Genomic DNA, 72,089 nt, shown 5'->3' with positions numbered 1-72,089 from the left:
CCTTTATATTCAAAGCATGTTGATTGTCTATTGGCTATATCTTGACATTATGTTAATTTGATCATACTTGCCATACATTTATTTTAATTTATGCGATTCCTTCAAAGGTTTTGTAATAGACCCCTAGTACTTTTAATTTATAAAGTAATAATAATACATGTGAATGATTGAGCTCATTAGTGGCCTGACTGGCCCTCCTAATTTGTTCCTTAATGACCCCATGATGTGATAATGTATATCTTAAAACCTTTAACAACTATATTTAGATGTTCACAAATATCTACATTTATGTATAAAATACATGTGTAGCAGTTAGACAAACATAATCAATAGATCATCTCATTAATACCTATTTTATATATTAAAAAAAAGTTGACTAAACCACCGTTTGTTGACAAAATGATTTGGGTTGAAAGTTATACTGTTGTGTCTCAAACGGATAGACTAGGTTATTAATTTATTTGCCTAATAGTTGCTTAAAATGCTACAATAACATTTTCAATTCGTTTTTAATCTGCCATGTACGATCTCAATAATAATAAGTGTCGTCAATTCGCTTTTAATCTGCCATGTACGGTAATGTCTCTCAGCCACCGTAGTGTCGTGTCAGGTGGGCGTGTCGTGTAGTGGGCGTGTCGTGTAGTGTCGTGTACTGTCCGTGGCCGCAGCTAGACCATATTGCAAATTTGTCCAATGGTTGTTATTTTACCTGTAATTTAGGATGTAGACCACCTAGGATCTTGATTCTGGTGGCTAATCCTACATTTTCAAGGATGAGGAATGCAGTGGTACTATTTACAACATGCTAAAATGTAGCTAACTACATGTATCTGGTATTCAGGGAACAAAATAACAGTAGAACTATCAAATATTAACGGAACTATACATATTTTCCAGAATAACACGAGTTATATGAATATGAGTTGTGTCCAGACCTCATATGTTTATGTGTATAATATTTTAGAGACCGACCAATAGGCTACATTGATGAAGCAAGACTTCAGTGGCTTGGACTGTGCATTTCATATGATCGGGTGCTGGACATCTCCACAGAACTTGGAAACAAGATATGTCATCACTACGAGGTGGAAAAAGCTGTCTGTCCTCCTCAACTCAAGGGTGGCCTGTTTACAACTGCCGCAGTCGACAATATTGACCACAATCCAAGTTCTACTAGTGCACACGACTCGTTTCATGGAACTGGAATCTCCCTCTTCCAACATCCAAGTGACGCTTTCACTGGGGTCCCGCGGAATGTTGCTACCAATCTAGACAACACTCAGGGAGGTCCCAAGAGAAAGGCAGCTCAATTGCCATACTCATACACCAATGTGCCACCTGTTGCTCTGCTCAGACAGGATCCTCCTGTACCAAAGGTTGAAGGACCCAACAAAGCAGACTTTCAGCTGATGTCTCAAGCCATGTAGAAAGAGTACAGGTATGTTACATTTTACCAGCGTATATATAGCAATGCCAGTTAAACACAATGACTACTATCACACTAATGAAACTACTACCATGCTAATAAATGAATACAGCATCACTCTCTGCACTTGTTTATTTCATAGGTGGCTCGAGCAGATGAAGACCGTGCTTGCCACTGACACCCTCCATGGGAATGAAACCATCTCGTGGGCTGCATACCACGCTAGCCTGCAACCACCAAATGCAATACCAGAGAGCAGTGTCACACTCTCTTCTCTACTTCCCCTCTTCTACGACCAGGCCAAATCTGTGGCCATGATTCGTCATTCCATGGATGTGGTAAGGCAGGCATTGGAGATTCTGAATACTGGTCAGATGCCAATCATCACTCTGGATCAACCTCTATACGCTGTGGCAAAACAAATCCAGTGGAGCTGGCCAGCAATTCACGGTGAAGATCATTTTATTGTGATGTTTGGTGGGTTTCACATTGAGATGGCAGCACTCAAGGTACTTGGCAACCTCCTGGGGGGTAGCGGGTGGACAGGAGCACTTGTACAAGCTGGAGTTGCTACTCCTGGGACAGCGGATTCCTTTCTGAAAGCCTCCCATGTGACACGTACCCGCCATGCTCATCAGGTCACAGCCAGCAGCCTATATCTTCTCCTGCAGAAGGCCTACACCGAGTACAGCAATGACCATGGAGGGAAATAATCTCAAGTCCCTGGAAGACTGGTGCAGTGAAAGAGCAGTGTCATGTCCCCAATTCCGCTTCTGGTCTATCATCCTGCAGCTGGAAATAAGAGTTGATGATCTATGTGCGATCAATAAGAGATTGCATCACAGATACGTGATGGAAATCTGGATGAGTTTTTTGAGCATGAAAACCAGGCATGTCCACCATCATTGTCACAAATGGGCAAGCTGAGAACTGGTACCAAGTCAGACTTGGTGGGCTGTTTGGAGGACCTGATCTCTTTACAAGATAATGCATCCCACCCCACAGTACAGGTCATCATCCTTGATGGGGCTGCTCATGTGAACATGATACGACCTGGTGCTGCTAAGACGTTTTTTGATTATGCGCAGAAAGTGTTCTCACCATACATCCTGTCTGATGTCGTGTGGGATGAATATTTCCCCGAAAGTCTGAAGGCTGAAACACGCAGCAAGAGAGGGAAGGGAGTTCGTAGACGCGTTGAGCCATCCAGTGTCATTCCTGGAAACTGGCCAGAGTTCCTGCGCATTGAAGACAACAAGGCTGAACTGTTCTCGTTCCTGGCCACGTGTGACAGCCCTCAACACTGGCAAACAAATAATCAGTACCCATCATGCCGAAGTCCTTTGCACTCAACCTCGAGATGTATCAGGTATTGCACCATGCACACATGAGGAGGCTGATACCCGCATCCTACTGCACCTAGGAGATGCTGTGAAGGAAGGGTATAGCAAGGTGTCAATACGCACAGTTGACACGGATGTGGTAGTACTGGCAGTCACAGCAGCCCAATCCCTCAACATCACTGAGCTGTGGGTTGCCTTTGGAGCTGGGAAGAGTTTTCGGTATTTAGCAGCTCATGAGATGGCGAGGTCCCTAGGTCCAAATCGATGCATAGCCTTACCAATGTTCCATGCATTTACTGGATGTGACACAGTGTCATCTTTTGGTGGCAGGGGCAAGAAGACAGCGTGGGATACATGGATGACGTTTGATGATGTCACTAGAGCCTGCTGTGCCTTGGCTGCCACCCCAGACTCTGTACAAGAATGGATGGAGCCTCTGGAGCGATTCGTGGTATTGCTGTATGAGCGCACTAGCAGCCAGGAGTCAGTCAATCAGGCACGCAAGCAACTCTTCACCCAGAAAGGTAGAACAATTGACGGACTCCCCCCAACACAAGCAGCATTGATTCAGCACACAAAGAGAGCTGCCTTCCAAGCTGGTCACTGCTGGGGACAGATGATGTTTGCAGCCCCTGAACTCCCATCCCCAAGTGACTGGGGGTGGAAGAGGAAGGCCACAGGTGGATGGGAAGTTTACTGGAGCACATTACCAGAAGTGACCCAGGCCTGTCGCGAACTCCTCCGCTGTGGATGCAAAAAGGGGTGCAGTGGACAGTGCAAATGTGTCAAGGCAGCAATTCAGTGCACTGCCCTTTGCCACTGTGGTGGACTGTGTTTTCAGAAAGAACTCTGTATTTAGTTGAAAACCTATAACATATATTACTTCACCATAATAAATATGTTAACGTTTTTTCTGTGTATTTTGTTCCCTGAATACCAGATACATGTAGTTAGCTACATTTTAGCATGTTGTAAATAGTACCACTGCATTCCTCATCCTTGAAAATGTAGGATTAGCCACCAGAATCAAGATCCTAGGTGGTCTACATCCTAAACTACAGGTAAAATAACAACCAATGGCGGCCATTTTGAAAATGGCCGCCATTGGACAAATTTGCGATGGCCCTATAGCCAAAAATCTTCCTTAGGGCATGTTCTAACAGTGTGCCAAATTTCATGTTTTTATCATCAAAAGCACAATTCTTTCACATATCTGCTGGACTATTATTAGTTTGTCTGTTTTGCACATCCTCCTATCAGGCACTAAACTGTTTTATTGTAGAGATCACTTACAGTATCTTCTTGATATTTTCTATTCTATATTATTTATATCATTGACCTTCCACTTTCCCACTATATTAAGAGTATGTACTCTTAATATTTAAATGTTTTCATCAAATATAACACATTCAAAAGTGCTTTACAAAAATGAAAGACATTAAGAAAAAGGCATTTTAAAACAGTCATTAAAAAGCAACACAATCTACCTGCATTGCAATTACTCTAAACGTGTAATAACGTGCTTTAACCAGTAGGAGGTGCGGGTTAAAAAGCTGTCAAGTTTACAGTGTTAACAAAATAAAATATACTGCTGTTTCTGGTTTAGTTTACGACGGATATATTCTGTTATTGTTTTGATATTTGTAACACAAAAGCGATGTAAAAAAACCCACAGCAACACAGAAAAGATGGTCTTAACATGACCCAGCGTTCTAGTAGTTAATAAAAAACAATAATATCAAAACAAATTACTAACTTTATTGTGAAATTAAAACAGAACGGTAAAAGAATAGTTTCCGGTCTATTCTGAGGCCCGATCTCTGTAGATAAATAAAGAACTACGACAGATGTGTAATGTTTAATGCAGCCAAACCATTCATTACAATGCATTCATGTGATGACTTTCAAAGAGTAAAGCAAGCACTGCTGAATAAAGTATGATTTGATCTTTTACTAAACGTTTTTTTTCATATGGAATGCAGTTGGAGGTCAACCAATCACAGAGCTTGAGGCAAAGCGGAACAATAGCTGAGGATTCTGGGTAGTGTAGTGTCTTCGGCCATCCTAAACTCTGAACAAATATTTGTTTCTCCGAATCGAAGGGGAAAATTACAAAAGCATTACACACAATTTAAACCAATCAATGTTGTGTAATTAACAAGGATAATCTGGTGTTTTTGAGTTGATGAGTAGGCTAGTGCAGATATCACTGTAAATAAAATCAATCGACAGTAAGGAGAATACTTACTTCCGGGTGTAAAATCCTCCGTTATCCAATGGGAATGGACGCTCAGCTCTTTGGGTCCGTAATACAATAAAGGGGACTTGATCAAATAGGAATATAATTATCTTTTAAATAACGTTAACTAAAGGGAACAATCTATTTGACACAGCTGAAGCTCTGGCCTTCCTTAAAAACGAACTAATTTAATAAAAATCACAGTTGTATTACACACAAGGCACTGTTTTTTGAGAACAAACATTGGTAAATAATGCACCATAATACATTCTGACGAAAAATAAAAATTATTATGAATACAAATAAAATAAAAGAAGCCTCCTGTGAGTTACTACAAGCTATAAAGTAGATTTTAAAAACGTTTTATAGAATAAAAGCTCACTGCTGGACGTTGTAGAAATGCGTGAAATGTAGCAAAGTTCGTGACTCCACCACGCAATGCGGTGTTAAGGAGTCGTGGTGGAGTCACGCATTCTGGTGAGACCAGGTTGGTTTTATTCTCCCCTTCATTTCAAGCTTTATGAATGAACCAAATGAGACTAGAAGAGGTGCACTCAGTTTTCCAAGTTTGGGATTTGTTCCAGAGTACATTGACATTAAACTTGAGGTTACACGCACTTGTTGTTTGGGTTTTATGGCTTTAATGTATGACCCAGTAACTGCCACCGGTGCCAAACTGGAGTAGGGTATGTGAGTGTTAGCCCCTGACTGGTTTCTATATTTAGTCTCCCAGTGAGCTTTTTTTGTTTCTGGGCTCCGGTATGGCTCTAGCTTCTCCGGTGACAGTCCGGCCCGGCCTGGAGATCTGCAGACTGCAGATCCGTCAAACTGCGCTTCAGATTACATCTCCGCCAACTACTACTGAGCAACATCTATTCTTCCATATCGGAAATCATTATTGGACTGACCTGCATCCCTGCATCTTTCATCCACCCCTAAAGGAACTATTTTTGCTGCATGTAAGTACAGACAACTTTTTGAATGTTTTATTAAAAGTGTACACTGACGAATAGCAGCTGTTAAGAATGCATTGGCTCTGCTGAGTTATTTTCTGGCGAGGTTCACATAATCCAGCTGTAATTGATGCCAGGTATCATGTCATTGCGCCACTCCCCAGCGTTTACTGCGCTGTGTGTGTTTTTCAAAGAATACTTTCTCATTACAGTCCTGTTAAACCTCCAGGGCAACCCCTTGTTATGTGATTTGATATAAAGTCCTCTGGTCTTCCTCAAGGACTCATTACATGGCTCAGCTGAACTGATCTGAAAACAGCCGTACTTCCCTGCTGCTATTTTTGCGGCCCGACAGCTTCATAACAGCTTCATAACAGCGACACAATCTCACATTCCTGCAAGCCAATGCTGCGCACTTTGTAACACTTATAACCTACAAATGTAACATTTTAAATGAGTCAAATGTAGTAAAAAAATAAATAAAAAAATAGCTCATTCTAAGTCTGTTGATATCAGACATGTTAATGCATATGTTCATACAGTATATATTTTGCATGGTGTAATAATAGATTGTGATTGTCATTCCATTAATGTGAAATCACGTTTTGTTAATATGTCTAAAACAAATATCCATTTAAAAAAAAAAAAAAACGTTTCATATCTTAATACAAGTGCATTATATTGCACCACGTAACAATTACTCTTAGGATGACTGTTTGACACGAAGATACTGAAGGGCAAACTATCAGAAGTTTTAATATTTCAGAAACTGAAATATTTCAATATTAACTGTTGTTTTTTTTAAGTGTGTTGTTGTTTGGCTTATATGCTTATTTGCTTATAGAATTACCGGCTTTGAGTGATTTGAAATTACATAACTGTTGATGCTTATGGTTTGTTACACCACTTCAGTATTCCACACTGTGGCTCCTCCATCTCGGATCATTTCAGTCACTTTAGTGTTGTCACATTGTAAGATAGAGGAGAATATTCAAATGGATGAACTGCCTCATTGTAGCTTTACACTATGCACGCTATTGTTTTTTTACGACTATCAAGAGTTACAGTGTTTATAAAACGTCTCACTCTCAGATTTTTGTTTCGGCTAATTGTTATGTGCTCAGGGGTCCTCCATCTCCATGAACAGAGAGAGAAATCCAGCGAGTTCTGATAAACAGTATAATTCCACACTTCCTAGCTGCTAAAGAAGATGAATAACATTGACACAACCCACCTACGTGCAGTGACCTGAGAATCATTCTGCTAAACACACTGGATTATAAATGCACATGATGGTATGCATGGTGGTGTGACCTGGTTGGATTGGCTGTATGCTGAGGATGTGATGGACAGTGACAGCACAAAGGTTAAAGCTGAATGCTGATCAAACGATTTGAACCTCCACCTTAATAAAGGAAAAGCTGCATAGGGACTGTCACTAACACCTGTCTTTTTGCAAGTGACTTGTTACAAAGGGGTGGCAGTGACCCTATTCACAATGTTAACTGATTGTTTTTGCATCATCAGCATTTTGTGAATTGTTGAGCATACCATGGGAAATTACCCAAAAATGCAATTACAATGTAATAATCTTTGCAGTTCCTCAGCGGCCCAATAGATGGCTCTATCAAGGCAACTGTGTCAGAATCCATCCAACATCGCTTCCTACTGTGAAAATCCTTAGTCTCATTTCTTTTAAACCTTTTTTATCAGTAGAAATAAGAAACGCTAGATGAAGTAGTCTCTCATGTCTGTGCTTCTTGGTTGCTATCATCTTTTATTAATCTGCCTGCAGGATATTTTTCCAAAATGTACCTTCGTGTTGTGTTTTTACTGGTGAAGTGAAAGCAGAGGATGCCTCTCCCTGTTGCTATTATCATATCCTACAGGGTGTGAACACTTTATGTGACAGGTTCAGCAACACAAGCTTTTGATTTATTGTTCCGCCTTGAAAAAGATTCCAAAGACCTGTTGGAAATAATTTAGAGAGAACATATGAGAGTGTGTTGTTGTAGATTGAGTCACGACATTGACACTGAAATGGAAGCATCCCAAGAGAAAGGTGGTGTTGTCAAACCTGAAGCTGCATGGGAATGTGGTGGGTGCGGTTTTCACAGGTGTTTGTTTACATCCACATGTACTGTACAAACTGTGTCAGAGCTATTATTCTAGTACATCAAATCAGATCTGACTTGTGTTGGTGGTCACATGTTATTACTTCAATTCGCTCAGTTGAATTGTGTTCTATCCACTTCAGTCATTTCAATCCATGCACTTACAATTCATACTTTACTGTTCTAAGATGAAAAATACATTAACATATATACACAATAACAGTTTCCCCCTATTAAATATGTACATCTAAATGTTGTTATTCCTGTACATGACTTAGTGCTATACAACTGCTATGCTTTCTTAAGTAATTTGTTTCTCCAGTCATATTGGTTGTTGGGTTGTTGAGGGATGGGTGGTACCCATGTGGGAGAAACTGAGAAATGTATTTCGGCCCTTCTTTAAGGGCTATGAATTGCGATGATTATTATATGCTCCAAAATGGAAACTGGTTCTTCCTTGGACTATTCCCCCAAGTTTCATGAACATTTGGCCTTTAGTTCCCCTTAATACTGCTGACAAAGAGCCAAACAAACCTTAGCCAAAACATACTTGACAGACTTATTAAATAAATATGCATGCTTTTGGGTGATCTGGACTGTTGAATCAGCTGACTTGTGGAGATTAAGGTGTGAACATCTCCTCCATCAACCTCCCCACAGGCTAGTACTGTAAAGAATGTTGATACACACATGCAGTAATATGTTTTTAAAGCATTGATTGCTGGTGTTTTGGCCTCATGACGTCCCCCCACCCTGTGCTTTTTCCACAGAGTGCTATGTGTTTCAATGCCCTTTGCCTTGTTGCTACAATTAGAGCTGACCGGAGAGACTTGTGACTTTGACTCAGGGAAACTCTGTCACAAGCTTGCTCTCCGTTTCTGTCCCTTCCCTTCTGTAAACTCGCCTTTCATTTTCTTCTGTGTGATTCTAATTATGTTCTTGTTCATTTAATTTAATTTCAAACCTTTATTTAACCAGATGGTCCCATTGAGATCATAGATCTCTTTTCAAGGGAGACCTGCAGCATATAGGTTCCACATGAAACATAAAACAATAAAGGACATCATACATTATATTTACAGGATACATTTACATAGTTATAGACATTTACAAGTACCCATAGTATCAACGAGCATTTCATTTAGCCTAGCTTTAAAAACATGCAGAGGAATGAGATTGCTCAGTTTCAATTCTTGCTGAAGATTGTTCCAAGCAAGTGGAGCTGTGCACATAAAAGCTGTCTTACCTAAGACAGTCCTTGCTCTTGGCACATCTAACAATACTACATCATGCGATCTCAGACAATAGCTGCTTGCAACTCTCTGTGTGATCAGTGAACAGATGTAATACGGGAGTTTACCCAACAAAGCTTTATAAATAAACGTGTACCAATGACTGAGCCTCCGTACAGTAAGTGATGGCAAACCTGCCTTGGCATACAGGGTACAGTGATGTGTAAGTGCTTTACAATTTGTGACAAATCTCAGTGCGCTGTGATAGGCGGCATCTAACTTGTTCAGGCAATGGGCAGGTGCATTCATATACAACAAATCACCATAGTCCAGCACAGGTAAAAAGGTCACAGTGACTAGCCTCTTCCTGGCCTCAAGTGAGAAACAGGACTTGTTTCTGAAAAAGAAACCTAGTCTAACCCTCAGCTTTTTAAGCAGGTTATTGACATGAAGTTTAAAAGTAAGACAATCATCAAGCCAGATACCTATTTATAACAGGCAACCACTTCTAGTACTTGTCCTTGCATAGTAACAATATCTAAAACAGGCTCTGGTGTCTTTTTAGCTTTTGAAAAAAGCATTACAGTACCTTGGTTTTATCAACATTTAAAAGAAGCTTTAGTTCAGAGAGCTGAGTCTGAATAATGTTAAAAACAGCCTGTAATTTAACACCAGCCTCCTTAATCGAGGGACCTGCACAGTACATCACGGTATCATCAGCATAAAAATGTAAAGTAGCTTCATCCACATTTTCACCTAAACTGTTGATATATATGGAGAATAAAAGTGGACATCTCTGTCTATTTCTGATTATCTCTTATCTTTTCTGCTTTATTTTCATCTCTCTCTGCCACGCTGGTGAACTACATTCCACTGCATTTCCTATTCCTTCTCTCTTGATCCATTTGTCAATCTTCATCTGAATGTTTCTCCTCACGTATTCATTCACTTCTCTCAGATTCTCTTTTGGTTCGTTTTGAAAATGATTTCTTTGCTTTTTGCCGTTAGAAATCAAGACATGAAAGTAAAACAGAAAAGTGATTTTTATGCATACAACGCTAACACCAATCAGATATCAAATACAATCGCACGCTCTAAGATGACCAATCATATCACATTATTTCTTTAACAGATCTAAATAGAGTGGTGCAGTGACGCGTCCTAAAAAGTAAGTTAGCATTTTACCACTTCCGGTTCCCTCGACAAAAAAGCAATGCAATTTCTCCATAGGATGTTGGAAAATAGCTCGAAATAAGGTCTGTGGTTGACACACATTTAAGAGACAGATCACGTTTTGTTCTACGACATTAAATACATCAGCAGTGACCCCACTGGTGATTTCTGAAGAGTTTACGTGTCAGAAAAACGATGGTTGTTAACAAGTGGCTGAATAGGACTACAGAAGTTGTCGAGGACGTTGTACGTCATTACGCCGAACACGTAAACACTCCCGCTAAGTTTGTTTGGCCCTGTTCTGCTTGAAAGCAAGTACCTGCCTCCTGCAAACTGTTAAAACAAACGCTTCGACTTGTACAATTTTGAATCTGTATGTTTGAATATCGATCTTAAGTTGGCGTGACGTTGAAGCAGCGACCCTGTTGTAGTTCGTTTATAGCATAACGTTAGCATTTTGCTTCTGGCGACTAGATTTATGATTAGAAAATTATAAAAGTAGGGTAGACATGTGGATATTATCTGACTGAACAAAACGTGATCCGTCTCTTAAATGTGTGTCAACCACAGACCTTATTTCGAGCAATTTCCCAAATCCTATGGAGAAATTGCATTGCTTTTTTGTCGAGGGAACCCATACGCAGCTTACTTCCGGGTTTTAGGACGCGCCACTGCCCCACTCTATTGCAAGATATACAATATCTAAGTCCATACTGTAGGTAGTCCGAGATGCTGCTTATACATTTGACAACAATTTGTAACTTTTCTTGCCTTTCCCTACGAATATTGACATATATCAGTGTACCGTGTAACAACCATATAAGGTTTAATTCTATTACATATATTATTTTATTATAAGTCCTTTTACTTTGGGTGATATCTGTGTTCGAGTCCCATGATGACAGATTCCCATTAGATAATCTCTTGGAGTCTTACTTGGACTTCCATCTTCTAACCTCCCTCCCTCTCTTCTCTCACCCCTATCCACTGACTCTCATCTCACCTCCCCCCTCGGTCCCTCCATCTGCAGCTGACATGAAGCCTTCGGATAGCTCAAATACCGTGCTATAGTGGTTTAACCCACACGTACGCGCTCTCAGTGTAGCTTTATGTCCTTGTGTGTTCATGTTCACGCTTTAATGTTAGAGGGCAGTGGTCTATTTCTTCCACTTGTTAATTGTTGCAGCTCTCTTATATAGATGTTTAGGAGCAGACTTGGACTAACAGTGTTTGGAAATACTTCTTGGCTTTGTTTTAGTGCATTGTGACCAGTGGGCTAATCAGATCATTCCATTATTTTGTGGGTAATTGGATCTCTTATAATTCAGACAGAGAGCTCTTTCAGAAATCTAATAATGCTTTAAAGGGGAGTTAAGTGGTGACGAGGTGACAGTGTTACATATTTGTATCCCACTACACATAGAATAATGTATAGGATGCTTGTTTGGCCTTGTTTATGTAATGACTTCTCTTATATCCCGAAAGAACTGCACTGTATGTTCATTAGAAATCTCCAACTTATGTTTATAAACTCTTGGGACAATAACTTGAAGAAACTTCAGTGCCCAAGAGTAGGAATGACTTGGCATTAGTTATTTTGCCGCGAGGTATATACATTGGTATCAAGAAATATAAAGTGATAATGATTTCACCCATATAGCTGAGCCATTATTGGGTCACAGAAGATTTTTCAAAATGTTTTCACTGCTGAATGCATTAACATATCTCATCACTTCCCATCATGTACTTTAATGCAGTTCAGAATCTGGATACTGATCATAATGCTACTGTACTTAGATTTATAGCTAATGTAGACACATCTTGTCCTGCTCCACTTGTTTTGATTGATTTAGAAACCTTTTTCTTTTAAGCTTGTTGAAAACCATATAGCTTTGACCTTTAATGTCCTCATACTTGTCAGCCTCTAGCTAGGAGTTATGTACTTGGATGTACATATTTTGACTTGTTTAGTGCCACAGGGAGTAAAGCTTCAGGAAGTTGATGAAACATACTGTTACATTTGTCCATTTAAATGAGGTCCAACCCCTCTGGCAGTACAGGCAGGTTCAAACAAAACCACGCTTCTATCTGACCTGATCTGACATTTGCTGTGCAAAGTGAGGCGTTGTGCCACATCACGCTGTTTTATTTTAGCCGCGCTCACCTGTCTGTTCTGCTAACTGTCAGTCATGTTTTTGATCAGCAGGAAAATGTTCTGGTCAAAGCAAAGGCACCTGTTATGTTTCCAAAGTGTGATTTCTTAAGGCAGGCGTATTTGGAAGGATGTCTAAATGTCACATATTTCTCAGTACTTTTATTCATATCCCAAGGCAGGACAGAACAAGACAAAACACAGCGCAACACACAGCACCCTTAAATCCACACTCAATGCAAACTGACAGTGTGCCATTGCTCCATAAATTGTATTTATGCTAAACAAAAAAGTACATACAGTGGTCTTTGGCCTGTTTTCATCCAAGTAAATATGTCTAGGGATAGTGGTGGTCTAATGGATAGTGAGGTGGGCTCAAATCCCGCCAGGAACACCACCTCTAGTGTGCCCTTGAGTAAGGCACTTAGTCCTTAGTTACTCCAGGGAGAATGTCCCTGTAATTGGTAATTGTAAGTCGCTTTGGAGCTAAATTAAATGTAATGTAATGTAATGTAATGTCTAATACTACAGAGGTCATTATTATACATCAGAATCTGATTATCTGCATACTATTCATCTGAATACATCTGAAAGTGTTGTTTGAATTCAGCTCTTAAGATATGCATCCATAGTCCAGGTTTTTTAAATTCCAGATGTGTGAACATATTTTCAAAGCCTTCGATTGTAATTATGGCAACAATTCCATAATGATACAATCAGTCATTATTTATTTCGAGCCCAAGCCTTCAAACATAAAGTGAGAGATACGATGATGCTTCACTTTTTAAGCTACACTGGACTGCACTAACTCTGACTTATTCCACTTTTTCCTTCAGAGTGGTGCCATGCTGCCGGGAGGCTGTGGATGATAAAGTATGTCGTCAGACTTCTACTCCAGAGATGAGCTGGTGGAGAGGGGGTTCATCCCCCTGGACATCGACAACGTCCAGATTCTGCTGCAGGGTCAGTGTCTCTCCACTTCTAATCAAAATGACATTATAGTGATTTTATGTAATTAGGTGGATTTAATGTACTTACTACTAAGATTGTACTTGCGTGCTCACGTAGTACAGTACTAACGTTTTGTCTCCGTTTTATGATATAACAGCAGCTGTGGGGCTTTTATAGATTGGTGATTTAGTTCAACAAGCATTCATTGTTTCTGTTCTCTGCAAGAGAAGTCTGAGATCATGCAACTGTAAGAAGAAAAGCCATGTGTCTTGATTTCATTGTTTTATCTTGGTAACTGTGGCAACATAATAACTTTTTAGCTTCAGTTATGCGTCTCTCTCCCGGGGGAGCAGTTTGATGATCAGTCTCAGTCCGCTAATGGCTTTGTTCTGTTTCTCTTTTGTCACTTCTTTTGAGGTCATGCTTTGTTTAATCCGCTGAAACTGAACCCCTGCCCCTAGAGACACATGAGTCATTTCCCCCAGCAAAGAGCAGGAAGAAAGAGGAGATACTAATCACAGTGACACTCATTAAGTCACTGTCTCACAGGGCAGTTTTGAATATTTGAAGCAGGGCTGTGATGCTTGAGTGGGGGTCTTCATTTTATTCTCACTGCCTGTACAACATACTGTATGTTTTTTAAACGGTGTGTGTGTCTGTACGTTTTGACCTCTGGTTTTATGAAGCTATTTATTTATATCAATCATTTTTTCACTTGAACGAGAGTTTGGATTAATAAGTTATATGGTAAAGATTTAAAAACTCAACACCCAAAGAAACAGACTCCTCGAGATCTATGGCCTTTCTCCAGTCCTTTACACAAGTTGCTGATTGGCTGTTTGCCTCGGTCTTGGCCATTTTGTGTCCCATTGAAAGAACCAGGCCTTTGTATGAATACCAGACTTTTCAGCGCACACCCAGAACAGACTGCTAGTGTACCGTTACGAGACTTAACATGACAACAAATATTTGCAGGAAGATTGATCTCCTGTGTTAGTACCTTTGGTTTCGTGGTCGGTTGAGTGGTGGATTATTGAGTCTCGGTTAAATGTTAAAGTTGTCCTCTAGTGACGGTGGCAAGGTCGCAGTTAAACTCTGAGTGTGGACAGGTATCTGTCTTGTAACCTGACACGGTTTCATCTTTTCTTTGAACTTGTCTTAGTTGCACCAGGAATAGATGGCTGCACAGGTTCTGACATGGACATCTCCTTCTATCTTCTCTCAACCTTTCTGTATTTCACTTCTTTGTATTGTCTCTTGTCACCATCCACCTCTCCCCTTATCCCCTCTTGATATAACTACTCTCTGCCCACATGTCCCACGTTTTCTTGTCAGGTTTTAACACATGACTCCCCACATTTCCTCTTCACATTAAGAACACATATTTTATTTTTATTTTTATTAAAGCCTTATAAAACGGTTTTTCCAGTTAAAACTTTTCCAGCTGGTAAAATGTGAAGAATGAATGATCTAAGCTCCCCCATGACAAGCAAGCTTATTTCAAAACGACAAAGAAAGTCTTGTTTTTGTTGGTGTATATTTGAAGTGCTAATGATGGGAAAATGACAGTAAAGAAAAGCTGATACTGTGTTTGATTGTTTGGTGGATTAAAGTGTCTGCGTCATCAGATTTAGCAGGGATTCTTCCTTGTACTGGGTAACTGCAATCTGGCTGTTTTATTTGACGTTTTTTAAATTAATAACTGTGTCAAATTAGATAGAAAGATGTTTTGTTAGCTTAAGTAGTGGCAATTGTTGGGATGATACATGTGATGTCTCAGGGAGACTTTGTGACTCCACTTCAATAATAATAATAGCCATAAGTAAAGGTCAACATCCATGATAAACACACAAAAAAATGACTTGTCTTGTATTTGTTACTGATTTGATTTACTATTTAGATATATAGTGATTTTAACTAACACTAATGTAGAAGGGTTGGGTAAGGTACGTTTTCACAGCATATGACATTTAAATTTGACCCACATTTTCCAGTCAATGTAGCATCAATTACCCAGAAGGCTGCAGGAGATCTAGCTTGATGCAGGTCATGTTTCAGCAGGCCTGACTCCTCTGTGCATCAGATTTAAAAGAGGAGGAGCCCAGCTGATCCCACCTGCTTACCTGCAGGCTAGAAATGTAGACTGTTGGCTGTTAGACAGGATTTACTCTCAAACTTATTTCATATATTTCTTTACATCACCTGAAGTCATGGATCTGCAGCCTTTAGACTCAGTGTGGTAAACCATGTGTTGATTAGATAAAGAAGTTTGCTTTAAATGCACATGCACCACAGTTTGCTGACTGTGAAGCTCTCCCTGCTGCATCAGCAAGAGTGATCCCATCATGGGTGAGTTGTTTATACTTGTCTCTATGCGTCTGACTTTTTGATACGGAACTAACTGTGTAGATCTTTAAAAATACTACAATGCACACTATTATATCACCTTGTGAGAATGTTTACCCCCCAGGTGGTGCATTATAACAGTAGAGATATACAGCTACAAATAAAAGTATTTGATTCTAAGATATATATCAAGAACTAAATGATTTCAGATCATCATAAGCTGAAAATAAGTTCTGCTCTGAACCATGATGTGTCACTTTAACGTATCAGTGTTTTTTATCAGCAAATCAATCAGAAGTCAAATACAGACTTCTTTTTCCTTTTGAAATAAAGTTTGTTCTTAGGGCCAGGGCAGGTTTGTGCCTGATAAGAAGAAAATATGTGTCCTACCAACTCATGCATGTATTCACTTCTTAAGCCACCAATATCAGTGTAGGGACTTCACAGGCATGTCGATTTGTGGGAATATTTTAAAACACAAGCCAGTGTTGAAACACAAGTAACAGTCAAAGTCAGTGGAAACAAAAAGCTCGAGCTTGGCTCCTGTCCAGAGTCTTTACTTTTGACATTAAGGAAAGTTCATGTTTGTTCATGTCTGCTTTACAGGGACAGCCAATTCATCAAAAGTGAAACATTATTTGCATATTCACCCAATAGGTGGATGCGTTCAAAAATGTAATGGGTTCTTCCTTGGACCATGCTTCACACTTCCACAAAGTTACATGAAAATCATTGTGTCAACAAAACTGCCACAGTTAACTGAACAGCCTGACACTATTCTAGCTAAAAAGCATGTCCTCTCTTGACTACCAACAAAACATACGGTTAGCGAACATGCTATTAGTTTCTGTTGACTGCTACACAGAAATGAACGATGAGATGGCCAAGTTATCATCTTTACCGGCTCAGTTGCCCCAATAGTGTCTCGGACCAGAAAGCGCTATAGAGCTCTTAACCTGAAGGCATTAGCCCACCACACTGTAAGGAGGGGGGGGGGGGGGGGGGGGGGGGGGGGGGGGGGGTTGGGGGTTAAGTAGTACAGATAATCCTGGCCTAAGGCTAATTTGGGGCCCATGCAAAGGTCTCTGATGCTGATGCTACATTGTCAAAAAACAAATGCTTGTAGAAATCTGCAGAAGTAGAGCTACTGTATGTAACGTTAACTGTTAGCACAGTCCTGCTTGATTCTGCTACCTCTTTAATCGATATTATTTGCGTTTTCTATTAACATTTGGTATAAAACTAGCGATTCCTTTCATGAGCTTATACTGTACAGCTCCATATATTGTACTACTCTGGAACTGACTTAAAGGGCACTCCGGTTACAGTGACCAAATGGGTTTGTTTTTAAAATACATCTTCTTGGCAAACTCTCAAGTGTGTCACACCTCTCCAGTTTCTTCATCATCTTTACTGGCCAGACTGAAAATGATTAGGTTGCTCATCTTTTTGGTGGGTTTTGAAGATCAGTGAAAATCAACACCTTCCCCTTCTCCCTCAGTTTTGTCCGATGATACTGTAGCAGATTAATTATGATAAGATGTCTTGGGGGCTCCCTATGTTTAAGATTAGATTGCAAGTGAACCGAAGCCAGAGGGGGCCTGCTGTTAAAGATATTAAATCAGAAAATAGTCTGTAAACTGCCTGTTGATGCATCTCATAGGACCAGACAGCCTGAGGGAGAGCCGGAGCGCAGCACGGATATGATAGGATTACTAACTTTAAACGAACTGAGAAACTAATCGATCAACATTCGACTGGAACTCAATATTGCTATATTATTGCTATATTGCTTAATATCAGTATTCAAGATGAGGGACGATGGGGCAATTTAGAAAAAGATAGGTGGTAGCAAGAGTCGGAATACATCGGTGTCGATTGAAAATATGTCCATAGCTTCTACCTCGAAACTGGTGTTGCTTTTTTTACTTGAAGTTTTACAGCCATTTTTATACTGAACGACTTCCCAACTTATGGAACAGCTTGATTAAAGAAACTACACTGGCTTATTGTATTTGGAGTCAAAGAAGAATTGTGTTGAAGGATCGATCCTCTTGTTGGAAATACTCTATGTTGTAATCAATCAGAGATTCTTGAGAAGCTCAAACATTTTTTTATTTTTTGGTTGTTATTATAAATCAATTATTTGAGGAAAATGGAAAATGAGGACTGGATTATATGTGAGACCCTTCATACTGTCAGTGACCTGGATGACTTCATTGAGCTTTACAATGGTGAGTGGTAGAGCATTTACTTACCAAATATCTTGTTATTGAAACTGGTTTGTATATTATCTGTAGCCTGTACTGTAGAAAGGTGTTTTATGGATATACTTTATATTACAGTTTCCCTTAAGAGTAATCAACAAATTCAATCTAAAATAAAAACAATTGAACCTCGACATCCCTGAGCAGAATGTTTTTTGTCAGAAACGCCCCTTTTACATTTATACAAATACACAAATGCACAGATCTAAAGTGGCCAATCCTGTACACCAAAATATCTACATGTGTGTCAAATACATGTACACAATATCTTGTTGCATACAATACATTTACAATTATATTTCAATGTATTCTAAGGGTTTTAAAAATGTATTGCAGATCTGTAAATGTATGTCAGAAAAGAGTTGCAAGCTGTAGAGAAAAAAAGATTATTAAAAAGTGGGATGCTTGGTTGTTTGATGTATCTGATGGTTACGTGCAGCTCTGCCTGTGCTGAATTATTTTCTGTGGCTTTCATTATTGCACGGAAGCTTTCTGCTTGTTCAGGCAACACTGATCAAATACCTCTGTTTGTGATGATCCTGCCCAATGGTTCCCCAAACTGATTGGCTAAACCTTTGGGTGTTAGCTGCAGTAATAACCTCCCTTTAAAAGGATAGGTTGTTATATTTGTAAACACCCGACTAATTTCACAATAGCTCTACAAAACTCCTTGACTGCTGTGAGGACTGCACAAACTCTGTTATATCACTGAACACATGTACTATTATACTACTTGCTTTCAACCCTTAAGAACCCAAACATTGAGTGTGCTTTGATTCGTGCTGCTATTGGTATTTTATAATCGTGAAAGATCAGTTTAGCTTTAGTCTCTGTTTGTCTCCAGAGTTTTACCACCACATGTACCTGGAAATGCACATGGAGTTTGTAGAACAGTGAAATGTGTGTGCAATGTCTAAAGCTTGTTCTTTGTTTTAAATCAGAATGAAGTATGTTCTGGTTAAAGTTGACGGTGTCTCATAAATTACATGAGAATTTTGAAAGTTTGTCATTATACTTCAAAATAACAGATATGACTTTGTTGATCCCCTGCCCCTTTGGCAGAAGTTGTTTAAATATAAGCAAATACAATGTTAAGGTAAATGGACAGTTGGAGCTTTTTGGGTGGGGTTGTAAGAGCTACTACTCCATACTGAGTGTATTACCTAGAGTAAATGATGGTCAGCACACTACCAGCTTGGATAAGTACCTCATATAACCTGATCTCAAAACATCCGAACCACCCCTTTAAGGTTAATGACACATTTTTGTCATTCTTCAAAAGAAACCAACAGTGACTGCATTACATGAAATGCAAATCCTCTGCTGTTGAGTTCTGGTGTTTTTTTTATTTCTGTACATTTTCTTGGGGATAATTGTGTCCAGTTTGTCCATTGTCCCTGCTTGTTAATGCTCTCCAGTGAGGTGTTTAGTACAGCAAAAACACTGTTGCTTATAATAAATAATCACAAAAAAGGACTACTCACTCAAGATCATTAGGAATGTATTGCATATTGACTTTAATACCTGAACTACTTGAGTGATTTAGAGTTTGGATGTGAAACTATAAATTGAAATTGACATTGTGTGTTTCTTTTTCTTCCGCAGTGGAACAAGAACAGATTCAGAAGAAGACCTTCACTAACTGGGTCAACGCTCAGCTGGCAAAGGTGAGCCAAGTCCTTCAAATCTGTCCTGTCTGAAAGCCGGTATGTTAATGGCGTAGGATGCAATGTAATCATTCTTGATGGGAAATCAGGTCATAAAGATATCACAATGATAGGACAATCACATTTTATAGATAAAACAATATTAACATCCTCTAAGACAGGAAACTGTAGCTCCTCCTACAAAAAATGGATAATTATAATTTATGGGATAACCCAAAAATATATTGGTTCAGTTTATTTACCACACCATAACTGCATGATAACTAAATCTCTACAAAATGTCTACATTTTATATCCTCAATTAACATATTAGGAAAATAACCACACAGCACCACACATTTTATATTGGCTAACTTCTTAAATCAAATGTGTCAGTGGGCAATATTAAATGCTTTGAAAAGCTTCAAAGAGCAAAGGAAATGAAAACAAATTCGTACACCTCTTAATGCAACATGTGCAATAACAAAATAAAAAAACACGTCCACATCCTACTTTTTATAACAGTAGGAAGGTTTCCCAGTCTGCAGCTTTTTTACAGGACATCTTAAATGGCTTGGATTTGAAAATGTAAGGCAAAACAGTCCATTCCCCCCCCCCCCTCAATCTACCTCCTGACATGATTCAGCAGCAGCTCTCTCTCTGACTTGTGTTGGTGGAGGGCGGTGGGGTGGAGGTGGGGAGCTGTCTTCATAAATATAGCATTGAGGAGCAAGGTTCAAGGCAGACAGACAGACAGCAACAGAAGCCACCACACACACCCCTTCCTTTCACCACCGGCCACAGCCCCACATCCACCCAATCCTCCCGCCGGACATCCACCCTGCTCTGGGCTCACGTTGGGCACACTGGGGACTTTGCCAAAAAACGGACGATTGAGATAATAGTAAATCCTTTGGTGGTTGATCACATAAGAGCTCACGTTGTTACATAACCTTGTGTCACATGTCACTTTGGAAAAACTTAAGTTGCTGACATCCGGCAGTGTTTGTAAGCAAATTATTTTGTGGTGTAGGAAACATAATAATAAATTATTCTGGAGAGAATGTTTATATTTTTGTATGTGAGCCTTAAGATTTTCCAAGTAGTTTCAAAGTAAAATAACTATATACAAAAATATAATAGTCCTCAGCCAGCTACAGGTAGTTTTTATTGTGATGTTTTAGTCACCTATTATAAAGGGTGTGCATGCATTACTTTATATCATTCATATTTTTCTTTTTAAATATTGATTTGTTGCCTGTTTTATGCAAACTACAAAGCATCATTATCTGGAGAAGATTTCCTATTTACTGAACTTCTCAGAAACAGCTTTGTTTTGATCTAGTCCGCCTCATGCTTAAGAGTTTTAACTGAATTTAATTGGAAGGAGCAAGTCATCCTTTAGCTCAGGCCTCATGGACATGGAAAGTTGCATGACTAAAAGATTTCTATCTCAACAGATTTTTGGAAAGATAAATTGTGTCGCAGAAGAAGATGTTACAGCGCAAACAAGCCAATACAGTTTATCAGCTGAGTGCAATTACCCATGAGGCAGAGTATGAATGTTGCCTCTGTGCCAAGAGCACAGTAAACAAAACAAAGTCAGAATGAAAAAGTATTTCAGACGGTAAGCTACAGGTCCTGATTGACAAGGTGCAGAAGCATTCCTCAAAACTTCAGGCAAAGAAGTTAAACATGACAGAGAGAAACCATATTTAGGATTTCATATGCCATGATAGAGAGTTTTTGGTAACTGAAGAATTTTAAAAGGGGTTTGTAGCAGAGAATTTCATCTGAACACACTAATTTCACTGAATCTGTGTGTTGCTATTAGTGATGATCTTTGTGAATTTACTGTTTTTCCAATAAGGCTAATTTGTTTGGGCAGATTTTGCTCCATTCATATCATCTTATTTCAATATTTGAATCAAACACGAGCACCACAACGCTTTTTGATTAGGAGTTGGGGTGCATTTCACCTGTAGTGGCTCTAATACTAACTAGGGCTGTACCCGAATATTCGGTCGTTGGCCTACTTTTCGGTTTTCAATTTCGTTATTCGGATATTTTAATTTATTTTCTTTTTGAATTTATTGAAATCTCCAATATCAACGTAAGAGCTTGTGCCTCTTCCAGGGGTGCTAACACTTAAACATAGACGTTATCCTTGACTTTCTCCGTCTTTATATGTAGATATTACTTTTCTCCGTTAATCTCCGCTCCTTTTCTCCGCGCCGAATATCCGAATATTCGCTGCTGATTACTACGCGAAAAATGGTATTCGGGACAGCCCTAATACCAGTGGCGGCGCCAGGGTATGGCTGGGGTAGGCTACAGCCATACCAAGAAATGGCTTAGCCCCACCTTAGCCCCACCATGAAAAATGATGTTAAAGTAAGCTAAATAAAGTCCGTCATCTCGTGCGGAGTAAATTGCACAGACAGCAGTTAGTAAAATTGATTTCAGTAGCCACTTGTCTGGAAATACCGAAGACTAGAAACGGTTTTGAAAACTTTTGTCACGTAGTGATCTTCTTCCCAATAAAACATCTTTGATAATGTCTTCTGGCCAATCAGAATCACGATAACGGCGTGCAGGAAGTCCCGACGGAGAATACTTTAGCGGTAGTACATCTCTATATACATAGATACAACATTACGTGAAATAAGACCCCACGGTTTGATGATTGATAGGTGTGTGGGCTGTCTTTCATTTTGACACACAGAACAATGGGGGCTATCCACCCTTATCCACAATGTAATTCACACAGCCTCTTCCCCTTTCTCTCTGAGGAGCAGCAGGTTCAGCTTTCAGAACAAAGTAACAAAAAACAAAAATGGCATTCATTTTTTTAAATATGTAGTAATAGATTTATTTATTTTTCTTCTCAAGAGAGTACCAGAATGTGTATTTTATGTTAGTATTTCAAAAAATCTCCTGGGGGAGAATCCCCCCAGACCCCCCTGCAGGGGTTGGGTTTTCAGCATGTCAACTCTTTCACCTGTGGGGAAATTGCAGGATTGGCTCCAGGTCGCCCTTTTTATTTACTACAAGACAAATGTGCCTTTTTATTTCATACAGTTCAATTTGGATTGAGACAGGGAAATAATCTAAACCTCACGCGTGGCGTTTCACTGTCAAGGGGGGTGACTTGAGCCCCACCACTGTATGGGTTAGCCCTACCATAGATTACCCAACAAAAATACTCTGGAGCCGCCACTGCCTAATACTAACACAGTTTGTTTGTTTCTTGTGCAGGTTTAGCATTCCTTTTGTACATTTTCTCCAAAGTAAAACATATAATATGAATAAAATAAAAATGTGTGTTTCGTGACAGCGGGTGCCACCATGCATGATCGTGGATCTGTTCAACGATTTCCGAGATGGCTCCAAGCTGTTGGACCTACTGGAGGTGATGAGCGGTCAGCGCATGGTGAGTAAATCTCCGTTCAACACTCGGAGAGATGCTGGAAAACATGTTTTCCAGCATCGTCGGACAGTTTGAACGAACCCACTGACTGACCGACTCTCTGGTTGTGTTTGCAGAGTCGGGAGAGAGGCCGGGGAATGTTTCAGCACAGGAGCAACATCGAGAAGGCCCTTTTATTTCTGAAGATGAAATCGGTAAACACACTAAAATCATACTAGTTATGGGTCTAAATGTGGCTTGCATTGTTTGTAAGGAATAATGAGATTACTACATTTCTACAATTATTTCTTTCCTTTGTATGTATCAATTGACCCTTTTGTGGAAGTTTGCAAAACATTTCTGTTTTGTTCCCAGATCAAACTAGTCAACATAAACATTCCTGACATCATTGATGGTAAACCGTCCATTATCCTGGGCCTCATATGGACGATCATTCTCCAGTATCATGTGAGTTGAATTTTGTATCTTTTTTGTTGTTGTCTTCATATTTCTTTATGAGTTTTTGCCTTTGCTTAGTTTTTTCCCACTCACAATAATAAAACCTTATGTAAGCCTGCATGAATATGTAACAGTTATTCTCCTATTGTCTGTGTTCTAAACTAAATATATTTTGGATATCATTATTAGATTTGTGCAGATTTCTTGGAGAAAGTTTTACAAAATGTTTCTACTTTTGATCAACATGCTCCAATTAAGCACATTCATTTAAACTTAACACCTGAAACACGGGATATGTGTAAGCCATAGGATTTTTCATGATTTTAAGTTTCCTTTGTTTCTGAAAAGATAATGATTTCCCTTCTTTTTTTTCTTGATTTTTTGTCAAATTTTAAAGGTATTTGTTACTGTTTTACACCTTTTAAACGTCTACAAATGTCCCATACATAAATGCATAAAATAATGAACAGAAACTGTGTGTTGGTGCTTTTCTCAGATCGAGGAGTTGGCCAGCAGCCTCTCGTTCAATTCCCGTCAGTCGTCCATGGAGTCCCTGGTCAGTCTGGACTCGCGCTCCACGCTGTCGAGCCGCTCGGCCAGCAGCAGTCCGGTTCCTCCCAGAGGCTCGCCGCTGCACCGGCGCTTCAGGGTCTCTGCCAAGAAGGCCCTGCTGCTCTGGGTCCGGGAACAGTGCCACAAGTAAGCATCCAGTCAACTGAATGCTATAAAGGAACACATATGCCCTTATATGTGCTGTGTAGAGTGTATTTAAGGTAACATAGATATGAATCGACTTCATACAGCCTTGAAAAACCTCTAATTAACTGTAGGGGGTGATGGATCATCACACGTCATGACCATCAAACCTTTGAAACTGCCAGCTCTGGGATAAAGACCAAAACCTAATCAGGGCTTTCTTATCTCGGCTTGAAGCGTTCATATACTGCCTGCCAAAATCTGTTCACATACTTTCCTACATTGGCTTTAACAGCGTTTATGTTAGATATTACGTTCCAGCATTTATTTATAGATGTATGATATATTATAAAATCGCTGTGCTGACTTAATGCCATTTCTAAATGTTTTTCTTTAAAAAAAATCTATAAAATAGTTTTGAAAATGGCGTTGCATTCATATCTTTTATCTTAGTATCTAGAGTTTGAGCTTGTCTGTACTTGATCTTAAAAGGCCTATCTATGAACGTCTAAAGAGAAATGTCAGACATTTTTTTTGTTTACATCCTTTTTCCACGTCTGTTCTAAATTGCTTTCTCTCTTTTGTTTTTCAATAAAAGTGTTTTACCTGTAAAACAGCTACAAAAAAAGTTTGATAAGCTAAAAAAAGGTTTTCCAGCATTATTTTAAAAAGTATTTGTTGTGGTAATGCTCTTTGTGGCCACCAGAGGCTGAAATATATAGACCACGAGTTAGTAAAAAAAGGCTTGCTTCTGTACCATTTGTAAATATGTCGAGCAGCAACAGACCCTCTGACAGACAACCTTTTTCCCTCAGAGCTGGCTGTTCAATAAATGTGAAAGACTTCAAAGCCAGCTGGAGGAGTGGGGTGGTGTTCCTGGCGATCCAGTATGCTCTGCGGCCCGACCTGGTGGATCTGTCCAAAGCCAGAACCAGGAGCAACAAGCAGAACCTGGAGGAGGCCTTCCGCATCGCAGAGAAAGAGCTGAAGATCCCCCGACTGCTGGACCCCGACGGTGGGTCATTCAGCTCTACTGCACTCAGGGAACATCATGGGAACATGTTAAGATATTATAAGCACTAAAGTCTCTCGATAGTAGTTCCTGTATGGTCATTGTACAAGACTTATTTTTTTAGTATTAGAAGACGAATACTACTGCCAATAATGATAGATGACACATTTTGGATGTAGCCTAATTGTTATTTTGTTTGGACACAAATGGAAATGGTTATACAGTAAAAAAAGATTCTCTCTCTTTTTCTCCTGATCCATTTATATAAAAACCTGTCTGAAAATGAGCTGATCAGACTTTGGCCACTTTATGATGTCATCATGGTTTTGTGGCTTGTGTAATCATTAGCCAATCACCAACCAAGGTAACTCCCCCCCCCCCCCCCACCTTATCACCTGAATCTCCTCCTAGAGCACCACTGTGTTCTTCTTAACCAAATATCTCTCAGAGGGGCGTGGGGAGTGGCTCCTTATTTTCATCTAAAGTAACAGACAGAGAATCAGCACTTTTGAAACAGGGCTGAAACAGAGGGGATTATGGGATGCTACAATGATCTGTTTGGTGTTTGGAGCCAAACACTTCAGAGACATGTTTGTATATATCTGAGACCTATAATATATTGATGAAAAACAATATAATAGGGGACCTTTAAGTAAATATGATGTATGCGCTTGGAGGCTGAAGTTTTGCAAAAACGTCGTTGATTTATTAGCTCATACTGTCACTGGTATTTCTTCTGGCTTGTAATGCTTCCAGAGATACATTTTTATTTACAGCATATGTGCACTTGAACAAACTTGGCCACCTATGTGAGCCTTATTTTATTATTATTGATAATGTTTTTTTAGATTCTCAACAAAAAACTCTCATAATCCATTCCCAACTTTTTCAATTGCAGTACATTTCAAGAGGCTTTCTTTCAATACTTTCTTTGCAGTTTGTCATGTGAATGCTAATGCAGGAATATTCGTTTCATAACACCGATAACCATAACTTGCTTTGTGATTTACTGACCACAGTCACTTAACCTCTGTACTGTGCTTTATTCACTCATTTTAAACAAATCTCTGTTCCAGTCTTTTGTTCATGCAGCTCATCCTCCACGCCTTTTAGTCTTCTCCAAAATGATTCATCGGCTTTGTCGCTGTGTTTCAGTAATTCATGTGAATGTGTGTGTCGATGAGTTTTGTGACAGAGCCATGCCCAGCTAGCCTGAGGGCAAGTGGGATGTCGATCTGACAGTCTGCTGACTCGCCTCCTGTTTGTTTCCTTGTGTCTTCTATAAAACCCTCCCCACTTATTTTCACTCTGTTAGTTTGTTAGCAGACTTTGATCAGCCTGATGTTTTATAGACGGAAGCTGCACCTCAATTCTTCAGATTCCAGTATTAAACTTCACCTGCCTCAGGAGCTAACGAGCTAATGTGCTAGTGTAAGCTTTTTGAAAGTAGAGTGAGTTTGATCATGGAGGATTGTGATTTGGATGCAGATGTGGACGTTCGAGACCCTGATGAGAAGTCCATCATGACCTACGTGGCTCAGTTCCTGCAGTACTCCAAAGACCTGCCAGCGGCAGAGGAAGAAATGCAGGTGTGTAACACTAAATTATTTTCTAGACAACCATCATAGTGCATTATTTAACACTGCGAGAAGTTTTACAATCAGAATAGCTTCTATTTTGACAACCAGCTCAGGTAGAGTTAAAGGCGTTGTTACATATTTTCGCTGCTGGCCAATGTCAACAATTAAGGTGCAGCTAAGCTCTAATACACTCCTGATCTGTAAGCATTGATTTGGTGATATGCATATCAGTAAAGGTTAAGACATCAAGATTATAATCATGTCAAATCTAGCTTCAAATCTTTTTAGATAATAGTCAGCATTATTTAGTTTACACTATATCAATGTGAAGCATGTCCAAACTACACATTGAGATGTAGTCACTGATGTAATGTGTGTACATACTTACATTTATCAACTCGTTTTTGCCATTGTTTAACCTACAAATATAATTTCACCTGCAAATGACCAATTGATAACTTAAAGGGTTTAAGTACATTCATTTTTATGTTTGCAAGAGTCAGATAATGTTGTGCTGTTGACAAAATCAAAGTACGAGTATAAAGCTGGATAAATGCAGCTTGTTGAGCAGGAGTCCTTTGAATTCTGGACCGGTTCTAAAGATATAAACACGAGGTAGGGTCTTTTTTCAGTACAACAATAATAGTATTGTCTTCAAAGCACCACACACCCCCTTCTGCGCAGCTTCTGTCAACTCTTGTGCTGTAAACAGTCTCGTAAACACAGGAGTCTGCTTTGAACTGGTTGTCACCTTGAGTGCCCTTTTTCTGCCATTTAGTGTCTGTAAATTGGTTGGAATACATGTAGATAAATGTGTGGGAAATTAAGGACAGCTTCTCCTTAATCAGACTCAAGTGATTTTGGAAGTTGCAAAGAAATCAATCACAGCTTGCCGAGTACATTTCACTCAACGGTATCACATTTGTAAAGTCATATTTTAACTGTAATAAGTTAAGTACTGATGAACATGTCTGATGTTAATACGATTGATTGATTTTTGAGTTTTTTACTATCTCTGAAACTTGCTATTATCTTTCTACAATCTTTTCTTTGGGGGGGGATTTCTTTATTTTCTTGGCATACTTTTCTTACTGTTTCTTCCTCTCTCTTCTATTCCTTTTTCCTTCTAGACGCAATACCTAAATCTTCCTAAAAGTCCTTCTCCTGTCAACCTGCCTGTTCACTACACTCCTGCTATTTCTGCTTCACCTCTGCGACAGGTACAACTGAAAGTAAAACCATGGACTAAATCACAATGAATATTATATATATTGGGTATTCCTAAGGGATGTGATTTGCTGTTGCCTTTTTGGGGTTTCAGATGATACATTTTCTGTAATTAACAGTACATTTACAGTCAATAAAGGGATAATGAAATGTGGATAAACAGAGAAAATAATATCACCAGACATGGATACTAACAACCTGGATGATTCATGCTGGCGTTCGGGAACCCTCTGGCTTGCTTTCAGCCTCGTTACTGCCCGGCCACACAGCGTAAATCAGCCACACCAAACTCTGGTATCACCCACAAATAACTTTACATTTAATTACAGACGATAATGTCTCGTCAAAACCAGGAAAGTTGTTTATTGAAACAAAACTGCTGCAGCCATTTAAATTAAAAAGTGAGTCAGTAAGAGCGTAGATTATCTGCGAATCATGCCAGGTTTAAAACAGGACAGATCATGCAGAATCAAACAAGTTAGCCCTGTTTTCTGGGAATGAATTCAAAGCCGCAGCGAGGGTGTGTTTCTCTGCCTCCCATGAGGTGAAGAAAGCACTCGCAGGCTGCAGCTATTCCTTCCTTCGACTGAGATATGCTGCTGTCGCCTGCTGCAGAACTCATGACCGATCAGTCAGAGAGGACATGCCACCTGTCGGCTCCTATTACTGACAAGATATCGGCATGTTTGCATGTAGCTGCTCTAGATATTTGAGATTTTAAATCTACTTCGTATGTTGTTACTTTAGCCCCAAGAGCTTTTTATTTGGCAATTTGAGAATAATCCTGGGCTGATTATGCAAGATGCATTGTGGTTAATTCAAATCTGGGAAACAGAACAATAACATCTGAGAAACGCATCTCAACATGCATCTAAAAGTGTCTATTGCCCTGTACATAATGCACAAAACTGAAGAAAAAAAACCATTATGCCACATTCTTACTTTTCCTTATACAATATATACATGCCATAGACCAGGGGTCGGCAACCCCTGGCACGCGTGCCAGCATTGGCACGCGGCACCGTAGCCAGTGGCCCACTAGGAATAAGTCGAATAAGTGTGCAAAATATTTAAATTGTATTTTCGGATCCTGAACGAGACCGCCGCCAGAGCGCGTCTCCCCGTTACCTGCAGAAGGAAGCCATGCACGCAGCGCAGCCCCGCTCTCTTTAACTCCAGGTGACTTTCTGCCGCTTTCCTCCGTGGTGCAGTGCTGATCGTTTCACCACGGAAGAAAGCACTTCACAAATTGCAGTACCCATAAGGAGCTTTACAAATGTCGCAGTTTTTGCGTGGCTGTGTGTGTCTTTAGTTGAAAGCCCAGTGGCGATCTGCTCATCTCTCATTGAAATAATATGCTACAAAGGGGCGGACTGGCCATCTGTGTGTTGAACTTTCCTGTCGGCTCCCAGACCGTAGTCGAGGAGGGCAGAAGCAACGAGCTTCAGGTTCAATAACCCACTTTAGCTTAAATGACTGGAGAGAGGCGAGCTCTTCTTGAGAGGCCGTTGCATTTATTTAGCTGTTCTTCTGTTTCACAAAATACATCACAGACCTCTGTTTTTCTGCTGCCTCGTTTCACTTCCAGAAACATACTCACACGCACACGCCACACCCCTCTCTCTCTCTCTTAAAGGGACAGCGATCTCATCTCACTCTGCATGACCCTAATATCATAACATGTGTGTTCTGGAGAATCACAGAACGGACGATCGTCCTTATTATTATGCCGTTTAAACCGATTATTTAAATGTGTTTGTTAAATTCGGTATCATGTAAGTTGCGCTGACAGGTCCACACACTGCTTCCCCGCAGCGAGGTCCCCCCGCCCTCCTGTTGATAGATCACGAGCGTCAAGCTCCTCAACATCCTCAACACCCCCCCCCCCCCCCCCCCCCCCCCCCCCCCCGTTGATAATTCTCGATCGTTGGCACGCTGATAATTTTTTTTTTTTTAAATGGCACTTCATATCAAAAAGGTTGCCGACCCCTGCCATAGACATTGCCTTACAAAATATCTAACAACATGGCCTCAAACATAAGCATTTGCAGCACAATATGAAGTGGCTGTTGTAGTTAATGTGTTTCCATGTTGTAATGAGGGAAAAATCAACAACCTTGTTTCCACATCAAACTTTTGTACGGGCTTGGTATTCTGCTGTGTGCAGGCTTGCTTGCAGCACAAAACATTTTGGCACACAAGCCGCCATTATGTTTGTGTTTAGTATCCCATGACTGCGGTTGGTGCCTTGTGGGAACGCTTTTTGCTTAAATAATTTGTTTTATTGCATGATGAATGAAAACCTGTTCACAAAATACTACTGCAATTTACTAGACACAATCTTTCTCCTCACACTATTTAGTCTTTTAACCTTTGGTTTTTCTCTCAAATGTTCTTAAAGTAAAGTGTCTTTAAACACTGGGATATAAATATTATGAATTATTATTATTATTATTATCATTACCTTATCCTGTTTCTATTGGTTACAGTTCCTAACACTGGTAAGGGATTTAAATAAACAAACAAAGCTGCAGTTATTTCATCACCATTTGAGTGTAGAGCTATGTTTGGGCATAAAGTTGCAATGTATTTCTTCTTGGCTGTCATAGATTATAAAATAAGGCTAATTCTCGGGCATTTAATTTCATTCATTTGACCTGCTGGGACAATGTTTAGCTATCGTGTTCCTTCTGTACTTAGAACTCAATGTGCAGATAAAAGAAAAAGCTATACATATCTAAAGCAAAATAAATATCACTGATCATGACTTACGTTTGGTTGTGAATATTTAGGATTGTGTTTAGCCAAATTTGTTCATCAGTCTTCATTCAATGACAGTTTTTTGTCCATGTTTCCAGGCAACGACTGATCAAAAGATACAGGAAGTGACATGCTGGTTGGTGCAGGCCTACGATGAGCTGCTGGAGGGATGGGACTCCACCGAGGGAGAGAGCTACTCAGAAAGATACCATGTACGTCTCCAACAAATGCCTATTCAAATCTAAAACACAGAAACTAAGCATTGTTTCTTATCACTGCAAAATTGATGTATCACCTAGCTATATTCATATTGAATTTTTTACAAAACAAAATTATGCAGTCAGCCTTTTTTTCACACCAGGGCTCATTCAAACGCTAATATTTTCCAAAATGTCATAAATGCCTCAGCTGTTAAGATCATATTGGTGCTCCTTCAAGTCTGGAAATGTGATTTTATTTGAATGAAATGTTCTTGTTATCTAAGTTGACCATAAAATAGTGTAACTAACGGTTCCTGTCCATTTCTCAGGTCTTTCAAACCTTTCTGGTGTCCTTTAATGAGCAGCGACGTCCCATCATGCCGTTGTTGACAGCCATGAGACGAACCCCGAAACTGAGCGATGAGCAGCGGGCTCTCAGAGAGGCGTGGGACTCCCTCACTGAAAAGGTCAGATACACTCAAATCTCCTATTTTTATAAATATATATATGCACTTTTACAGTCTAATGTTTATAGAAATTAACATAAAATGTCAATCTTAACCAGCAACATGCCATAATCCCTATTGTAGCATGTGCTGTATGATCGCAACTATACAGATGAGTAATTATGTAGATATTTTTCTCCATTCATTTCTCATTTAGCTGCGTGAATACAAAGTGGAGTTGGACATGAGTGTCCCGGCCCCCCTGGACACGGTGGCTCGCTGGCTGCTGAAAACAGAGAAGGCTCTGACCGAGGAGGAGGGCGACCCGCAGGATCACGGCCGAGCTGCGGACGAAGCCAAGGAGAAACAGGAGATCCTCAAAGTGAATATTTACTGCATCTATGCCTAAACAAAACAACTTTAGGGAGTGACATTTTTAAAACAATAACATTTGCCTAGTTAACCTCAGGTTCCTCATGCAGGGCTTTCCATATTTAAGTTATAAATAATATCGGCATTATGTCCTTTATTTCTTAATTGGGAGAATACTAAAATGCATACAAACTGTAACATTAGTTTGCTCCTGGAATAGTTATTTTTGGGATACATTTGATAAGCCTTTTCTCCGTTCTGGGGTTTTAAGAGTAGCAATGGTGATTTTGTATAATAATTAAATATGAATCTGCTCTTTGCTCAATGTCTCTGTAGGTCTGTCTTGAGGAGATGCCGCAACAAGTGAAGACCTTCCAGTCCTTCCAGAACTTGGATGAGTATGCAAACATGATGGTTCCTAGTGACAAGATGGATGAACTAAAGAGGAGGTGAGGGCACTTTCCCATGATTTCATGTATGTTTGTATAAGTGTGAAATCGTGTATACAGTAAGGACAGTGCTTGAATTGATTATTTACCGTAAGCTAAATGACCTAGTAGTAAATCTAATGCCACGATCTGGATACAATCAACGGCATTGTTTAAGCACAACAAAATAACCAGAAAAAAGTTAATGGACAACACAAGCTATCCTTCTGTTGTATGCTTCTAAGAGTCATTCAAATGTGATTATACAAATGATTACTTAATTTGGTTCTTCAGGGAGTTGGTTGTTTGTTTCTCATTTTGCTGACTTTCACAACCATACTTGTGTCACTTCTCCCAGGTTCACCAGTGTGAGAGTGACTGCTAAATACCATGGAATCAAGCTGGAGTACCGGGAGCACCGCCACAGTGTGTTGGATCTGCTAGGGCAGATCAGGACAAAGCTGCGGGTTTGGAAGAGACCTTACATCTCCCCAGAGGCTGTCAGGGTGTTGCTGCAAGAATGGCATGTAAGTAGATTTATTATCTGATAATAGTTTTATTTACCAGGAGTGGTAAGAAGGGAGTTGTACGAGGGCGCTATACACATTATAATCTTTTTCTGATAATATCCTTATGATGAGATCTTTGATACAGGTAGATTAGGGGTCTCTGCCTGGCACCTCCCAAAAAAAGTTGGATCTCAGTCAATTGTTCCTCCTGACTGTGTGGGTGTCAAGCTGGCCTACTAAATAACAACAACTGCGCAATACTCCTCTCATTTTGTGCTTCATTATTATAACATATTCTGAATCAAATTAATCTACAATTGCTTGTAAACTTTCCCTGGAAGTCAGTTTTTGAGTCACAACAAAGCATATGGTCATACATCAGCACATACAATAATAATAATTGAGATTAAATCTGGACAAAATGAACTTTGCCACTTGCTAGACAGACTTACAACCAATATTGTTTTGCACCACAAGTAGTAAAGGTTTAATAATAACAAAAGCATTTGCTCAGTTTTTCCCCTTGCCATCAAAAGATGTTGTTTTTACTTTGTAATAAGCAATGCTGCAATGAACTTATTTATTTTAAACAGGATCTGGTAAACACACAGGAGCTACCATCTTTGCTCGAAGCCGCTCTACATAAACTGAAGCAGGTTTCTGAGAGATATTCAAGCAAATCTGCCCTTGGTAAGTTTTCTATTGATGTTTTTAAAGCTTTTCCTGGTGATCGCTTCAGTTCATTTAACAGCTTGTCCTCTCTGCTCCTCAGCTGCAGATTACCACACCATCAGTCAGCAGGTGACGCAGCTGGAGGAAGACACCGCCATAGTTTTGGAAGAGGTGACCACAGGCAAGAGCACCATGGGAAGGGTCCTGTCCGCCTGGGACTCCTACAGCGACGGATTCAGCTCCCTGCAGGCCTGGCTGGAGCAGGGCTCTGCATCCCACAGCCATGGCCCCAGAACAGAGGTAATTTGAATACATTAAGCCATACATCATCTAACATTGGCAAGAGAACCATGTTTCATAACCTAGCTAGAGGCTTCTGCTTTTTTAACTGGGCTTGTAGAAACTTGTTGAAGTGTGCTAGTGATGTCTCAAAAAACATTGAATTTAAGTCGTACATTAACAAGTAAAACATTGATATTTTATGATATTAGTGTTACCTTTAAAACATTTTCTTTTTTACAAATGTATGAGAAAAACTAAAATATTATATTTGATTTAAAAATTCTACATTTGCAAATAATATCTGAAATCCTCTGAAATAAAAGTCACACAGTCATTGTTTGTTTTTTGCCAAGGAACCACATTGTTTCACTATGCAAGGTTGGGTTTTCTTATCATCGTGGATGTTCTCCCTTCTGACCATTTAAGATTTGTACATTTATGTTTTTTAAGGTGACACCTGATTCAATGGCTGAGTGGGGATCCAAACAGGCCCACCTGAATGAGGTGGGTAACTTCCTGCTGGAGTCCACAGACCCTCAGACCAGCAGGAGCCTGGCAGAAGAGCTGCGTAGACTCAACATGCAATGGGCCGAGTTCTTCAAGAGAAATGCTTTCGTAAGTGATAGATCAAGAAAAACCTGGTTGGTGAGAATCATTAAATCCAAAGCTGTTTTATCTGTGCCCTTTGTTTTGGTCACATTGTGGTGCCAAGCTGTTTCTGATATCATCGTACTGCAGGCTGTCATCAAAGAAGGAGTTGCATTTGTGCACGATGGTAGACTGAAACGTGCGTTTGCATTTCAAATGTGTTGTCTATTAATCAGTGTAGTTCCCTTACATGTAAGTACTGCAGATAATAGTTTTGATAAAGCATGTACCATACTGCCCTCTATACATATTTCTCTACCATGGCAAGGTGCGCTCTTCTACTATAATAATGGCCTGGTTGCTTCTCTATTTATTTGCTGTCAAGTTGGAAGGACTTTTGTGATTAATGTCTCACACCTTTGGTATTCAAGCCATACTTGTCCCTTTGTTATAATTATTCCCACGCTGTGATACAAAGGAGTGGCTAAAAGGTTTGAAGCTGTACTCCGCCTTTTCTTTTTGTGTGTAGACGATTATAAATGCAAGGCTTTGATAGTCTGTGATTACAGTGTATTATCATAAGGCTTCTTTTATTGCTTAAGTTGTATACTGGGCAGGTGTTAAAAGTCAGGGAAATGATTCTATCAAACTATTATATCATGTCCACTGTGGAAGCAAGTGTTGATTAAAATGCTATATCAAATTATAGTTGTGCTACATTACATCTTTAAACTTAAATGTAATTGGACTTCGAGTCTTGTCTGAACCTGTCACTGTGGTCCTGCCTGACTCTCATCATACTACTTCCCTGATGGCTCCCACAGGATTGTTGACATCCTCGTGGATTCATCTTCTTATTATAGACACATGCATTTCCAAATATTTGGTCTACCTATGTTGTAAATGTATTATCTTTTCGATTTACACATGGCATCTATTGCACGTCTGTCCGTCCTGGGAGAGGGATCCCTCCTCTGTTGCTCTCCCTGAGGTTTCTCCCATTTCCCCCTTTAAACTGTGGGGTTTTTCCTTCTTTGGAAGTTTTTCCTTGTACGATGTGAGGGTCTACGGACAGAGGGTGTCGTATTGTCATACTGATATTATGTACAAACTGTGAAGTCCACTGAGACAAATGTAACATTTGTGATATTGGGCTATATAAATAAACATTGAAATGTCTTAACATGATTTCAATTGACTTATTTGGTTAAAACAGTAGTCAAAATGTTGTACGCTTTATTGTTTTTGACTTGTAATCTAGCTGATATTTAATAGCGCTACTTCTGCTTTTTCCAGGACAGCGTGGCTGAACCCACTGATGATCTTCATGCTAGGCCACAGGACATCCAACCTCTGATCAAAGAGGCCACTCTCCTTCTCAAGGAGCCTCTGGAGACAATGGCAGGCCCCTTACGCACCTACAGAAAAAGAATACAGGTAGGTTTCATGGATGGTTGAATTACACCTTGGCAGGATGAAGTAGAGTCTTAACTATTAACTGTGATGTCAAAAATATTGCGCTCACCACGTAGCTATATACTTCTTAAGGTATTATACCACTTTAAATATTGCTGATAACCTGATTTTATTACATTATTTAGTTAGTAATAACATCCTACCAAACAACAAGTCCAGCAGAGCTTTGTTCAATAATTACCTTTTTTTTTTTTCAAAGGATGCCTTAAGATCTAATTTTGGAGAGATCAAATAAATCAATGACATTTTTTGATAACAGAGTATAATGTTACCATGGGAAATAGCATTTTTGTCAGAAGTAGAAATTACAGATCTCAGAATGGGGGCAATAGCCTGTCAGAAGAGAGTGGTTTATTTTTACACACTAAGAACTCAATTATACATTTCCACATATTTCTGTCTAGAACTAACCGTTTGCTTTCTTTCTTTCAGTTCATGACGAGGAAAATAAAAGAAGTGGATCTTGAGGCTCTGGCTCCCTCCCCAGAATGCCCAGCTGAGCAGTTACAGAAACTGAAGTTTGCTATACCTGAAGTATGAATGAATGAATTCAACCCTTTTAATACTTCCTTCATACATCTTTGTTCATAAAGTCATCTTTAGGTTGTGGTGCCCTGTTGTAGTGTATACAGCATGTTAATCAATTTGTTACCATATGTTCCTACAATGTCACCAGGTGATGCAGACCTTGTTTGAGGCAGAACAGGTGTGTGCAGAGCTGCAGCACAGTGTGTCAGGGCTGGACAGTCGCCTGGCTGAACTCCTGCATTGGGAGTCTGAGGCTCGGGAGCTCTACCAGCTGCTGAGGGCCGCAGAGCGACAACCTCAGCGGGGCCAGAACCCACGAGCCAGTGTAAGATGATCCCCTGTATATTAATGTTATGCTATCAATTCAAATGAGTTGTATCCAAACCAGTCAAAGCTCCCAGGACTTTTTCTCATAAAGAAACCCTGATGTGGAATTTGAGGAAACGCTGATTGTGTTCAACTCCATTTTTTCCCTCAGGTTCTGATATCCCGTGGTCTGCAGCTGGAGGGTCAGGTGGTCACAGAGGAGCAGGACCTGCAGATGCTGGTGATGACGAGTCAGAAGAACTCTCCCATGCAGTACCTCCATGCCTCCGCCATGCAGGACCGAGCGCGAGCCGCTGTTGCACAGTCACAGGCCAGTTTTCTTTGTGTAAATTACCTGAGCAAGCCATTGAGTTGTGTATGATCTTTACTTAGGAAAAGAGAAAGGCAGGGGCAGTTTTTCTAATGTGTTTGTGGTTTGAATTCCAGGAAGCTGTAGGTATGCTGAGCAGCCTGGGAGCCAGACGAGACAGAAGCAGAAGCCCTCCAGAAGGGTCTCCTCCATCAAAAGTATTTAAACAGGCTAAAGAAAAGCCTCAACATCTGAGACAGTCAGAATCAGTGTCATGGCCAACTAAACAGCCTGAGAAAGAGTTAGTTCAGAGTCATGGAACCTTTGTGCCAAAGATAGTGGTGCAGGAATACAGAGAAACAAAGGTGACTTCTCCTCCATTGCCATATAGCTACGCAGAAGCAGTGATGCAGACCAGGACAAAGTCACCACCAGAAGTCCAGCATCAGGCCTGGACAGAGAAAACTTTACAAAAGCAGCAGCAGACTCTGGAACATGGATCGATACAGCAGCAACAGCAACAAGAAGAAGTGCAACAGCAAGAGCCGATGCAAACACAAGCACAACTACAACAGCCGAAGCAAAAACAACAACAGGTGGAGCAGCAGGTGGAAGTGGTAATAGACAGACAAACACCAGATCCCCACGATCAGACTTCATTTCAACAAGCACCTTCAAAGAAACCTCCTCCAAGCTACGAGGAGCTTAAAAGCAGGAAAACCCAGGCCTTAAAGAATCGGCCTTGGCTTCAGAAGCCAGCCTCAGGAGAGCATACAACGCCAGAACCGGATTCAACTCAGGAAACAACTGCACCAAGACAGACTCAGCCACAGTCAGACAAGGAAACAGCAAGAACCGTTCAGGTTGTTTCACAGCAAACTGTAACAGTAACTGCAAGGTCCCAGCCTGAAGGAAATGCAAAAGATACTAAGCAGTCACAACAGCAAGAACTCCAACAAAAACCACCAAAGCACCCTCAAAATGTAGAACAGAGGCAACAACAAAAAACGCAAAGTCAAGAGCAACAACAACCACAACAACTAGAAAAACAGCAACGGCAACAGGAACTATTGCTGCAACAACAACAACAACAACAACAACAACAACAACAACAACAACAACAACAGGAAAAGCAACCACAGCCTATTGTAGGACAGGCTCAACCAGATTCAGACTCCAAGGCTAAATCCCAGTCTGTTGCTATGGTTCAGCCTCACCCTCAAGGAACAGCCCAAATTCAGTCACAAACAAAAACTATGGTTCAGTCTAAATCCCAGCCAGTGGTCCAATTGCAAGTGCAGTCCACAAGTGTTTCCCACAGCACCACAGACGGTGAGCAACAACTGCGGACCATGTCTGAAACCAAAGTGAGCCAAGGTCAGTCACAGACACAAGGTCTGCTACAGCCCCATGGTCTCATAAAGACACAGTCATTGACACAGGTTCAGACTCAGTCCCAAACATATGTCTCAGCTGGATCTCAGATGTCCCTGCAGCCACAAGGTGTAGCTCATGGCCCGACTGTAGCTCAGGTACAGGCGCTAGCTCAAGTCAGACCTTCTTCCCCTATGCAAGCCCCCCTGCAAGGCCAAATTCAGCATCCTGTACCATCCCACATTCAGCTTCGCAGTCATTCACAGTCGTGGGCTCCTGTAAGGACACCCTCACCTAAACCACCAACACCATCACCAACTCAAACCCATTCCCAGTCTATGGGCCAGTTCCCAACATATCCTCAGTCAATGCCCCAGCCTAAAATCCATCCTCAGTCAAAGCCCCAGTCCCCAACATATCCTCAGTCAATGCCTCAGTCCCCAACATATCCTCAGTCAATGCCTCAGTCCCCAACATATCCTCAGTCAATGCCCCAGCCTCAAATCCATCCTCAGTCAATGCCCCAGCCTCAAATCCATCCTCAGTCAATGCCCCAGCCTCAAATCCATCCACAGTCAATGCCCCATCCTCAAATCCATCCTCAGTCAATGCCCCAGCCTCAAATCCATCCTCAGTCAATGCCCCAGTCTCAAATCCATCCCCAGTCCATGCCCGAGTCCCCAACACAGCCTCAGGCAATACCCCAGCCTAAAATCCATCCTCAATCCATGCCCCAGCCTAAAATCCATCCTCAGTCCATGCCCCAGCCTAAAATCCATCCTCAGTCAATGCCCCAGCCTCAAATCCATCCCCAGTCCATGCCCGAGTCCCCAACACAGCCTCAGGCAATACCCCAGCCTAAAATCCATCCACAGTCAATGCCCCATCCTCAAATCCATCCTCAGTCAATGCCCCAGCCTCAAATCCATCCTCAGTCAATGCCCCAGCCTCAAATCCATCCCCAGTCCATGCCCGAGTCCCCAACACAGCCTCAGGCAATACCCCAGCCGAAAATCCATCCTCAATCCATGCCCCAGCCTAAAATCCATCCTCAGTCCATGCCCCAGCCTAAAATCCATCCTCAGTCCATGCCCCAGCCTAAAATCTATCCTCAGGCAATGCCCCCGTCTCAGGCCCATGCTCAGTCCATGGTCCATATTCAAACTTATCCTCAGCCAAAGACCCAGTCTCAGTCGACAGCACAGGTTCAGGTCCATCCTCAACCAATGGCCAGGCCAAGTCATGTCCATTCTCCAACTCAACATCAAGCCCAAGCTCAACCTCTACCTCTAGGCCAGACTCAGGGTCGTTCTCAGCCTATGCCTCCGTATCCCACACATGCTCAGCCAGAGGTCCAGCACCAAGTCCATATGTCCCAGGGCCAAATCCACGCTTGGACCCAAGCTAGAGTCTCATCCCCAATGTCTGTCCAGCATCCACAGGCAACAGCACAACCTCCTCCTTACCCCCCAGCTTACCCCCCAGCATACCCCCAGGCTCAGTCTCCTTCCCAGCAGTGGACATCCAAACTAGAGCCTCAAAACCAACCCAATACCCAGCAGAGGCATCCAATATCCCCACCATATCCTCCACAAATGGGTCAAATTCCACAGTCTCAGGCTTATCCAACAATTCAGGCTCTACCGCAGTGGCCCCAACCTGGACCACAGCAGGGACCTCAGGCTGTGTCCATTGGGTTTTCTCACATGGGGCCATCATATGCTCCTCATATGCAAACACAGCCACAACACTGGCCTCAATCCCAACCCCAGGTGAGTCCCCAGACTGCCATGCAACAACAACAGACTTGGGTTCAGGCATCGCCTCAAATTCCACCTTATCCAGTGCCTTATCCTCAGCCTTATCCCCAGCCTCAAACTCAGCAATATTCACAGGTTCAGCATCAAACTCAGCTTAACCCTCAGCCTCAGATGCAAGCCCAGACACCTCCCATATCACAACCACAACATCAAGCTCATCCACAGCTTAAACCCCAGCTGCAGGCCCAGTCCCAAACAAACATCCAGCGACAGCCATTAGTACAAGCAAAGCCCCAGGCCCAGACTCAGCAGCCACCTCCACAGCCCAGACATCAGGCCCAGCTCCAATCACAGCAAAAGATTCCAACTCAACCAAAGGGTGAATCGTCTCAACAGTCCAAACCTTTGGCCCCATTAGCACCATATCCAGATGTTCAATCACCAACTCAACCTAAGGTTCAGTCACCAACCAAACCCAAGGCTGAACCACTGCCAAAACCCCTTCCTGTGCCCCAGTTACCACCTCAATCCATGGATCGGTCATCAATCAAGACCGAAACACCACCACAACCAAAACCACAGGCCCAAACAGCACCACTACATAAAGCTCAATCAGCAACTCAACCCAAGGTTCAGTCAACAATACAACCCAAGTCTGAATCATCACCAAAGGCCCAAACAGCAACACAACCCGAAGCTCAGTCACCAACCCAACCTAAAGCCCAATCATTTCAACAACCCAAAACCCAGGAACAATTTCCACCACAGCTTCAATTTCAAGCTCATTCACCCCCACTACCCAAGTCCCAAACTGGACCACAATCTAAGGCCCAATCACCCCCACAGGCCAGACCTTTGACCCAACCCCTTCCACAGTCAAAACCTGCAACTCAGTCTCCTTTGCAACCCAGACCTCAACAGCCGCAAACTATTCTCCTCTCCCAGGTCAATGTTCGGCCTGAGTCCATGCCGGAGTCACCAGACCTGTTCATTAAACCTCCCGCCCTGGCCCAGGCACCTCCCCAGGCCTACACGGAGGCTTACGCTAAGGCCCAGGCATTGGCCAGAAACGGATTTGAGGAAGCAAAGCACTGTCTGCAGGAACACATCCTGGAAACCATCAACGTTTTTAGAGACAAGTGTTTATCGGCCGAGCAAGCATCAGTGAAAGAGGTAAATGCAATAATTGATATATTGTAATAGAATAATCAAAGTACAACTTTTAATTAGTACATTTTAGGGCACAATAAAACATGCAAAAGTGACCACCGCCTGTAGAGGCGCTATTCATGCTAAGTATAAGAAGTGCGAAGTCGGTTCAACCACACCCACATCCTCATGCATGTACGTGGATGTGAGTCCCTATAGGTTCCCATGCGATTCTGCCTAACTAGCTAGCTAATGGCTGCGGCTCTCAACTATACGGCGGTAATCGCTGATGATGCTGTCCCATCACGCCATTCTTTCCCAATTTTTCACGTCATACCTCCGGTTACACAAAACGGCAAATTGTTAGATCCGTCTGCACTGTTTTCATTGTTTGCACTGTTAGCACAGTTCGCTGATAGCCGCCAGCTATGCCATCGCCATTTTGAGAGCTGTGTCGAGGCAATCCCATCGTCATAGTAGCTCTCAATTCTGTATGAAAGACCTTTAATCTGCAAAGTGTTCATGTTATAAGAGGTCATTGGCCCCACCCAGTAGGTGCAGAATAGATACAAAATGGGTGCTGTCTTGATCTTTAACGGGAAGATATTACAGATATAATGTGCCAAAATTAACAACTCTCTTTTATCCAAAATGAGGTTCAATCATTTTAAAGGAACCAGTCTGCAATTATATGTGTGCTTTACCCCTCAGGAGACTCTAAAGACCCTGGACCCAGAGTTGCTGGAAGAGTTCCTGAGAGCAGCAAAGGGCATGGAGGCCTTTTGTACACCGCCACAGCTCGGAGACATGGAGTTTTTCACCCAGTCTATCAGAACACAGTGGGAGGTAGGACACACTCACTAACTGTTGGAGATATAGATTTCTGGGACCTTTATGACTTGTAAATGTTCACATTTACAAGTTTGAATTGTTGTTTTCTTTGAGTTTGTCTGATAATTGCTTGTGCATGTCAAAGACAAATGTACTAAAACTGTAGCAAAAGTTTTGCTTATGTCCGTTTTACAAATGAATGTCAGCAAATTGTTCATTTGCTTGCATATAAAACATTCATATAATAAACCTTTTATTGAAGACTATGTTCTAACATGTCATGTTTTTCTCTTTTTATGCATTTTATTTATTCCCAGGCTGTGAGGGCTGAGATCTCAGGCTTTTTGCAACAATTACGTTTTGAAGTAACAAGGAAAAAGTTTAACAAAGCCGCCTTGCAGTGTGAGATGCACTTAAGCTCCCCCTTAGAAAACCAAGCGCAGGTAGCTAAATAACTAGAGCTATACTCTTGGCTTTGATGGATGGGTTTTCAGCACGTTTTATTTCTCTGCTTAACCTTTACTCTGTCTTCTTTTATGCCTTCATGGAAACTCTTTCACTGGGACTTGGTAATTGCAATACTTTATTCTGGTTGCTCAAAAAGAGAGTGCTGTTTTTGTCAAGTGTGTTAACAGAACCATAAAACCAGTTTTTGTATCTTGATTTCATTGTACCTATGTGGACAAACACAACAGTTATATTTTATACTAATAATATTGAATAAATGACATAAAAGATGAAAACAGCATTTTTTTTTTTAGCAATACATCTGTGGGCTGCAGTCATCTGGGTGGTGCCTATGTGTGTTGCAGTATGTCTGTTAACCTGTGTAAACTGATCTTGAGATATACTTGACATTCTTAAATATCATCTGGTTTCAAAACGACTCACTACCATGCCTGTTTATGCACCAGGCCTGTTTCTCAGCGGAGGGCAGCTTTGCCCAGGCAGGGCAGCACCTGGAGGCCTTGAAGGAGCTGTGTGACACCCTGAGCCCCGAGGACGCTCACCGCCTGGCCCAGACTCAGCTGAGGGAGTGCGAGACAAGGCTGGCTGATATCCAGAGACAGTTCAGTGGAGACCAAGACTTATCCCTCCCTGATTCTAGGTGAGATATCATTAAGTGATAAAGAGCAGACAATGAGCAAGTAATATATTTAATTACTAAATCTGAATATAAATATACCTTCTTTTAATAATTTTTTTAACTTGTCTTGTAAAAAGTCTGGATATACATTTGAAATGCCTCTTAAGCGTGATGTTTGGAAATGATGAAGGTGGATCATGATTTAGATGATTTGTGGATCATGCAGTCCTTCAAATGTCTTTAGGCACACTATCCAAAGACATATTTGGATGTTTTAGAATAGACACTCTCTTTGCAGTTCAGATGGAACATTAAAGGGTAACACAATCGAAATGATTATCCTTTTCTCCTTCTTATCATTTCCGTTTTCTCAGGATTCCTGTTGCCTTCAGTGACGATGTGACCACACAGAAGGAGCATACAAGACCCAGTGACAAACCTCAGGTCTCAGCTGAGGTATGACTCACTCCAATTCAAACTATTCCCTTTTTGGAGGTTTAAACTTAAATCATGCCATTTCTCTTTTTTTCAGGTCTCTCAAGTGACAATGAAGACAGTCATTCTTGAGAAGAGGGGGGTGGAAAAGCAGGCATCTGTAGAGGAAGAAGTCAGCAAAAAGGAGGCTTTAGAAAGGTAAACTGACTTTAGAAAAGTCTATGATTTGATATGCTAACAGAACATACGTACAGGAGGTCATTATATTCCATGTTTAACTTGTTTTCCTGTTTTTAACTTGTAAAATCCCCAGATATGAGAATTGTAAGAGGTCTTTGCAAGCCCAGCTGGCCAAAATTGAGCAGAGCATCAAGGATGTCCCCTCTGACTCCGTATCTCTAAAAGGCCTGCATACGCGGCTCCAGGAAATACAGGTACAGATCAAATGTGTGCAGAAACAGATTTTCATATTATCTCATTATTGACCATTGTTTCAGTGTCTGTAGTTGTTTTTGTTGTGTATTTACTAACTAAATGATTCCCCAAAACATGGCAGTAATCTTGAGTTGTCCTGCTCCTTCCCAGTTCTTGAGGCAGGAGACAGAGTCTCTGTGGTCTGAGTTTGCAAACCAGTGCTCCCAGTGTTCCCAGTTGAGCGGCAACTCTGGTCTGGAGCAGCAGAAGGCAGGGCTGCAGGATCAGTGGCGCGGCCAACAGTCCAAACTCCAGCGGAGGGGCAGCTCGCTGGGCGCCGCCCTCAGGCAGATTGACTCCACAGAGAACCACATGGTGGACTTCACCGACCGCCTGGACCGCTACCTGAGGCAGCCCAAAGACATCACCGTCTTCACACCGGCCAACAGCAACATACTCAAAGACATCAAGGTCTGTCTGCCATGAATACTATTTTTACCTTCTTTGTCAGTGTGACACAAAGTTATGCCTGCAATAGTACATTTGGTTCATAATGAGTCCTCTATGAGAGCGTGATTTACTAGAGGAATATACAAAAACGGTGCTAGCTATCTGAACTAATAGAAAAGAGACTGTAAACTCAGCAAAAAGTGAATACAATAAAATATAAAACTCTGATGTTTTACAGACAAAACAATAAAAAAGAATCAGTTGATCATTACTTCATGTCTGATCCCTCTTTAAAGCAAAAGGTTTGTTATTTTAGAGATGTTACTTGTTACTAAGAGGTTAAACTGAAATGTAAATAGATCATGGAGTGCATACAACTATGTGCAGAATAAAACCATATCTCACCTGCACGTTGTTTCTTTTTCTCACAGGAACTGGATGACAACATCCAGAGCGAGCTGGACCAGCTGTCCCGTCTGGACCCTGAGTCCAGCGATCTGGACCCCAGAGACTGCTTCCCTCTGTCCCGGGAGGTGGAGACTCACAGAAGCAGCCTGGATCAGCTTCGTCAGCAGGTCCGGAAGAGCGAAGCCGCCGCCCGCGCCCTTGACCGCTTCCTCATGTCTCTGCGTACTGTGGACGAAGACATCTCTGGAATCCAAGGCGCCCCCTGCAGTGACACTGTGATCCTGCAGGACTGTCGCTCCAAGCTGGCTCTGATCCGGCAGAGCGTGGACAGTCTGAAAGAGAAGGCGCCTCAGCTGGACGTGCTCCTGCAGGGGGCCAGGCTAACGGTCACCAGGGACGGTGCCCCAGCCTCCTGCCTGGACATGGTGACCGTTCTGGTCAGGAGGCTGGAGGAGGCTGACAGTGGCCTTGCCAGTCAGCAGAAAGGGCTGCAGAAGGAGACACAGAGCAGATCGCTAGGCCTGAGGAAGAGGACACTGCTGGGGGATCTGAGGAAACTACAGGAAACCATTGAAGCACAGGGCCTGAAGGAGCCCACCATGCCGGCTGTGCAACACAGGTGTGTGTCAATCATCCTTATTCTGATGCAAAAACACTAAAGCTTATTTTAGTGTTTTACAGGGCTTCAAATGTGTTCTCTATGCTTTTGCTGTTTAACTGTTGCTTAAGTGTTTTGAGTGGATATTGCATTTTGAACGATGGTTTGTATACTGCACACACAAAAAAGATGTTTCTTAATATAAGAAAAGTAGCATTTTTACATTTACTTAAAGAATGAAAAGCCTGTCTCCCTAAAATATCTCTTGTTAATAATCCGGTATTTACCAGGCTTCGGGCCCTGTCGGATCTGGAGAGTCAGGTGCAGGCTGTGCAAGCAGAGCTACAGAACCTCCATGAACTTCAAGATCAACAGGGAGGAGGAGAGGAACTCCTTCAGGAGCTGGACACTCAATGGAAGGATACTCAGAGAGCATTTAAAGACAGGTAGGTTAAGGCAGGAGAAGCACATTCAGCTCAATACAGCAAGTGTGACATCACCTAAAATCCACATCCAAATGTTATGTTCCCTCTCTGACAGGAAGAAGCAGTGCAGCATCCTGCTGGAGCTCCTGAAGAAATTCCAGGCCTGCCGCAGTCAGTTGAGCAGCACCATGCAGAAAGCTGAGCAGACCATCAGTGATCAGGCCTCCTACCTGGGCAAGGAAAACCTGCAGAGAAGCATTACCATGGTGAGTCATCAAAACCAAACCAGTTAATTGACTAAATCCCTTCATGTTGTGTTTTTAGGATGGAATTAGAGTGTGCAGAAACAGACCAGAAGATGGCAGTCACTTTATTTTCATGTATAATGTATGTCCACATGTATTTGTCTGTGCAGGTCTCTAACATTAAGGAGGGGCTTGGTGGTGTTGGGGAGCGAATGGAGGAGATGAAGGGTGTTTGCAGACAGCTGCAGTCCCAACTGAAAAACTTCCCAGACTGCAGTGAGACCCCCTTCGAAGCTGAGGCTGACACACTCATGGACAACTGGCTGGATGTAAGAAAGGCCCGGGGAAAAAGACAGATCAAAGAAGAATTTCTAACTTTGTTTTACTTTTTAGAATACATAAAGAATTTAAGACTCACTTAAAATAAAACATGAATGCTTTTAGCCCTATTGACAACATAAGGTAGTGGTGTACTTCTGCCTCTTGTGGTCGTACTAAGTACTACAACAACGGCTTCATTAATGATCCAGATAAACATCCCCATAAACACAGGAGAGAAAACGATTAAGACCAAACTAAATATATTTCTATCACTTGACTCTTAAGGCTCCATTTAACATAACAACATACATATAATATCGCTTAGCAAGTTAAACAAGGACTAAATTCCATTTTATAACTCTTATTTGGAACACTTCTGTTCCAGCTTAACGTAAAATGTTATATTTGTGGTGCCCTTGCAGATGACGGAGAAGACAGATGCCTACATGGATAACCTGCAGGTGGGGCAGGAGCTATGGGAGAAGCAGCTGATGCTGGGGGGAGAGGTGGACAGCTGGGCTGGGGCCAAACTGGCCCTATTTGCAGAAAGCCATCCCTTCCAAAGCGAGCAACAAGTGCTTGCCATGAAGGTAAGATTCCCATAACAGAAAAATACAAGAGCTTTATTGCTACCCTGAGGAACAGTTTTATTTTGTTAATGATTTAGTCGGAACATTTTAACCAGTGTGACACGTGTAATAAACAAGATTGTGTAAAGTCATCTCTGTTCTTAAAATGTCTCCCAAGATGTGATTTTTATTTATTTAAGTTTTTTGGTGGGTTTCAGGATGAAATCCATGCTAATGAGGAGAACATTGAGCACTTCCACAAGAAGTCTGTAGAGATCCAGGTGATGCTGCAGGGTAAGGAAGCGCCACTGGAGCTGCAGGTGAGTCGAAAAGTTCATTAATCTTATTTTTATTTAAATCCACATTCAATGGTTATGGACCCTAGATTCATTGTTTTTACAATGTCTGAACCCTTTTTACAATGATTCAGGTGATGGAAACCCAGCTGAGGAAGAGGATGGAGCAGGTGAATGAGCTGTTTGCCGACTGCACCGACGTCTTTGAGGAACTGGTAGCTGTGAAGAAACACCTCTCTGAGAAGGTGGAGGAGTGCCAGTCAGCTGTGGAGGGCATCCAGTGTTCTCTCAGTAGTGTGGACGCGTCACAACCAAAGGCCGAAGAGCAGATACAGGTACGCAGCTGCTATCTGTTGTAACTCACTCTGGTTTAATGTTTTATTTTATAGAGCTTAGTATTGCATTTGCCCTTTAAATGTGATATACACTAGAGTATAAAACTGTGATTTTAAGCTTTCAGAATTTAATTTGATTTAACAGTTTTGTTAGTAAATCCTTCGACCTGTTTTTTTGCTTATTTTTAAGGATAATAATGAGATAACAATAAATGATAAAATACATGATAAAATAGGTCAAATTGCATCACTGTTATAGGCCATTTGCACTCAAAACAGTTGACAAAATGTACGCAGAATAATTTCTGAATCAGCAAAATAATACTATTGATGGGTGTTTCCGAAAGAAGAAATAAAGGAAATTGGAATTTTGTCACTGGCCCTTTTCTTATATTTTAATGTTATTAGAATAGCCAGCATTTTTTAAAACAGTTTTCTCTTCTGTCCTCACCAGCATCTGTGTGATGACCTGGAGTCTCAGGAGGAGCAGGCGGAGGTGGTTCTGACGGAGGTGGCTCTGGTTTCCAGTGTGGCCAGCCCTCAGGTGCTGGAGGCGCTGTCTGTGGACTGCACCCGACTGAAGGAGGCCATCTCCCGCACCAGGGACATGATCCACCTGAAGAGAGAGGAAAGAGACAAAGGCCTTCTCAAGGTCATCACAGGTAAGGACTGAGTTTGCGGAGACAGACAGACAGACAGACAGACAGACAGACAGACAGACAGACAGACAGACAGACAGACAGACAGACAGACACTTTATTGATCCCAATTTGGGAAATGTTTGCGATACTGATCTTACCTTTCAAATATTCTATTTTTAAATCATGTTGTTCATTTTCCTCCAGTTGAAAAGCAGTTGTTTGAGGAGTGGTTCCAGAACTTGCAGCTGTCCGTCAATGAATGCTTCGAGCACCCCGAGAGCAGAGCAGACGTGGAAACGTTCCTGCAAAGACTTGCTGTAAGTGGATAAATATATGTGTATCTTAAAACTATTTCCTGTTAGATGATGGCTCCTCACAGTTTCTCTTATGTCCATCAGAGTTTCTTGAAGTCCAAGGATGCAGAGAGACGTCTGGAGCAGCTGAAGGACCAGCGTGAGAGAGGCAGCCAGCAGCTTCCTCCCCAGCAGCTCTCTGAGTTCACTGATTGGCTGAAAGAGCAGCAGAAGGAGGTCGCTACGTTCAGAACGCACTGCCAGAACCGGCAGGAACAAATGGAGCCGCTCCTCAGAGACCTGAACAGGTAAATGCTTCTTTGGTTCCCTGAAGAACAAGTCACGGATATTTCTGCTTCTGCCTTTCTGATCAGGACTCTCACATCTGCACACAAATGTCACCAATAAGAAAACATGTTTTTAAAACCTTTTTTTGTCTTCTTTTCCTCTAGTCTGCAGAAGCAACACGACAGCTTCCGTGAGTGGCTGCAGTACAAAGAAAAACATGCGGTGGAGTCGGAAAAAATCAAGCTTTTTCTTAAAGACCTTCAAGATGAGAGGTGAATTTCAATTTCAATCACCAATTTAGAAAGAAGAACTCTGAACTGAACTGATTTTATTCAGATATCTTACAGTAAAGACCACAGCAAATGTTCATTAGGTAACTGGAAATTGAAATATGAAGTCAAATACTTTGGAAGAAATCCTAACCACCTGTCTTGTTTATCTTCTGTCTCACTTTCTGCTGTCTTTTTATATTTCATCTGTTAAAACCTTGCTTCCACTTTTTTCCATGTGACAGTGGTAGAGCTGAGACCCTCGCTGAGCTTTTAGCATCCATACGCAAACAAGGCGTCCGAGCTGAGAGCCTCCTGAAGGACAGTGATAACCTGATACAGCGCTACAGAAACCTGGTAGCCAGGCTGCAAAAACAGGCAGAAGCTCAGGGCGCCATGCAGGGGAAACTGGAAGAGTTTAAGAGCCAGGCGAAGAGCACCAGGAGCTGGATCACTGATCTCATGAAACCCCTCACCTCTCCTGGCTCACAGACAGAGGACCTGAAGCGCAAAGCACAGGTCGGTGAAACCCAGCCTGATGAACCTTTTCTCGCTTTTACACTTCAAATCGGAAATTCTTATTTCTTCTACTTTTCCAATTTTGTCAAAAAGAAAAATACTACATTACATTATGCATTTACAAGCAAACTGTTTTACAAGCACATGTGCATGAGTCAGGACAGTGCATGTGACATTGAGAAGGGTCGTTTTTAAAGTAGAAACAAGGGGAAATAATTATATTACATTCCAGTTTAAGTTTAGTTTATTCATTTGCAACATCGTTACCACACATTTATATAACTGTACTTTATTATTTAATTTATAATCATAAGTTCAGAACTTTTTTTTCTCATTCTGCTTTTATTTGTGTCTTTCTATTTAAAATATGTGTAATGAGCTTTGTTGGAGGGGTAGCTTACCACTGCTTCTCTGTAATTGCGGTGAAACATATAATATATAATTTAAACTTAATTATGTAAGCATTCATCTCAAAGTAAAATGATGCTGAAGGAATTTAGGTCGTTATTTTTAAAAATCATGATGTGAACCTGTCGGTGACTAGATTAAAACGTCATTAGGATTCATTCGATGAGGATGCTCAAGTCAATAAAATGTATTTTGCTTTTCAAAAAGTTGTATAATATTCCCATTTTGTCCTCAGGCCATCCTGACCTCCAAGCCTGAGGGAGACTCTGAACTGAACAACCTGAGAAGACAAAGTGAAACTCTGTGTGGGCAGGAGGACCTGGATAAAGGCAGGAAACAGGAAGTCCAGCAGACAGTAAAAGAAACAGAGGAGCAGTGGAGGGCGGCTCTGCAGACCGCTGAGAAGAATCTCAACCAGGCTGAAAAACAGGCTCTGCTAGAGAAGGACTTGGACGCTGTCAAAACCCAGAATGAAAACGTTCAGTCCTGGATCAGAGACCAGCAGCAGAACCTGCAGTCGCTTGGTGGTTGCATGCAAGTTGAAGAAAAACTCCAGATTGCAAAAGTAAGTTCAAAAGGGTTCAGGGTCAGTTTGTAAGATTGGGGTGGGTTTTCATTTATAGAACATCTTGTAAATGTTTGTGTTGCAAGGATAGATGCAAAACTATCTCCTAAGGGTTGTTTTTATTCTCTTCAGGCTACTCTGAGCTCCAAACCGGATGGAGATGCAAAGCTCCAGGATCTGAAGCGACAATGCCAGAGTCTGTGTGAGAACCAGAGCTTGGACGAGAGCAGACGACGAGAGGTTCAGGACGCAGTCAGACAAACGGAGGAGCAGTGGAGGAAAGTTTTACAGGCTGCAGAGGAGGGTCTCAAGAAGGCAGAGACTGAAGCTGCCACTGGAAAGGACTTCGATGTTTTCAAAACCCGAAATGAAAGTATCCAGTCCTGGATCAAAGAGCAGAAGCAGAAGCTGCTGTCCCTCGGTGGTCAAATGCCGCTTGAAGAGCGGCTACAGGTCGCACAGGTGAGTTTACAAGTCAGGCTTAACCCACAAATATCAGGTTGCAAAATGTATATTGTGTGAACAAATACAATTAAGTATTAGTATTGCATTTTTACATAAACTGTTTGGACTTTTTTGAAGTATCAGATAGGATAAAATGATACAATTGATGTATGTTCATGGCTAAATCCAGGTGAAGGTCTGTCATTGCATTATCATTATTTTGTATGCACAATATTTTCTGTGACTTTTCTTAAACATTTTAATTAGCCACAAATAACACTAATTGCCCAATTTTCTTTTCTCCTGCCTCATGTTAGACTGACAAATATCCAGTGGTGTTGACAAGTGATGAGTTTGAACCTGTAGTGAAGTTTAGGGCAACTTCTGATTTATTCCCACCATACCTTTGTCCTCTCCTTCAGGCTGTTATAAACTCCAAACCTGAGGGAGAGTCCAAGCTGCTCGCCCTGAAGACACAAGCTGAAGCTCTGTGTGAGCATCTGGAGGAGAGCAGGAAGGCAGAGGTTCAGCAGTTGGTAAAAGACTCAGAGCAGCAGTGGAGGAACGTTCTGCAGGCCGCCAGGCAGGCAGAGCTCCGCAGTCTGACGGACGATTTTGATACTCAGAGTAAAAACACTCAGTCCTGGATCAGAGACAGGCAGCAGAAGCTCCAGTCTGTGGGAGCTCACACTCCACCCGATGAGAGATGTCACACAGCGCAGGTCAGTTTCATCTTAATTTACTGTATATGAATATTAAGGAATTATCTTCACAAGATATAGATTTTCACGGATTAAGGGGCCATCTGTGGCTCAGGGGCTAGATGGTGTTTTCAAGTACTAAAGCCAAACCTTGTCCTTCCTTCATTCCCTCTTTTAAATGTAAGTACAGTTTAACTGATTCAACTATTACATTTAATAAACGTTTGTTTTGTTTGTAGGACATCTTGAGCTCCAAACCTGAAGGCGATTGTACGGTAAACAACCTGAGGAGGCGGGCCCAGGGTCTGTGTGACCATCCGGACGCAGACCAGGGCAGGAAAGTCCACGTTCAGAAGACGATCAGAGACACAGAGGAGCAGTGGAAGACCGTCCTGCAGGCTGCCAAACAGGTGGAGGCTGCTGCAGGAGCCGAGATCTCACAGAAGACTGAGAAGAGAACGCTGGAGGTACGAGAACTGCACACAGTTATCCAGAAAGACATACACAGAGTACTATGACAGCGTAACATCTTGTTTTATCATGAAAGTCACCATATAAAGTCCTGGTTAAGAAAATCATCCACTGATTTGTTAAAAATTATTCAGCTTATTCCTGTGTAACTTGAAATTCTTTATTTTTTGAGTCCATAAAATAGATTACAATTCTCAAAGAAAAGCATTTTTTCATGTTTAATAAATAAATATTTTGTACACTTCTGCCAGGAGTGTCAGAACAAAAACGGTAAGGCAGTAAAATAAATGCGTATAGTGAGGCTTTGCATACGCCGTGGTAGGTGATACATAATCTGCTCGGAGAAAATGACTGACATAAAGTTGTTGTTTTTATAAACCCATTTTAAACCACCTCATTATGTGTGTCTTTTCTCCTCTTCAGTTGAAAGAATTTGAAACCCAGCAGCATGACACTGTCCGCTGGCTCACAGACTTCCAACAACAACTGGACTCACTGAAGAGCCAAACCAAACCCAAGGACCGACTGCAATCTGCTCAGGTGAGCTGATGGGTCACCTTACAGGGAGAAGGTCACATCTTCATTGTCCTCTCCACAAAAATGTCTTAATTATATAAGAAACACAAATTCAACTGCCAATAAGACCTCTTTAACACTAGAACCGCCAACGGGTCCATTTTACCCGCAGCTGTTATTTGATTGTATGTAACTTTTTTTCAATAAAATATTGAAGTCTCCCAGTCTTTGACTTTTCCTGAAAGTGTGTTATGTAGCACTCTCTGTTGTTAACAATTGTCAATGTGAAGTCAGATTGAAAAAATCGCCAAAATAAATGCCACTTATACCCATATCCGCCAGCGGGTAATATTTACCTCATAGAAAATGCAGCGTTAACATGACGTGTTGCTATAGCAACGCCTTTTGTCTACTGCGGTTCCTTATAGATTGAGAGAGAGATAGATAGATTGATAGACAGATAGATAAATAGAGAGAGAGATAGAGAGATAGACAGATAGATAGTTATAGATAGATAGAGAGATTTGTACCTAAACAAAACACAAGTCTAACACCAAGTGTTTAAATCAGCACTGGTAGCGATATTTTATACTTCATGCTATCTGCACAAACTATATCATATGAAAAGCTGAGAGTCCACAGATTCTATTGGTATAAGTTTCATCCCTGTGCGATCAAAACTCACTGTTCTACATGATAAATAAAATAACATTGTACCTTGAAAATCAATAGCGGGTAAATTTGACCCGTTGGCGGTTTTAGGTATACAGCGACCTCTGGCGGTTCTAGTGTTAAAGCCTCATTAGTTTTTTAGAGGTCACATTCAATTTAGGTTTTAGTCTTAAAATACTGTCTATATCAAAGATTATCTTTATGGCTTCACATACACAATAGCAGTCTTTACCAAAAGATGATAATTATGACTTCTGTTTTCTATCCCCAGGCCATTATCAGCTCTAAGACCAAAGGAGACTCGATGCTCCAGGAGCTGAAGAGACAAAGCCAGATTCTGTGTGGGCAGGACCTCGAGGAACCCAGAAAACAAGAGGTTCAGCAGAAAGTAAGAGGTGCTGAGGAGCAGTTGGCGAGAGTCCTGCAGAGCGCTAAACAGGCCCAGGATCAGGCTGAGAAGCAGTGTGCTCTGGAGGGAGAGCTGAAGGAATATGAAGCTCTGAAAGAAGACACCAAAGCCTGGCTGGAAGAAAAGCAGAAGAGCCTCGTCTCTCTGGATGTTCAGACAGATCCAGAAATAACAATTACCACTGCACAGGTCAGTTTGAAGCATAGAGAATTGGCAAAACAAATCTTTGCTAACGTAAAGTTGTGTTAATTGTAGCATGGAGTTTTTCGTTTTTGTTAAATTATATTGGCTAATTGTTGTTAAGCATTTTTCAGTTTTCATTTCTTCACATGTTTATGTGTTTTCCTTTAATGTACTAAATACATTTCTTCGTTACTGCTAGTCATGATGTCTGTAGGAATTCATCCCTTTATTAAAAATGTCAAGTCTTTCCAAAATATTTGATGGTAAATTGGATCTCAGTTTTCCATCACTGGATATTTAAAAAAAATGTGTTTAATAAAATTAGTTTTGGTCTTGACAGTACATCATTTCAATCTAAAACTAAAGTACCAAGATTGATTTGTAAATGTATTAACAATATCTCTTTTGTATAAAAAAAACCTTTCGATGACATTTAGAGATAATTAAGGTAAACATGTTTTATCCTCAGACTATCCTGAGCTGTAAGCCTGAGGGAGACTCCAAGCTGAATAAACTGAGGAAAAGGAGCCAGAGTCTGTCAGACCAGGAGGATCTGAAGGAGACGTTAAGACAAGAGGCTCAGCAGACAGTGAAGGATTCGGAGGAGCAGTGGAAGACCGTCCTGGAGACCGCCGAGAACACTCTGAAGAAAGCTGAGGTCCATTACTCGCTCTCCAGGGAGCTGGAGGCTTTCCGCAGCAAAGCAGGGAGCACCAAAGCCTGGGTGAAAAAGCTGCAGCAGCAGGCCGACTCCAAGGGCAGCGGCACTCAGGGCAGCCGGGCTGAGATAGAGGACAGACTGAACACAGCACAGGTACAGTGCAACATATCATATAGAGCTTAATAGAGTTTTTTAATATTGAGGTTTGTTTTATTCTGTGAAGTCATTATTTTCATCTGCAGGGAAGTGTGTCAAATAACTTATCATTTTATTAAAGACTTAGAGCAGTTAAATATAACTATTACAAATTGTTTATGATTGTGTCTTTAGGCTATTTTGAGCTCCAAGTCGAAGGGAGAAGCTCAGGTGATGGAGCTGAAGAGGCGAGCAGAGAGTCTGTGTGAGCAGGAAGATCTGCAGGGAGACAAGAAACTGGAGGTCCAGAAGATGGTCCAAGACACTGAGCAGCAGTGGAGGACGGTCCTGCAGGCTGCTGAGGACACACAGAGGTACAGGAAGATGTTTACAGCCTCCAGGGAAAATCTTTACTTGTTTTTTTATTTGAAATACATGTCACCGGCTCAGTTACATATCAGCTGACAGAAGCTTCTTATCAAAGTTCAGTTCTTTTTGGCGTCAGGCATCTTAAAAGTGTTCTTAAGCAACACACTCAATTCCTTTCAATGACAAGGCTGGGATTTGAAAACATTTGATCAAATCTATGTATTGAACTGTTGAATCCTTTTTCATCAAATTCAAACTAATCTAATTTTATTTAAGTAGGCCAATATCCCAAACTGTACATTTGTCTCAGGGGGCTTTTTAGTCAGTTGTATACAGTTCATCAAAACATAATGAATAGATCTAAAACGTAATAAAATTACAACATAAACAATCCAATTTACGAAATGAAAATGTGAACCTATATAAAATAAAGGATCCAGGAGAATGTTCATTGCAACTCATAGCCCCAACAACAAGGAGATTCACAGTAAAGGGTTATCAACTTTTTAAAGTTTGATTTTACATTTCTTTAATCTGCTATCACCCATCAGGCAGCTGAAGGGTGTTGTGGAGCGCCTGGGGTCCTGTCAGTACCAGCGAGGCCAGGCTGAGGCCCGTCTGTCTGAGTATCAGAAGCAGACCTCCGGCCTTCCGAGGGTCTTCCCCTGGCCCGGCCTGGGAGAGCGGAGGCAGGCGGTGGAACAGGCCCGCACCCTGCTGGAGCAGAGCACAGCTCTGGCCCCCGTCCTCTCTAACCTCCGCACACAGGTACGAGCACAGGAAGCCAGTTCAACTACATTTATATATAACATTATTAATGTTGTATCAGTTCTTAAATAAACTCATAGGTTTGCTAAATGGTTTTATTTCTGCAAAACTTTTGTTTAACTTTATTAAAGCTAAATGAATTTGATTACAAATATGTGAGACACATGGGAGGTTGAGTTGTTAATAAAATGAGATGTAACAAAAGGTTTTAATCATCTTCACTGCATTTGACCCCTGAAGGCTGCAGCGCTGTTTGAGATCACACAGGACATTGGCTGGTCAGACCAATCAGTGGCAGACAAGGAGAAGTCCATTCCTCCTCTGCTGAAAGAGCTCACTGTGAGTTCTACATTTTTGTCAAGATTATAATGAGATTATATTTGCTATATATTGAGATCAAGTGTCAAATGTAAACTGTCTATATATCACTTAACTTGACTATGATGAATACAAAATTAACCAGAAGATTGCAATGCATTCAATGAAGAAGAAAAATGCTTCTCTAAATGTATTTAACAGGCTGAACAAATAACTTGGTAAAAATAGCCACGTTTCTTTGTCTGAAAAAATGTAACTACTGTTGTTTTCAGGAAGCGGTAGCAAACCTGGAGCAGGGCATCGTGACGGAGAGGCAGTGCACCCAGCTGGTGGAGCAGCATGTAGCAGCTCAGGATTGGCTGAGGGAGCACGTTAAAGGCCTGGGAGCTCCTCCTGCTGACAGAAAGGGTCTACACAACACTGTCAACACTCTAAAGGTCAGACACATTTACACATCATTATTAGTTAGATATTTGAGAGAAGCCAGTTGCAGCAATCTGTCACTGAAAATATTGAAAACTGAAAAAATCTTAACCAGTAACAACAAAAACATTTCCAAGCTTTTTGTAATTACTGGTTAAGACATGTTTTGATGATAACTCATGTTTGAACTAGGAATGTGTGTTAAATGTTTCCGCAATGACTGGCATGTTTCATCTTGGAACATTTATTTGTATCCAAATATTAGGGGCTCTTTCCAAGAATGTCAATTGCATTCTAATAATCTTTCTCTCCCTCCTGATGCCAGGCTTTTACTCCAGACAGTGGATAGAGAGCAGAGGGAGATGAAGGACCTGGACTCTGCCAGAGACAGTTTGCTGAGCCTCTGCTCCCCTGGAGGTCGGGATGCCCTTACCCTGGAGGTCAGCCATCTCCATGACCTCTGTGCCACCTCGGAGCGGGAGGTTAGGGAGCGCCTGGCGGCCTGTGAGGTTCGGCTGGAGGAGCAGGACAGTCAAGTGGCCAAGAAGGCCCAGGGGCTGAAGGATAAAGCTGCAGCGCTGCAGTGGGAGCTCCGCTCTCTGGACCAGGCGCTCAGCTACAGCGAACCGCAGAACAACATCGATCAGCTCCAACAGCACTGGAACAGCCTCCAGGTATTACTGCTTTAAACTTGATGTAACCACCCCACCATTTTATTATTATTTAGAAGGGTGAGTTCCAGGGAATAAATCTGTAGAAAATGATGTTGTACAGTAAGTGAACCTTGCTAGTAAATGTGACAAATGAAGAATATCATTCATTGCTTTCAGGCCATTTTTCTGTTGTTATTCTTAACTATTTTCATGTAAATTGATGTTATAGGAACATATACATTTATTAAGAGATAAAAAACATTTGTCCAACAGCCTCTAGGTTATTATTACCTTATTTATCCTTAAACAAATCTCAATGTATCTACCTGTTTTATTATCAAAACTGCTGCTATGTTCCACATGCAGGGATGCTAATATTGCTGTATTTCTATGTTACGCTATTACAGGAATGTGAATATTACTTATGTGATGATGTCTTCCTTCTTCTGTTAGAAATGTGAGAAATCCCTAAAAGATTTGGGTGTGAAAGTTCATGACCTTCACCAGGAAATAGAGGTTATGTCTGCCACTGACGAGCTGCCATCAGAAGTGATGACTTCGGTGAAGTCCTTATGCCAGCAACATGACAGGTACCACCTTTCAAAACAGATGCCCTTATGTTGTTTTTGAGATGTCACATATAGATGAAAACAGCCTCATTATATATTGGGGATTGATTGTTACTAACATTAAGACAAGCAGCAGTTTTTTTTTGCAAATATTTCTTTAAAATGTACATTTGTATTTCTCTCAACGTTTAAACAAGAAATATGTAGTGACAAAAAGCTGATGAAGTTGCATGACATGCAGTAACTGGACACTTCATCACTGGAGCTTTTTTAACTTGATTTAGCCTTCTTGAACGGATTCCACACATTCTCAGCTGGCATTTTCTATTTCAATTTAGTTTTCAATTATTCTTACCAGAAACATGCCTTAGTGGATCACTCTGCCCTTAGTCAATGGCATGGAAACACAGAGTTATTATAAACTGATTGCATGTTATCTAATGCCTTAAACTCGGCAGAAGATTCGGAGACAGTTTCTTCCCGCGGGCAGTGAGACTGTTAAAAAATTGAACTGTTGAAACAACTTCAAACATTGCAAACTGCTACTCAGTAGTATGTATCTAATACCTAATATATATATATAATCATTCCAATAACTTGTATATAGACTCATACGCACTATTCCACATCATAAACTTTATTTCATTTTTATAACTATTATTATTTTTGTATTGCTCTTGCTCTTATTGTTATTATGTTATGTTATTATGTTGCATTGTTGGAGAAGCCTGTGACATAAGATTTTCAAACTGCAGAATTACTCTGTAGCTATGTCAGATTGACAATAAAGAACCTTGAACCTTGAAACCTTGAACCTTGAACTCACATTTACACATGAACATTTCTGTGTATTGTTGTTCCATAAATGTGTTGGTAATTTGTTCTTACAGTTGTTTCTTATGCACACAATTTTTTTGCTGGGGAAATGTTGAGCTAATTCAGTATAATACATGCATATGCAATGCCAAATGTTGTTTAAACAATAAATGTGATTTAACTATGTCTACAGTCTAAAGTCCAGGATGAGTGAGCGTCAAGGAACCTGCTCTACAAACACAAGCACGCTGTCTGATGGACTGTCTCCATGCTTTGCAAGACTGGAACCAGAGCAATCCTTCACAGTCCATTTCTTCTGTCCAGGTTTCTGTCTTTTCATGCTTATTGCGTTATTTTAGTAAACATTTATACAGTTGAGTAAACTTGAGGGCTGATTTTTACATCTAGTCTTTTGCTGTTAGTGTTCACTCTGGGTCTTATTGCTAGTAAATATACATTAACATAAATAATTCATTCATTCTTAACCCTTGACCAAATCAGTTAAACTTTGGTTGATTTTTGTTGGGAAAATATACAATAATTGAGAGAGAAAAATATATATTTGAATAAGGTACAACTAAATAACATGTTATTTAACGGTTGTCAGTGGCTAATCTATGCTCATTTGGCAATCCATGATCAACATTTCATACACACACTGATTTTGCATCACTATAAGCACTTTAATATGTTTTTCCTCCTGGTGTTAGGCAAAATTAGAGGAAGGTGAAAAGTTGCAGTCCAGCCTAAGGGATGCGCTTTCTCACGATCAGTTTCTAAGAGACTGTTTGAAGCCCGACTTGGCTATGAAACTGGAGAGGGATTGTTCAGAAAGACTCACCGAAGCAAGCACACATAAGGTTTCTCTTCGCCTGAGCTTAAAGGTATTTTATGCATGTTTAACAGAATTATATATAATTCATAGTTAATTAACTACTGCAATTTTTTATTATTAAAAAAGGTTATGTAACTTAGTAATAATTAATGAAATGTGTACCCTTTTTTTACTCAAGGAACTTGATGGAAAGTGTAAACAAAAGCTGCCTGATGTCCTTCAAGGTAATGTAGAGGAGACAAAGACACCGGTAGTGGCACCACCACGAAAAAGCAAGCGCTCACCTGAGAAGAAACAACAAGTCGAACTGCAAAGAAACATTCCCATAACAGAACAATCTATTGAGTATGAATTATTGGTTTCTGCTGAGCTGGAAACTGATCCTAAAACATTGAAGCCTACTTTGACAGCAGTCAAGGAAGACATCAAATCCATTGGTGTGGAACACAGCAGAATAGAACCAACAAAAACTAAATCTCCGAGTTCAACATATCAATCAGAACCTTTTACAGCGCAACCTTACAACACTCTCAACAGACACTGTTGAAGAAGGTAGAAGGTAAAGCCTAGATCCCACTGCTGAGCCTTTTGTAGCTAAGCAAACTAAACCTACTTTGGAGCAACCTGTACCAATCAAAAAGGTCATTGGGCAGTCTGCAGCTAGTGTTAGTGAGAAAACTACACCTGTACCATCCAGGAGAAAATCCAAGACTTTGGCCACTGATACTGAACCTGCCCAGCCTAAGGTGGAGCCTGAAATGGTGAAAACTGTTATTACTCAAGGATCACCTGGAAATTTTGACAGGAAGTGCTTCTTCTGAAGCATCTATTCTAGATGTATTCAGAGCCATTCCCGTCTGTCACAGTAGCAACTGATGCCACTATTAGCCTCAGGCAACGGCTGTCACAAAGCAAGCTAAGACCATGGTTGATAAGCTAGCCAGACTTGGACCTACCAGATAAAGAGTCAAAAGACTGCAGACATGTCTATTCTAAGGATAATGTTTCAAAACCTGCACAGATCAAAGGCGACACAGAGAATCTAAAATCTGTCCTCTCTTCAACGCCAATCACAGAAAACAGATATTGCGCAACCTAAGTCTCTACAAAAATGCCAAGGTCAAAGAGCTCAAACGTTTCTACGACTGCAAAGCTTGTCGAAACTAAGAAAGAACCTCAGAATGGAAAGACTGCTCAAGGTGAACAGCCTAGAGAAACTGCTGTTTTGGTAGAAAATAAGCTTTCGCCAAACAAAAGAAAGTCAAAGAGTCAAAAACTTTCACCAGCATTTTCTTACAGTGAGAAAACACAGACCATGGAAATGCCTGACAGTCAAATGTCTTTACAGAGATCCAAGGAGCAAACTGATTCTGCTGCTGTGGTGGTAGAAGCTGAGTTTGTACGAACCATGAGAAAGTCAAAGAGTCTTGATGTTTCCACTGTTTCAGAGACTGGGAAGCTTTTCAGTTCAGAGTCAGTTCCACTGCCAGCTGTAATTGCTGTTTCGGAAAAAAGTGAGGTTTCACCACCAAAGCCAAAGTCAACAACTCTACCTCTGAAAAAGTCTGACAAGCAGGTAATACATATAATGGAAGAACATGAAAGTCAGAGGTCTGCTTTGACAAAAAGTGCTGAACTTACGACAACTTTGCAGCAAGTTGATGTCCCAAATAAAACTGCTGATGGGAAATCTAAAGATAATAAGAAAGAACCCGACAGCCTGAACTCTCCACATGTGGCCAAAGAAACAACAGAAGCTACTGTTGTGAAAGAAAGAAGCTTTTTCCAACCAAAAGAAGATATAAGGGTCCAAAGTGTTCCCCTGAACATGTAACCAAGGAAGTTGCGGAGAGTAAGCAAGATACCGAAAGTCAGAAGTCTACATTAAGCTCTGAAAAGCAAACTGAAACTGTTGTTGAGGAAGAAACTAAAGTCATACCACCAAGGAGGAAATCAAGGGGTTTGGAGGCATCCAAAGTTCCAGAAAGTACATTTCTACTACCAAGGGAATGTCAAAGAGTACAAAACCTCCTCACGAACCTTTAGAGACTGACACCACCTCAGACAACAATAGAATCAGAAGGTCTAAGATCTACTTTAGGTTCCAATGACAAAATGGACATAAAATCCATTGGTGTGGAACACAGCAGAATAGAACCAACAAAAACTAAATCTCAGAGTTCAACATATCAATCAGAACCTTTTACAGCGCAACCTTACAACACTTCCTCAACAGACACTGTTGAAGAAGGTAGAAGGTAAAAGCCTAGATCCCACTGCGGAGCCTTTTGTAGCTAAGCAAACTAAACCTACTTTGGAGCAACCTGTACCAATCAAAAAGGTCATTGGGCAGTCTGCAGCTAGTGTTAGTGAGGAAAACTACACTGTACCATCCAGGAGGAAAATCCAATACTTTGGCCACTGATACTGAACCTGCCCAGCCTAAGGTGGAGCCTGAAATGGTGAAAACTGTTATTACTCAAGGATCACCCGGAAATGTGACAGGAAGTGCTTCTTCTGAAGAAACAAAGCGTAAACCAACCATTATTCTAGATGTATCAGAGCCATTCCCGTCTGTCACAGTAGCAACTGATGCCACTATTAGCTCAGCAACGGCTGTCACAAAGCAAGCTAAGACCATGGTTGATAAGCTAGCCAGGCTTGGACCTACCAGTAAAGAGTCAAAGACTGCAGACATGTCTTCTAAGGATAATGTTTCAAAACCTGCACAGATCAAAGGCGACACAGAGAATCTAAAATCTGTCCTCTCTTCAACGCCAATCACAGAAACAGATAATGCGCAACCTAAGTCTGTACAAAAATGCCAAGAGTCAAAGAGCTCAAACGTTTCTACGACTGCAAAGCTTGTCGAAACTAAGAAAATCCCTCAGAATGGAAAGACTGCTCAAGGTGAACAGCCTAGAGAAACTGCTGTTTTGGTAGAAAATAAGCTTTCGCCAAACAAAAGAAAGTCAAAGAGTCAAACACTTTCACCAGCATTTTCTTACAGTGAGAAAACACAGACCATGGAAATGCCTGACAGTCAAATGTCTTTACAGAGATCCAAGGAGCAAACTGATTCTGCTGCTGTGGTGGTAGAAGCTGAGTTTGTACGAACCATGAGAAAGTCAAAGAGTCTTGACGTTTCCACTGTTTCAGAGACTGGGAAGCTTTTCAGTTCAGAGTCAGTTCCACTGCAGCTGTAATGCTGTTTCGGAAAAAAGTGAGGTTTCACCACCCAAAGTCAAAGTCAACAACTCTACCTCTGAAAAAGTCTGACAAGCAGGTAATACATATAATGGAAGAACATGAAGTCAGAGGTCTGCTTTGACAAAAAGTGCTGAACTTACGACAACTTTGCAGCAAGTTGATGTCCCAAGTAAAACTGCTGATGGGAAATCTAAAGATGATAAGAAAGAACCCGACAGCCTGAACTCTCCACATGTGGCCAAAGAAACAACAGAAGCTACTGTTGTGAAAGAAAAGAAGCTTTTTCCAACCAAAAGAAGATATAAGGGTCCAAAGTGTTCCCCTGAACATGTAACCAAGGAGGTGGCGGAGAGTAAGCAAGATCCCGAAAGTCAGAAGTCTACATTAAGCTCTGAAGAGCAAACTGAAACTGTTGTTGAGGAAGAAACTAAAGTCATACCACCAAGGAGGAAATCAAGGGGTTTGGAGGCATCCAAAGTTCCAGAAAGTACATTTCTACTACCCAAGGGAATGTCAAAGAGTACAAAACCTCCTCATGAACCTTTAGAGACTGACACACCTCAGACAACAATAGAATCAGAAGGTCTAAGATCTACTTTAGGTTCCAATGACAAAAACAAAAGTGTTGCTATTGAAGAAACAAAGCTTGTACCAACCACAACTAAATCAAAGAGTGGGGACTTTCCCACAGCTTCCGAAACCGTTGTTACCCATGTTATGTCACCTGCTGCTGAGCCTGAACAAAGTAAGAAAGAACTTGACAGTCAAAAGTCATCAACTCTAGATGTTGTCGAAGGAACAATCAAAAACTACTGTTGTGGATAAAGGTAGTCTTTCACTAACAAAATTAGGTCAAGGGATCCAAAACTTTCTTCAGAACTTACTACCACAGAGCTGACAAACACTAAGGATACATTTGACAATCAGAAGCCATCTTCGACTCCAGACGTTGTCACAGCAACGACTGAAAAGGGTCTGTTTCGGAGGAAGGTTAAACTTTCACCAACCAAAGAAAGTCAAAGGGTCTCAAACTTTCCCCAGAAACTGCTTCTACTGATTCGACAAAGACCAAGGAAGAGCTGACAGACAGCAGCCCTCTTCAAACTCCAGAAGTTGCACAAAACCAACTGAAACGACTGTTGTTGAGAAAAGTAAACTATCCCCAACCAAAAGAAAGTCACAGGATCTTAAACTTTCTTCAGAGGCTTATTACCACGGAGCTGACAAGACCAAGGAGGGAATCTGACAGTCAGAGTCATCTTCAACTAAACAAGTAGTTACAGCACCAACTGAAATGGCTGTTGTTGAGAAAAGTACACTTTCGCCAACAAGTACAAGTACATTACCTCAAACAAAACCATCTCTCTCCACCAAGCCTACTGATACACCACATGTGGCAGACTACATAGACAAGTTATGTGAAAACACAAGTGAGACTCAGAAGAGATATCTGGTCCTTGATCTGCCGGAGGTTGGATTTACCCAGACATACGAAATAAAGCAAGATCAGTCAAAGACTGCGGCTCAGAGTGAGCCGCACCCAACCTACCTCTGCTGTTTTTGGCTGGGTTCAGCCTTATAAGGCTGAGGCAGAATGTTCTAGAATAAGCTCAATTAAGCAAAACATAATAGAACCAAGTGGAACTCTTAGTCTCGTTCAGGATAGACGAGAACAAGGTAAGGTTTATGACTTCCAGAAAGAACTAGGTAAAATGTCAACACATGACATTGATGATACACCTAAGACAATCCACATTGAGCCTGAAGTGCGCATTGTAAAACGAGATATTCAGACAAGTCCAGAGGTGAATGAAAACCCATCTGTCACAAGTGCAAAAATTACACCAGTACAAGGAAGTATCCAGAGGGAAATGGACCCAGAAAACAAAGCTGCTGCTGTTGTTAAGACAGAGATGACTGCATTTAATATTACTAAAATACTAAAAAAAGTGCAAGAAATCACTTTATGAAATTATGGCGATGTGACTCAAAGGGACAATGCCCAACACTCTCCTTCTGAAGCATTGCCTCAAGATCAGGCAAGGACACAGAATTGTGTAGAGATAAGCATATCTGAGAAAGATATTGTGAAAACAAGCCAAACTGGGACTAAACAAACCATGTTGGAAAAACCCAACAGGTCAAGGAACAGTCCGTAAAAGAGCATCTACACCTTCCCCACATGGCATTGAACATGTACATAAGAGCTTTGATGAAAAAATCTGTTACTATTTGAGAAGATCACCAGGGGGCCTGAAGTGTGCATTCCTACAACTGGATATGCCGACCAGTCTGCAGAATTATGAATACACATCAGTCACAAGAGCGAAAGAGCCGAGGATAGATATTGTTCAAACGTGTATCCAGAGCGAAAGGCTGCTGGAAAAGAAAGATGTTTACCACTGCAGGTGTTAAGCCAGAGGAATCTGCAGGGGAAGTTTACTAAGATAAGGGTGCAGGAGGGCAGTCCTGAATGTCAAGACAATGTGCCTAAAAGAGAATCTGCCCAACTCAAGACTTCTAGATCTAAATCATTGCAACCACATGAGACAGAGACAGACTTTATCGAAATAAGCTTATATGAACAAGACATAGGTAAACCAAGCCAAACTGATACTAAGAAAGGAGACTTGAAAACTGCCCAAGATAGAGCGACAGAAAACAAAGTATATGGAGTCCAAGAAGGGCATCCTAAAGTGTCAACACAGAGTATCAAAGATGTACCCAAGATCCTGGAAGGAAAGCCTGCTAGGATGCAGCAAATCCAATTAGAACCTCAAGTGTGCATCCTTCAAGTAGATATACCATCCACTCTCGGGAAAGATGAAAACACGTCAGTCACAGGAGAAAAAGAGCCAAAGATACATGCTAAAGTGTTGATAAAAGACGTACATGATTTGCCCCAGAGCATAGATCAAAGGTCTGTCAAAATTGAGAACATCCAAAAAGGCACTGAAGTGCATATTTTAAAACCAGGTACACAGATCTCTATAAAGGGGCATGTTATCCCCTCTGTAACGATGATTGATAAAGAACAAACAAGTATCCAGAACCAAGAAGTTGCAGAAATAAAAACCTGTCTTCAGCTGATGCTCAGCCAGAAAAGACTGCAGTCCAGATGACCAAAGTAGAAGTGGGCAAAGGATTGGTCAAGGAACATGGTGTCCAAAAAGAACAACAACCGAGTACACAGGCCACTAAACAGGAGCATAAAATCATGCCTGTTACGATAGAAAAGTCATCAAGGATTGTTAAGATCAAACAACTGGTTCATCTGGGCACAAAATTGCCAGAAAACAAAGAACCTTTCTTTCAGATGTTGTTCAGCCAGAAAAGACTGCAGTCAAGATGACAGGTTAGAAGTATGCACAGGAACCTGGGGTCCAAGAGAGCATCCTATAGTTTGTACACCAGATGTCAAGCCAGAGAAGGCTGCCATTAAGACAAAAGAAACAAGTTCCACAAATCCCCACTGAAAGTCAAAAGAATGTTGCCCAGAGGGACTCCACTCAACTCACATCAGTTGCTTTCTGCGGCAGTGAAGCCAAGTAAAGCAGAAAAAACACTTGCAGAAATAAGCTCATCCAAGCAAGAGAAAGTGCCAGAAAACAAAGACCAGACTTCAGCTGATGTTGGGCCAGAAAAGGGCTTCAGTCAAGATGACCATGATCGAGGTGAAGACCAAGGGAAACACCCAAAGGGGGGGAAAAGATTGTGAAGTGCAAGAAGTGCATGCTGAAGTATCAACAAAGTGCAGGATGCCCCCAGAGCCCTGGAGGAAAAGTCTGTTAAGACTCTAAAGATGAACCCGTATAGAAGTGCCAGAAAGCTTTACAGATTCCCTGTCTGAACCAAGTTAGTCCCTAGCGCACTAACGGAGAGACAAGCAACGTATGCAAAGGACATTAGAGGAAGAAAAGAAGGAGGGGAAGAAGAGGACAACTCAGGAAGAGGAAAGGGAAAAAATGGTCACTCTAGGAAAACAAATGTTCCACTCCCGATGGCCAAAACTCCCACCACTGCTGACGTGAGGAACAATGGATGCAACACAGGTAAGACATTAGAGGTACTCATCTGTAGACAATACTGTAGCATTAGGTCTCTGTCAATTTAGTTTTTAACAACTTTGTAGTTAACTCTCAATGAACAACTGTCCCAAGGATCACTTCACAATACAAATAGCCCAGTAACTACATAGCAGATAATATTACATATGAATTGACAAGTTGAGTAGAAGAGAGAGAGAGTGTGGAGAGAAAGTATTTTTGTGTTGCTCTGGTATTCTAAACCCTTTATTATGCTAAAAATGTTCAAAGAAGCATCAATGACTGATCAATGTACCTTTAGGGCTTCTGAAATAACTTTACATGTGTTTAATTTACTTTACATTAGGCCTGTACAAGTGCCTACTGTACACAGCTACATTTGATAAGCATTACATGCAAAGCCAATATATGCTTGAGAAATGTACACCTGTGCTACCAATGGTTTCATTGCCTCTGGGTTGTAATATTAGCCATGCATGTCTTGCGAGTCAAAGCATGTAAGGTTTACTGCCAGAGAAAAACGATCATTCAAAAGGATTAGAATTATTTCACAACGTGCTTGACTAAAATGGAATGCCAATTAATTGTTAAAATCTCGCATTAATTCTGTGTTTTCTATCCACAATTGGATCAGGTGAACACGGCTGACAAGATACAAACTGCATCACTGCAGGCAGTTCATACATCAGGCATTATCTGGAGGGATGGTAACTCTGGTGGAAGGCTCCCCCTCTCAGGTAAACAAAGCTCAAGCTTGCAACGACTGTTAGGAAGCCTGAGAAACTTGTTCTGGAGGAACCAGAACAAGTTATTTCCACCATGAGGAAAGTCTTCACGGAAGTACAGTTACTCTCAGGGACAGGACCTACGAGTCCACTATCAGAGGTATCAGTATTACTTTAAATTACCACTAGGTTTAACCAAGTGTAGAAATTGTTGCACCCACACATATGAGATTCAAGTGCACAGTATATTTTGTTGATAATAATAATGATGTTGAACATATACTGTCAGCATTGCTATTTGAATCTAGCTCATGGTGTGTTACTTTTTTTTATCTCCTTGGGCCTCACTTGGATTTTAAAGACTGCAAGCTCTGATGTGTTTCTATTTCCTAAGGGTAAACCACTGGAAGGGGCTCCAGAGGCTCTGATTTCATCCACCAGTGATCTGGAGAACCGTCTGAGCAGGCTGGTGTCTAGAGTCCTTAGCTGCAAGAATTACCCAGCTGAACTCAGCTCAGCAGCCATGGCCAAACAGCTGGAGGAAGCTCAGGTGTGAATCAAAATGACACGGTCCATGACTCATTAGAGATATAAAAATGATTTATGGAGGCATTTTTTTTAAACTTGTGGAGTTGAACGGCATGTTCTGTAATAATAATACTAACTATAGTACCTTCTGAATTTGGCATCTCCAATGCTTATCTGTCCCAGCCTGTTCTAAAGGTGGGATACTAAAACAAGTGCACATTTCTCAACATGATTGTGCATTGCACCTTAAAATGTGTAACTTTTGAAATAACTTATTCATAGCATTATACTTGTGTTTAGTAGAAATCAGATGTACAATAAACATAAAATGTACGTTAAAATGACAGGCTTTGAATAATTGTGGTTACTTTTGCCTGTTTGAGTACAGGAGTGCAGAGGACACTGCCAGGCACAAGTGTCCTTGCTCTCTCAGTTGAGAGAATCTGAAGCTGAGAATAAAGAAGCTCTGGAGTGGTGTGGAGGACCAGTGGAGTACCGCAGTTTCAGGATTGCAGCTGGCCGTCATCCAGAGTAAAGAGGCCCCAACTGCAGCTGGTCAGAGATTACTGCGCACAGTGTGAAGCAGCCAAGACCACCCTGGAGAGACTGGACAAGCAGAAACTGGAAGCTGTCAGGATGTGGAGTTTCAGCTATGGTTTCCATTCATTTCTTTATTGTTATCATTTAGCAGAAACCTGAAATTATTTTTGCAAACAGATTTGTATTGCTCGAGAATATATCGTTTAAAACGTACACATTAGATACAACTGTCATTAAATTAGTGTTCCAGTGTTTTATGTAGTATTTTTTTAGGATCCTTACATCCACTTTAGAAGTAAACAAACCAAACCATTCTAAAACCAATTGACAAAACAAGATAAGACAATATTACATTTTAAAACAGGGTGGCACAAAGCCAAAGGGGCAAACTGGATGTTTTTTTAAAGCTTTTTCTTAATTAACATTCATGTTATTTAAATTTGTATCTTAAATCTCAAATCATCCTATCAAGCTTATATTTGTAACCGTGTGTAAGGTTGTAAATGCCCAGGCCCATGATTCCAAGGACTCCTTTTGTTATTCCAGGTCCCCAGAGGAGAGCATCCCAAAGGAAACGGAGCGACTACTCTCCTTACAGAGAAGCATGGAGGAGAACAGAACAGTACTTGGGGAGTTGCTTTTTGACCTATACCAAGTTGTCCTCCCACCTCAGCTGGTCTGAGCGAGCAACCGCACAGGACCGTGCGATGAAGAGCCTGCAAGAGAAGGTGGAGGGGCCTGGAAAGAGCTGTTGGAGAGAAACCTGTATCACACAAAGGTCCGTTTTTCAAGACACCAGCAGCCTTCTGTCTGCGCTATCAGGTCCTTAAGAAACATTTGGAGAGAATTGACAAAGACCTTGAAGCCAAGTCTCCTACGGTTACTCAGTGGAACTGCAAGAAGGCGAAGCAGCTGATGGTGGCAAATGCAGAGGTTAAAGCTGCTCAGCAAACACACCTTCATCTGCAGCAGCTGTCAGATGTGCTACTCCCCAGCACACCGATGTGAGAAGGAAACAACAGAAATAAAGCAGGGGCCTTCAGAGAGTCAAAGGACCAAATTCGCCAAACAGAGGAAACTCATTTCATCTCAAAACTCCAGAACAGCAGCAACCCCATCATGGAGAAAATGCTCATGGTGATGAGGGATGGCCTTTCCTGGGCGAAGCAGACAGAGAGTGACATTGAAGGCAGGAGGGAAGAGGGTGGCTCTCCTCCCTGAGAATGTGCACCGTCAGCTCAGAGATCACAAGAAGATGCAGTCCGAGGTCATAACCAAACAGGGGCCAACTGGAGCTGCTGGTGGAGGAGGTGGAGGAGCTCCTTCCACAGCTGGACCAGGCTGAGGAGGTGCCGATGGTGCGCTCATCTCTGGATTCCCTTCACAAACTATCAGAGTCGACTACTGAGAAGCTAGCCAAGGCGGTGTGAGAGAGATAGAGTCGGGGACTGCAGACCAGAGAGAAGCTTTCGGAGCAGATTGCTGATCTAGAGTCCTGGGTTTTTGGCTCATCTCCATAAAGAAGCCTCCAGGAGTCCGGACAGCGAGCTCAAGGGCCCCATGCTGACACTGAGCGCAGAGTCCGTCAGATCCAAGAGACTCTGGCTGAGGCTGAGAAGCAAGCCGCTGTCTGCGAAGCTCTTTTAATGAAGAGCAAAGACATTGCCCTGAACTCAGCATCAGCGAGGAACTGTTCAGCTTTATGACAAGCTTACTAACCTCCAGGAGGACATCAGAGCCATCAGCAGCTATGAGAAAGCCACCAAAAAAGGAGCTTGACGATCTCACCCAGAATTTAGATTCCAGCAAGGAAAACGTTGTCAAAATTGAAACAAGCCTGAGGCAGATGTTTAGTAGAATCTGAGTAGACACCGGTTTCCCCCATCACAAAGCGAGTCCCTGCAAGCTCTTTTGAGCGTTTCAAACACATGATTTTGGAGCACAAGTCCCAGGCTGACCTTCTGCAACCCTTGATTCCCCTGGAAAAGTCAAAGGAACTGTACTCGGTCATTTCGGAACTCCTCCGCAAAATGGTCACCCTGGAAATGATAGCCAAAGGTCACGAAACGTACCTGAACCAGAGGCAGTGTGTGGAGGACCTCAGGGAGAGCGTTCAGGAGCAAGTCAGTCACCACCAAAGACGACCAGGCACGGCGCTGGAGGACAAGTACAAAGTCTGTCAGGCCCTCCTCATCCAGCTTCCTCTAATCAGGTACATGTCTGAGGAGGCTGGGATCCAAACTCGAGATGATCTCCGCTGACATTCTACCCCTCCACAAGCTGAGCACAGAGCGGCATAGACTGAAGAAAAACGAGGAGAGCCTTGACACCTTGGAATTGACGCTCTTACCAACAACCTCAGCATTATCGAGTTGAACCTGCTGAAGGAGCTGGACCTGGACTCAGAGAAGGTGGCCACTCAGGGCCTTCCTCTTGAAGACCCAGCAGGAGCTCCAGACAATCCCCTCATTGGAAGCCAAATGAAACAGTAATTAACAACGAATACCAAAGAGTCATGTCTTTCAAAATACTGTACAGTCAAGAATGAGAGCATGGAGCTTCTCGAGCAGAAGAAAGGAAACAGAAAGGGAGCGGATTTCCAAGATGTGATGGACTTGAAGAAATCGGTCTTCAGCGAATGCGACCATCAAATGGCAAGTTCTTGTTTTTATATATATTTTTTGGTAAATGAGAATCCAAGCCACCACCATCCAAAGCACTAAAGTCGTGGTTGTGTGTAACAAAAACTGTGACCAATTATAATGGACAATAAAAAAAAAGGTCAAAAACATCTCAAATAAATGACTGGAATGATATATAGGATTAGTTTGAGTAATACAAAAAATTGTGTTTATTGTATTTTTTAGGCGAATTTCACCCAGGCCAACAAGTCCCTGAGCCGCTACACCTGTGCTGTAACACAGGCGGCTCAGTTCCTGCGGGACATCGAGGGTGTCTCTGCTTGCCCCTGCAGGGCTCTGCTGGTCTCTGCTCCGACAGGCTGCCGGAGGACCCAGCAGGCTCTGGCTCGCTGCAGCAGCAGTTCCAGACCCATGTGAGCAGCTCCAGAAACCAAGACGCCTGCATCCTACCTGTGCCCCCCAGAAGGTGGAGCAGCTCCAGGAGAACATCCTGAGTCAGCTCCTGGTGAGGATGTCCACTCTCCAGGCAAAGGGACACATCCGACTAGGAGTACCTCAGCAGGTAATATGCTAACAGAATGAAAGTCTGCATTCTCAACTTCACAGCCATTCTGTGCCTTATTTGCATTTGAGAAGAAGCATTATCTTCTTCTTATTAGACCTTAACAGATCA

General features: G+C 41.4%; 1 protein-coding gene and 1 long non-coding RNA gene across 3 annotated transcripts; both read left to right on the top strand.

Annotated features, from left to right (window-relative positions):
• Positions 1-15,844: 15,844 nt before the first annotated feature.
• On the top strand, positions 15,845-60,681 carry LOC117478511 (nesprin-2-like). Of its 2 annotated transcripts, XM_034125518.1 has the most exons (57): positions 15,845-15,932; positions 19,802-19,863; positions 23,180-23,275; positions 23,389-23,466; positions 23,627-23,719; positions 24,207-24,409; positions 25,222-25,421; positions 26,907-27,007; positions 31,084-31,197; positions 31,515-31,652; positions 31,849-32,013; positions 32,340-32,452; positions 32,790-32,958; positions 33,534-33,630; positions 33,713-33,912; positions 34,345-34,509; positions 35,779-35,919; positions 36,391-36,492; positions 36,635-36,811; positions 36,965-37,123; positions 37,240-39,609; positions 39,670-41,409; positions 42,097-42,231; positions 42,534-42,659; positions 43,131-43,324; positions 43,678-43,759; positions 43,836-43,936; positions 44,052-44,172; positions 44,324-44,623; positions 45,034-45,629; positions 45,899-46,054; positions 46,149-46,299; positions 46,449-46,607; positions 47,022-47,189; positions 47,387-47,488; positions 47,599-47,799; positions 48,254-48,461; positions 48,645-48,757; positions 48,839-49,041; positions 49,186-49,293; positions 49,536-49,809; positions 50,453-50,782; positions 50,915-51,244; positions 51,649-51,948; positions 52,167-52,394; positions 52,822-52,938; positions 53,858-54,184; positions 54,648-54,992; positions 55,170-55,348; positions 55,895-56,111; positions 56,352-56,450; positions 56,702-56,866; positions 57,178-57,526; positions 57,959-58,095; positions 59,084-59,214; positions 59,601-59,774; positions 59,904-60,681. In XM_034125518.1, exons 1-53 carry the CDS (start codon positions 15,929-15,931, stop codon positions 57,199-57,201), a joined length of 12,846 nt encoding a protein of 4,281 aa, XP_033981409.1. In that variant the 5' UTR covers positions 15,845-15,928; the 3' UTR covers positions 57,202-57,526; positions 57,959-58,095; positions 59,084-59,214; positions 59,601-59,774; positions 59,904-60,681. The 2 variants fall into 2 exon arrangements, with proteins under 2 accessions (XP_033981409.1, XP_033981408.1); XM_034125517.1 differs by having other exon boundaries at positions 37,240-41,409.
• A 2,361-nt stretch (positions 60,682-63,042) lies between these two features.
• On the top strand, positions 63,043-71,427 carry LOC117478738. Its single transcript, XR_004555497.1, has 5 exons — positions 63,043-66,987; positions 67,616-67,866; positions 68,101-68,256; positions 68,623-68,872; positions 69,321-71,427. It is a non-coding gene; the product is annotated as an uncharacterized LOC117478738 (long non-coding RNA).
• The last annotated feature ends 662 nt before the right edge of the window (positions 71,428-72,089 follow it).

The sequence above is a fragment of the Trematomus bernacchii genome, unplaced genomic scaffold (assembly GCF_902827165.1).
Source record: "Trematomus bernacchii unplaced genomic scaffold, fTreBer1.1, whole genome shotgun sequence".
Lineage (NCBI taxonomy): Eukaryota > Metazoa > Chordata > Actinopteri > Perciformes > Nototheniidae > Trematomus > Trematomus bernacchii.
This window is presented reverse-complemented; position numbering and strand designations above follow the sequence as displayed.

Coding starts and splice junctions, on each gene's coding strand:
- LOC117478511 (XM_034125517.1), top strand. Junction 36,493..36,634: donor TGAAGTTTGCTATACCTGAA/GTATGAATGAAT, acceptor CAATGTCACCAG/GTGATGCAGACCTTGTTTGA. Junction 48,462..48,644: donor CCTTCTCAAGGTCATCACAG/GTAAGGACTGAG, acceptor ATTTTCCTCCAG/TTGAAAAGCAGTTGTTTGAG.